The 69626-nt window shown below is 57.8% G+C and overlaps 3 protein-coding genes across 4 annotated transcripts in view; 1 reads left to right on the top strand and 2 right to left on the bottom strand.

Moving 5' to 3' along the window:
- Nucleotides 1-3962, top strand: part of ZSWIM2 (zinc finger SWIM-type containing 2) — a gene marked incomplete at both ends in the record, with an annotated part of 14226 nt that extends 10264 nt beyond the window's left edge. The window contains 4 exon segments of the mRNA XM_080670153.1: nt 1828-1981; nt 3165-3778; nt 3780-3913; nt 3916-3962. Coding sequence (XP_080526279.1) covers nt 1828-1981; nt 3165-3778; nt 3780-3913; nt 3916-3962 — 949 coding nt within the window.
- Nucleotides 3963-14488: 10526 nt separating this feature from the next.
- On the bottom strand, nt 14489-54324 carry FAM171B (family with sequence similarity 171 member B). Its single transcript, XM_080669348.1, has 8 exons — nt 54025-54324; nt 30043-30276; nt 29013-29105; nt 28705-28863; nt 27789-27959; nt 26126-26242; nt 18017-18140; nt 14489-17814 (listed from the first exon to the last, which is right to left on the bottom strand). The coding sequence occupies exons 1-8, from the start codon at nt 54212-54214 to the stop codon at nt 16470-16472; spliced, it is 2433 nt and encodes an 810-aa protein (XP_080525474.1). The 5' UTR covers nt 54215-54324; the 3' UTR covers nt 14489-16469.
- Nucleotides 54325-58545: 4221 nt separating this feature from the next.
- Nucleotides 58546-69626, bottom strand: part of ITGAV (integrin subunit alpha V) — a 62372-nt gene continuing 51291 nt past the window's right edge. For both annotated transcript variants that reach the window (XM_080668900.1, XM_080668899.1), the window contains exons 21-30: nt 68842-68934; nt 66947-67026; nt 66251-66331; nt 65630-65735; nt 64905-65063; nt 63180-63296; nt 61932-62045; nt 61726-61833; nt 61161-61283; nt 58546-60911 (exon numbers count right to left, since the gene is read on the bottom strand). In XM_080668900.1, the coding sequence (XP_080525026.1) occupies nt 60816-60911; nt 61161-61283; nt 61726-61833; nt 61932-62045; nt 63180-63296; nt 64905-65063; nt 65630-65735; nt 66251-66331; nt 66947-67026; nt 68842-68934 (1077 nt within the window). In that variant the 3' untranslated portion in view covers nt 58546-60815. The remainder of the gene's footprint in view (nt 60912-61160; nt 61284-61725; nt 61834-61931; nt 62046-63179; nt 63297-64904; nt 65064-65629; nt 65736-66250; nt 66332-66946; nt 67027-68841; nt 68935-69626) is intronic.

Below are 69626 nucleotides of genomic sequence, written 5' to 3'. Positions count from 1 at the left end.
ACCTAGTACAGAGATCGAAGTGGCTGTTTTTCATTAACCTACTAGCCACGTTGTAAAATATATACAAAAGATCGTTTTTGAAGGGTGGAATAAAATTGAAGACTTTTTTAGAAATAATTTCAGTGAATTAATCGAACAAAATGTATATATAAATACTAGAGGCCCGATGCACGAACTCTGTGCAAGAGCAGGCCTCCCTTCCCCCGGCTGCCGGCACCGGCTCCCCTCTGGCACCCAGGACCCGGGCTTCCCTCGCAGCCCCGGCTTCCTCTGGAAGGTCGTCCGGAAGGACGTCCGGAAGGACGTCCGGTCTAATGAGCATATTACGCTTTTATTATTATAGATATGCATACCCCAGGGGACATTCAGCCCCGGCCCTGTGGGCACTGTGGGGACCACCGCTCTTCATGCGTGGAGGTACAACATGAGCCACTACAGAGGGCCCCGGCGAGGTGTCACACTCCCCCGGAAGGGGGTGAGGGACTGTACGGCTAAGGGCCCGGGTCAGCGCGGTCCCCGCAGCGGCTGAGCGTCTGCAGAGGAGCCGGAGGCACGGCTGTTCCCTCAGAGACGGAGACGCTGGAAGTGCGTTCCCCGCGGGAGAGGAATCCGAGGGAGGCCTTCACCTCAGCTCTGCAGGCTGTGACTCTGGGTGCAAAATGGGGCGTGGTCCTTTCCGAGTCCCAGCCACGCGGGCTGGCAATAGCGACGAGGTCAGAGGTCAGCGTGCCCCCGGGAAGCGAGGGCCTCCCACTAGCTCACTGTGACCAGCGGGAACTTCTGAGCACCCTACTTTCCACCAGACAGAAGAGCCAGTGGCGCTGTATTTCTCTAACAAAACAAACAACACAAAAGCCTCCGTGTTGGCTCAGACTGAAATAATTTGTATGATTCTCACCAAAACTCTGCTCTGGTTTTCAGGCTAGTATTTTAAACTGAAATGACTAAATTCCATTCTTTTTTTAAAATATGTTTTTATTGATTTCTTTTAGAGAGAGAGAGAGGCAGGGGGAGGGAGGGAGAGAGAGAAGCATCAGTGACGAGAGAGAATCATGGATCGGCTGCCTCCCGCACGCCACCCACTGGGGATCCAGCCCGCAACCCGGGCCTGTGCCCTCACTGGGAATGGAACCTGACCTCCTGGTTCCTAGGTCGACGCCAAACCGGCTGGGCCTTAACTTTATTCTCGGTGAAGCTGATGTGAAAGTTGGCTCCTCCTTGCTAAGGATCAAGACGCTACCAGGGGTGGGCAAACTTTTTGACTCGAGGGCCACAATGGGTTCTTAAACTGGACCGGAGGGCCGGAACAAAAGCATGGATGGAGTGTTTGTGTGAACTAACATAAATTCAAAGTAAAGGAGCGGAGGGGAGAGCAAGAGAACCGGATAGAACAGCCGGATCCGGCCCGCGGGCCATAGTTTGCCCACGGCTGCCCTAACCACTTCTGCCTGCCAGCCTGATCACCCCCTCACCCAGGAGTGGGCAAACTTTTTGACTCGAGGGCCACCATGGGTTCTTAAACTGGACCGGAGGGCCGGAACAAAAGCATGGATGGAGTGTTTGTGTGAACTAGGAGCGGAGGGGAGAGCAAGAGAACCCTCTGCTCTTTCGGCTCCGCGGGCCAGATAGAACAGCCGAATGGGCCGGATCCGGCCCACGGGCCGTAGTTTGCCCACCCCTGCGGCTAGACTCTGTTGAACTGCCTACCGTCTGAGACCTACTCTCTTCCGTCCAAGAAAGCGGGGTGCTGGTGGGCATTCCTGCCGCGGGGGCCGCTCCCCGGCGGGCGTCACGGGCCAGCACTCAGCCCCCGCTGTCCTCCTGCAGCCCGGCACACACGCCGAAGCACGCGGTGCGGTCGCTGCCCCTGCTGGCGGTCACGAAGAACAGCAAGCTGCTGGCCCCCGGCTTCCAGTGCCGCCTCTGCCTGCAGGCCTTCTGCCCCGGCCAGCACGCCAGGCTGCTGCCCTGCGCCCACAAGGTGGGTCACCCCTGCCTCTCCCGCGCTCCCTGCGGGCCGGCTTTCCCAAAGGAAGGGACCCCCAAAGTCTCTCCTCTCCCCCCCGTCGTCGTACGGCGTGCAGATGTCCAAGCCGAACGGTGTCTGTGCAGGAGCAAAAGACGGTGGGAAAGGCCGCTCTGCCCCTACGAGCGGGTCCCTCTAGACTGGGGCTTGTTTCTGTGCAGACTGTCCAGGAAAGAGAGACTGGCCCTTTAAGTTAGATGCTCGTATCCACTGTAGCTATCTGTCAGAAGGAAAGGCTTACAGAATACTGAATTTTATGTGTATATTTTATTGATTTCAGAGAGGAAGGGAGAAGGAGACAGAAACATCAATGATGAGAGAAAATCATTGAACGGCTGCCTCCTGCATGCCCGCCAGTGTCTTGCGTCCATTGGTTATGCTTACATGCATGCATATAAGTCCTTTGATTGATCTCTTATCTCCCCCACCTCTCCCTAGCCTTGGTTATGACTTTTTTGTTATTTAATCATTTTCATTCATTAGAAAGAGTAAAATTAGCGGCTAGGATAAGTAGTCTTAAACAAAATTACAAAACTAATACCCAGAGTAGGCTTTCCATTTCAATATTGAAAGTGGACATAATAACATAGGTATATTATACTTTATGAAAATAAATATGCCTATAATAATACTATAAGCTGTGCCACATTTATCGTGGTTTTCCGTTTTGTTTTCAAGAAACGTATAACCCATAACCAATTACATTTTTAAGAGAACCTCTTCAACATATTTTCATAAAACTTGATAAGTTATAATTACCTTTCATTTTTGCTAGTTTTAGTAGTGACTCCATAATGAAACAGGAAAATTTGCATAGATAATCTATATGTATAAAAGCCTAAAATGCTAAGTGTCCAACCCAGAGGCCGATTGTCCACTCAGTCGCTATGACGCGCACTGACCACCAGGGAGCAGATGCTCTGACTGGTATGTTAGCTTGCTGCTGGGGTCCAGCCAATCAGGACTGGGCGAGACGGGCCGGACACGCCCTGGAGCCAACCTCCCGTGGTCCCTCCCCAGCCTCTAAATTATTTCCTCTAATTAATTTCAATGTGCACAAATTCGTGCACCGGGCCTCCAGTATACATTATAAGCAAGATCAGTATACCCCCCGTTAACTCATAACCTTTTTTTAAAGTTTCACAGGAAATGTATTGACAGCTGGTTATTCCACAAGTGCAACGCATGCCCCATTGATGGACAGGTCATATACAACCCTTTGCTCTGGAAAGACGCAGCCGTGAATGGACGCGGCCATCCCTCGGTTCCAAACACAGAGGTCGCCCATCCGTCGAAGCAGGAAGAACCAGGGCTCTTTATCCCTGGTACCGGGTTAGTGTTAAAACAAAACAGAGCTGGGATTTTGCCTAGCATCCACCAACGTAATTCTGAAAAGTCGAAGACGCCTCAGCGTCCCACAGACACCCACCAGGAAATGACATTAGGTGACCTGTACTCTCTCAACGTAGACGATGCAAATTCAAGAAAATTAACCTACGAGTATAAAATCAGGCAACATTTCCCCCGGTATTTTCATGATCTACCCACGGGATCCTTTGGGAAAATACCATCTCAAACATTTCTTCCTTCTATCACTCGCAAGAATAACGTATGTCCCCCTGGAACGAGAAGCCGCCAGGTCAATGACGCCGGTCAAAGCCAGAAGCTGACCAAAGGCTCTAAACGCATCAACCACAATCTGAAGAAGATTCTTGGCACCAATGTCAGAGAGGAAAACAGGAGACCAAATACCTCCAGAAGATTCAGATCTTGTGGACAGTTGGGATACAACCAAACTTAGTTTGTCTACAAGGTGTGCTAATTGTTTGGGGAAACTTAGAAAAAAATGCCATCATCGATCAAGAAGGCCTACGTCTCACCCTTTAAATAAAACAGTGCTGAGCTGTCGTTAACATTGGAAGGAGTTCCGTTATGAAAATACACTTTTGACTAACATCAGGATTTTCTAGTATTTGGATATTGAACATGAAATGTTTTCTTTGTAGAACGTAAAACAATACTATATAGCTTTGACAAATGGGTATAAAATTTTCTGTTGTCATTTTGCTCACTTGTCCGTGAAGAACTAACTACACATGAAGGAAATTAGTTCCTTCTTTAAAAGACTTAAAATGTTAGGTGTTTCAATGAGTATGTTCAGGATGTTATGAATTATGAACATTTTTTGAACTTTTATATCTGATTTTATGTTGATTAAAATAATTATTATTAAATGAAGGAAGGAGATTTTTCTTGTATTGAATCACTGTTTTCAAACATTCCACTCGATAGCATAGAACGGGATTCTCCCCACATCCGTGTGGGGTGCTGGTAGAGAAAAACAACAACGCTGCAAAATTTACTTTCCGTTAAAAGAAAGATATAATACAGACACTATTCCTATACTATACAGACACTATTCCCATACTATACAGACACTATTCCTATACTATACAGACACTATTCCTATACTATACAGACACTATTCCCATACTATACAGACACTATTCCTATACTATACAGACACTATTCCTATATTATACAGACACTATTCCTATACTATACAGACACTATTCCTATATTATACAGACACTATTCCTATACTATACAGACACTATTCCTATACTATACAGACACTATTCCTATACTATACAGACACTATTCCTATACTATACAGACACTATTCCCATACTATACAGACACTATTCCTATACTATACAGACACTATTCCTATATTATACAGACACTATTCCTATACTACACAGACACTATTCCTATACTATACAGACACTATTCCTATACTAGTGAAACTTATTAACGATAACTCCGCCATCACTGAGTTTTCTTATCACAGTAGTAAACCATACATGAAATATTCCACCCATGGCCTGCTCGGGGAGTAGTGAATCCGTGTAACTTTCTGTAGGATGTCCGAATGGTCCGAGAGCAGGAGAGTTAACAGAGCCCTACAGGAATCGTAAATGTGCGTGATTGTCTTCTCCACGCGAATGAGACTTTCTATGCTCTTTCCTCCCTGACGTAGAAAGGGTGCATGCGCCGTAGCAATGGCTTTACGTCAGGCGCCTGAGGTCACGTCGATCTCCTCTCGCAAGCACATCCCATCTGACACAGCCACTCGGCCGGAATTCCCGCTTCGTCGAGTTTGTGGTTGCAGCCGTCTGCTGCCGTCTGTCCGGGACCCTTCTGGGCATCACAGGGCCATCGCGGTGAGGTGCATGGAAAGGTGACAGGGACCCCTGGAGGCCTCCGGGCGGCACTGATTTCCACCACGCGCCCCTGGACGTAACTGCATTTCAGATTTATTTTTGGCCAAGTTTGGGGAACAATTCCAGAAGCTTCCATGTGGGTATGATGACCCTCACTAACCACAGGCCAGGAACTCGGTGTGGGGCTTGTCCTAATCCTGTAGGATCTTATTCTCAATTATGTTTCCAGGGACCGGGGAAATAATTGCTCGGTTGATCTGAAGAAATAATGGACCCATCACAAGCCAGAACTTTCTCAAGACTCTGTGTATCACCTGGCCCTCCCCGGCCCAGTTCCTAGAGGGACGATCACAGCACTTCAGCTTTCCGGACCTCACTGTCCGTTCGGACTGGGCCCCACTGTCCTTGAAATGCTTGCTTCATGCCCTTTCCCAGGACACAGTAGTGAGGTCCCCAACTCCTCCCAGTTTGCGCACAACGTTCCCAATTATTTACTTTTTTCATATCTTTCTATTGATGTCAGAGAGGAAGGGAGAGGGAGAGTGAGGTAGAAACATCAACGATGAGAGAGAACCATGGATTGGCTGCCTCCTGCACGCCCCCTACCGGGGATCGAGCCTGCAACCCGGGCCTGTGCCCTTGGCCGGAATCGAACCTGGGACCCTTCAGTCTGCAGGCCGACGCTCTATCCACTGAGCCACACCGACCAGGGCCCCAATTTAAAAGAAGAAGAAAAGCCCATTTTCCAAGAAGCCTCGTAGTCCTGGGAAAACTGGAATGTTGGCCCCTCTAAGAGTTACCCAAGTCAGTGAGTCTTGGGGGAGGGGGGACGTGACCGAGTATTCTAATACTTGCCGGGCCATTGCGACTTCCTTCCTGTTGGGCACGCGGCCTCCTCCTCGGTCAGTGAATCGTGGCTCGCAAAACGCCCTGGGTCCGGGGACACGGCGCGGGATGGGGACGTCCTTTTGATTAGGACCATTTCCCTGGGCCTGCTGGTCGCTTGCTCTTGATCCTCCTCAATAGCTGCGTGGAAGGCCCCTGTGGGGTTCCCATCTCCTCCGATGCCCCCGTGGTATTATCGGGTTAGCCATCTCCATCTCCTCGCCCAGGCCTCCCGGCGGCTGCTCGGACCCTGCACTCACCACTATCATTTCCGCCACCTGGAGCTGAGCAAGGGCTCCCACCTGCCCCTTCCCGGGTCCGACCACCCTCGCGGCTCTCACGGAGCCTGGTCCTGGCACCGTCTCCTACTGTCAGCCCGGGTTCTAGAAGGGCCACCGCGCACGGTCAGCGATTCTGGTGCCCACGGCGGAACCTGGGTACAGCTCTGCTAAGCGGTGCGTCTTACAGGCCTTCCCAGGGCATCACCGCCCGGGGCTCCGGGCCTCCCCAAGTAGAAACTGAAGGACAGTTTCTTAAAAGAATATTTTCTAGCCAAAACCGGTTTGGCTCAGTGGATAGAGCGTCGGCCTGCGGACTGAAGGTCCCGGGTTCGATTCCGGTCAAGGGCATGGACCTTGGTTGCGGGCACATCCCCAGTGGGGGGTGTGCAGGAGGCAGCTGATCGATGTTTCTCTCATTGATGTTTCTAACTCTCTATCCCTCTCCCTTCCTCTCTGTAAAAAATCAATAAAAATTTTAAAAAAAGAATATTTTCTGGAGCGTACAAAGGCAGATGTTGTCCTTACCGATGGTGCTGTGTGGGTACAGAACTTCTATTTCTAGAGCAAGGATTACGCTGAGCGAGTACCTGTATGCGAAGTGTCAGACTCGTTTCCACGTGGACGCCGTGTGTGACTTGTTGGGGGGGGGGGGTTCGATATCCTATTCGGAGGGGCTGTGTAATGAAATACTCGGAGGTGACTGGCAGGAACAGTTCCAGAAGCAACTAGAAGATTCAGAGCTGATGGGACTGCGTTTTCCTGAGTGAGGGCTGCTGTGAAGCCGGTTCCGCTCGGTGCGATGGGCCTGCGGGAAGGACAGCCGTTTTCCAAGTCAGTGTCCTCGTTACCGGGAAAGCGGCTGGCCTCTCGGGGTGAGCGTCTCTCGGGGTCAGCTGGACGAGGAGATCGATTCCACAGGCACGTTGGCGGATGGCAGGCCTGAAATCCCCGGACAGACCCATGCCTGCAGGTGGGTTTCCAGTTGTAAATAGACTGTGCAATACGAAAATAATTGTACATAATCGAAACCCATTTCCAAGATGTAAGCCTGTCCGAAAACTTGAAATCCCGGGAGTAAGTTCTGGAAGATGTGACGGTAAAGATCAACTTGCGCTTAGACGAGCCGTGGGCAAACTACGGCCCTCAGGCCGGATCCGGCCCGTTCGGCTGTTCTATCCGGCCTGCGGAGCCGAAAGAGTGGAGGGTTCTCTTGCTCTCCCCTCCGCTCCTTTACTTTGAATTTATATCAGTTCACACAAACACTCCATCCATGTTTTGTTCCGGCCCTCCGGTCCAGTTTAAGAACCCATGGTGGCCCTCGAGTCAGAAAGTTTGCCCACCCCTGGCTTAGACACAACTTTAGGGGAGTAGTGGTATGCTGGCAGACCAGCATCTTTCTAGTACGAAGGAGCAAGGCAGCGGAGGAAATTAAACGTCTTAAGTAGTTGCCTGTAGTTGGAAAATGTCAGTAACGGAATAGAGCTACGTTTCAGCGAAACTGCCATAGTATCTGAGCAAAATCGGGGTGCACCGACGACAATTCCTCTTTTCCAGAACACATCACCGGAGAAGGGGCCCCTTGAGGAGAAGCACGTGCACGCTGGCAATAACAAAGCGCGTTGTTTGTACCATGCATTGGCCCCCTGACACCCAACAGTTATTCTTCCCGTTTCCCACGCTAATGACCATTTAAAATAAAAATAACATTTTGCTTCTTACTAGTTTTGCTCATTCTTATGGATAATGATTTGAAAATGCTGAAATTCTAAATGTTTATTACAGAAGAAAAATAGAATAAGGTGGTTAGGGTCCTGGTTTTAATGCAAATTTTCATAAAATTAGTTATTCTGGAGAAAAATGGAAACTATTGAAGTACCTTGATCCTCATTATTTCGGAAAGTCGTGAAGAGCTGTTTAGTTACTTCAAAATGAAATGGCGAGGCACCGATGTTGACAGTGAAGTGGCGTGCTCGAACTGCTTTGCGTCCCTCTGTTTGTGGTTTCTGTCTTCTTAAAGTTCCGGAGGCCTGTCTTGGGTCCCGTCCCAGGTCTGCCTTTGAGAGCGTTTCCTCTGTCCATGAAACTTAAAGGAGACGCTGACGTCACTGTCTTTCCTTTTTCCAACTTAAATACGTGCGTGTGTCTATTTATTTATTTTTAATATATTTTATTGATATTTTACAGAGAGGAAGGGAGAGGGATAGAGAGCTAGAAACATCGATGAGAGAGAAACATCCATCAGCTCCCTCCTGCACACCTCCCACTGGGGATGTGCCCGCCACCAAGGTCCATGCCCTTGACCGGAATCGAACCCGGGACCCTTCAGTCCACAGGCCGACGCTCTATCCACTGAGCCAAACCGGTTTCGGCCGTGTGTTTATTTATAAAACTCAGTACTCACATGGATTAGATATTTTACTTCTATGAAGTCGTTATCACACAAATAATAATTTACTGGCATCGAGGAAAACCTCTCCCCACCCTAACACTCAGGCTGGGTCATCTCTCCCACCTGCAGCTAAAACCACCACCCGGGACTCCCCGAGTCTCCCCGCCTGCATCAGCCCTAACGCCTGATGTTACCCTAATCGCCGTCCCACGATAGAGCCCACGACCACGGGGACCTTCCAGAGGCCCTGCGACCCTAATCACTGGGAATATCCAGACGAAAACAACAAGTTCCTCAGCCTTCCCCGCGTCTCCCAGCGACCCCAAGGGTCAGGAACAACCACCACATGGAAAAAGTATGTGAATAAAGTATCTGTGAAGGTACATGTTCATAAACATCTACCAATGGAAACGAATATTTCTGAAGCTCAATTAGAAATCAAGGTTTCAAAATAGTATTACTACAGAATGCCGGATATTAGAGATACGTCTATTAAGCTGAACAAATTTAAAAGTACTTGGTTTAAAACAAATCTATGGGGATATATAAAACAGATAATTCTGAGACATCTACTCCACGATGATGCTTAATAGCTACCATTATGCTTCAGACGGAGTTTTAACTGAGCTGTTCCAGGGTCATCAGCCCGTGACTCCCGGGAGCGTGCTCACCCCCCGGGCCGTCTGGAGGCAGAGAGGCTGCAGGTAGCCGCGTGTTTCAATGAGGTCCGGGAAACCAGGAAATGCAAGGTTCAACCAGGAAAGGTTTTGTCAACAAAGGGGAGAAAAAAAAACATCTGCTTTTCAGCACATGAGCGTTCCCGGAGAGAGAGGAGGATGCTTGTCCACTAGAGCAGGCAGAGAACCGTGTTCCGGCGGCGGCTCAACCGCCAGCACAGGTGTGGCCTGAAGCTCGGCTGTTACCCATGAACTTGATGAAAAGGTTTTCTCACCGTTTGTAACTGAGTGTATTAACCTTTTGGGGATTTAAAGTTACAATTGTGATCGATTTCTAGGCGATTTTCCTCCAGCGGCGCTCTGAAAATGTTTTTGTAACGAAAAAAAGAACGCGTTGGACATTGAGTTAAAACCATACGTACGTCGATGCCTCTCGCATAGCGTACCATCAGGGACCCTCAAACTTTTTAAACGGGGGGCCAGTTCACTGTCCCTCAGACCGTGGGAGGGCCGGACTATAGTTTAAAAAAAAAAAAACTATGAACAAATTCCTATGCGCACTGCGGGCCCGGGACGCGTCGGCTGCTAAGCAGGACAGGCAGCGGCCCCCGGCGGGCCGGATCCATGTCCTCGGCGGGCCGCATGTGGCCCGCGGGCCGTCGTTTGAGGACGCCTGGGCCGCACCTAGTTCTGTTTAAAGCCCAGAGGTGGTTATTAGGCCCAGATAAAGCAGCACCTGGTTCAGTTTCACAGCGTCCCAGCACGGAGTTCGCAGGAAGGGGCCCTGTGGGCTGCCACGTGACCCAGTGCTGGTGGGTGAGTCACTTCCGGTAACTCATTAAAACACCCAGCTCCATCCCACTCCCTCCTGTGGCTCTTACCCGTCAGTCCTCTCTGTGCTGCTTCGGAGGCGAGGACGTGGGGAGGAGCAGATGGAGTCACCTGTCTGGCGGCGGAGTCTGTGATGAATGCCATGTCCTTGACCCCCGCCCGTGCCCTGTGGGTTGGGTCTGCAGGACTCGCCAGGGGCTGCGTCGTTCTGTTAAGACTCCAGACTCCACCCAGCCGGCCGGCGTGGCTCAGGGGTTGAGTGTTGACCTAGGAACCAGGAGATCCGGGTTCGATTCCCGGTCAGGGCACAGGCCCGGGTGCAGGCTCCATCCCCAGTGTGGGGCGTGCAGGAGGCAGCCGTCCATGCTTCTCTCTCATCATTGATGTTTCTCTCCCTCTCATTTCCTCTCTGAAATCAAGAAAATATATATATATTTTTAAAAAGACTCGATTCCCTTCCATGGAGGCCAGGCCCTGGACCAGGGCAGCCACACCCTGTACGCGGCAGGGATCCGGATGGAGTGCCCGGGCTGGGAGGTCGTAATGGCCGCTGTGTGGCTGAGTGGACTCAGAGCTCAATTCCCGTCTGATCTGACCAAGTAACATAGTATTTACTCCTAGGCCCACGTCCATTTCTGTCCCACAGTCTGTCCAAAGGCAGCAGCAGGGTAAGGGCCCCGGAGCATCGGAAGCCCCGTGCGAGGGCCTGACGTAAGGGCGTCCTTTGAAGCGAGCACAGGGCCCTCGGAGGGGAACCCGGCTCTAGGGCGCAGCCGTGGCTAAAACGCCGCCTTCGGCTGACAGTGCAGAGACCTCCCGAAAGGTGGGAAGGAGGTGGTGTACCCTCGTCTCACTTGAGTATTTTTGGAAATGCAATTTATTTCACGTTCTAGCCCTGCGGTCGGCAAACGCATTCGTCCACAGAGCCAAATACCAACAGGACAACGGTGGACATTTCTTTGGAGAGCCAATTTTTTTAAACTTAAACTTCTTCTAACGCCACTTCTTCAACATAGACGCGCCCAGGCCGTGGTATTTTGTGCAAGAGCCACCCTCCAGGGGCCAAAGAGCCGCGTGTGGCTCGCGAGCCGCAGTTTGCCGACCACGGTGCTAGCCCATTACCTTAAGAAGACTTCTCAGTGGAGGAAAACCAGTAGGTCTCTCTCCGGCTTTCGTAGTAAAGACTAGAGGCCTGGTGCACAAAATGTGTGCACGTGGGGGAGGGGGTCCCCTCAGCCCAGCCTGAACCCTTGGGGCATGTCCGGCTGCTGGTTTCCCGGGGATCGGGCCAAAACTGGCGGTTGGACATCCCTCTCACAATCCAGTACCACTGGCTCCTAACTGCTCACCTGCTTGATCACCCTAACTGCCCCCCTGCCAGCTTCTTCACCCTGAACTGTCCCCCCTCCCCGCCGGCCTGATCACCCTAACTGCCCCCCCGCCGCTGGCTTGGTTGTCCCCACTGCCCCCCCCCGCCCCCGCCAGCCTCTTCACCCTGAACTGTCCCCCCGCCCCGATGGCCTGATCGCCCTAACTTCCCCCCCCCGCCAGCCTCTTCACCCTGAACTGTCCCCCTGCCCCGCCAGCCTGATCGCCCGAACTGCCCCCCCCTGCCAGCCTGATCACCCCTAACTGCCCCCCGCCCCTGCCACTGGCTTGGTTGTCCCCACTGCCCCCCCCCCCCCGCCAGCCTCTTCACCCTGAACTGTCCCCCCGCCCCGCTGGCCTGATCACCCAAACTGCCCCCCCTGCCAGCCTGATCACCCTAACTGCCCCCCCGCCGCTGGCTTGGTTCTCCCCACTGCCCCCCCCCCCTGCCAGCCTCTTCACCCTGAACTGTCTACCCCCCCCCCCCGCTGGCCTGATCACCCTAACTGCCCCCCCTGCCAGCCTGGTCACCCCCAACTGCCTGCCCCCCTGCTGGCCTGGTCACCCCACGCAGCCTGCTGTTCGGTTGTTACTGTGAGGGTGTCCTGACCAATTTGCATATGACCCTTTCATTAGTATAGATGTGAACTTTGGAGAACGTGATGGGCAAAGAGAGATCCAGTTCATCCTGTAAACAAGGGTAATCAGATGTAGAATGCTTGTTCTCCTATAGGGAGTATATGAAATTAAAAATTAATATATGAAATTAAAAATGAATATATGAAATTAAAAATGAATATTTGAGTTCTTCCTAGATCAAATGAGAACTTAGAGAGGAATATTTTGTCATTTGCCCCAAATAAACAATGCATCGAGTACATTTTCAGATTTGTTTTATTATCTTTAATGAACTGTGTTTACCATTTTACAAACCTCCACCTTGTTCCAGTCTCCAGCAGTAAAGACAGTCGTCATGGCCATACATATACACTGGGGTGGGGCTTCCCCTGACGGAGGAATACAAAAGCTAAAAACATTTGGAATCAGAGGGACATTCACCCCGTCAGATTCTCCACAAAGACAGGAAGTACATGGGCGAGGGTGTGGCTCATCCCCTCTACACTCAGACCTGCCTCTGAGCGTCGCCCGCGGGGGGAGTTTTGAGGGGTACTGGTCGGCCCACTGGTCCCTAAAACAGGCGTGTTGATCCCAGAGGACTCAGACCCGGGGGGAAGCGATCTGCAAATGACTGCCGGAGCGAAGTGCTTCGATTCCTCAACACGTGTGTCCTGCGTGGTGGGCCGTGCGTTACAAAAGGGGGCGACACAGCCGCTTACACGCCGTAAAAATGGGCTTTATAAAGTCTCGGGGTCCTAATAGGCATCCAAAAATACGTGTCGCTGTGCTTCAGTACACGGACCCATCAGGGAATCCAGGGAGGCTTTGCTTTTCAGATAAAGGCAAAGTATGTACAAAGGATCCACAAACATGACCAATTTGGGACCAAAATTCTCTAGCTTTGCATTTGCAAAAACCTGGGCTGGTTTTCCATCCATCCAGGTACCCGTCGCAGGCTGTGTCACTTGGGTGGAGAGAAAGGGGGCGGCTTCGGCTTTGGGACAGGAACCGGGCGCACCGCTCGCCCAGGAGCAGGGGCGCATCGTTGACCTTCGTTGGAAAAGGTGAATGGCTGTGCTGCCCGCTGGGGGCCCAAGGTGCGGCCTCTACAGAAACAGGGTTTTCCTCCGAAACCAAAACAGTGCGTTTCGAGCAAAGCCCGTGGGGGCACCTCTTCTGGTTCCCTTTACACGCGAACGTCCCTTCAGCCGTGGGCAAACGATGGCCCGCGGGCCGGATCCGGCTGTTCTACCCGGTTCTCTTGCTCTCCCCTCCGCTCCTTTACTTTGAATTTATATTAGTTCACACCAACACTCCATCCATGCTTTTGTTCCGGCCCTCCGGTCCAGTTTAAGAACCCATGGTGGCTCTCGAGTCAGAAAGTTTGCCCACCCCTGGGTCTAGTTTCTCACAGCACCCCGACATAACCCACGATGGGAACTGGACTCCAACGAGAGACACAGGAAAGAAAGAGACGCCGCGGGCCAGCAGATGTCATCGCCCTCCAACGACCAGGTCCGTGTTTTAGGAAGAGCCACACGCCCGCGGGGCCGCCCAGGACGAGCGTGAACTTGGAGGGGGATGGGGTCCCGCCTGGCACAGCCCGTGGCCCCAGGCCCTCCTGCAGCCCGAGCCCTGGCCCCGCAGGCCCTCGGCGGCTCCCAGTGCGGCTCTGGGTGTGAGCCCAGTGAGAAGCCTCCTCTTCTTCCCCCCCCCGCAACTCAGGTGGGCCTGGGGATCCCCAGAACACGCCTCTCCTCCAGGGGCGGGAGGCACGGCACCTGTGCCCGGTCTGGGCGTTGCTGGTCAGTGCGGAACGCGGCGGCTGGCTGCCTCACCTGTGGGTGCCCCACCTGTGGGTGCCTCACCTGTGGGTGCCCCACCTGTGGGTGCCCCACCTGTGGGTGCCTGAGCCCTGGGTGCCTCATCTGTGGGTGCCTGAGCCCTGGGTGCTTCAGCCCCGGGTGCCCATCTTGGGAAGGCCATCTCTCCCAGGGGTGGGCAAACTTTTTGACTCCAGGGCCACCATGGGTTCTTAAACTGGACCGGAGGGCCGGAACTAAAGCATGGATGGAGTGTTTGTGTGAACTAATATAAATTCAAAGTAAAGGAGCGGAGGGGAGGGCAAGAGAACCGGATAGAACAGCCGGATCCGGCCCGCGGGCCGCAGTTTGCCCACGGCTGTCTCGGGCTCAGCCACGTCCCTCTGACTAACGCGAAGGCCCATCCTTCGGCGTCTTTCAACGGATGGGCCGTGCGTCTCCCTGTGGCTCTCCTGCTGGTCCGCAGGGACGAGAAATGAAGCCGTTTTGCCCCCAAGGAAGGAAAAGGGGGACCTGCTTCAGCATCGGCCTTCGGGGAAATGTTTAGGAAAACGGGATGAGTTGATTTTAATCAGAAGAGGTTTATTTAGGACCCGGGATCGGAGCTCAGGGCGGAAAACGTAAGTATGGACAGCTGCGCGTGCTCACAGGGAATTCTTTGCCGAGATGAAGTGAGATGGGACGGACAGCGACACATTTCTTCCAGAACTGGGGGCGGGGTGGGGGTGTCGCTAAGGCTACAAGCATTTTGAGAAAGAACTTCCTTTCCCCATGAAACTGAAGCTGTTTTTCTCAAACATCTCTTGTGAATAGTAACAGAAAAAAACCTAGACACACCTGATATCCCGAAGCGTTTCTGAGTCTCGGGGAAGTGGCGTTTCTTTTTTATTTAGCTCAACATTTTGGAAAAAAACCGCAGTGTTTATTTCCTTTAGCTCCACACACCCTGTTTGTTTTTTAATGTTCCTAAGAAACATCACTGATTTATTAACTTTTTTAATTCAAGTTTAATGGCCTTTTAGTGACAGAATTTTTGTCAATAAAAGGCGTGTCTCAGGATCGATTTTAGCTTCCGTGTGTCAGAGTTGAACTGAAGGTGAGCTCGGTGGGGTCTCTCTCTCTCCACATCGGTGTGACGTTTTCCTGGACAGCTGAGCTCATGCCACTTTTGAGGGAAGGAAAAGGAGATTTTAAAATAAAACTTCACTATCAGCCCTGGCCGGTGTGGCTCAGTGGATAGAGTGTCGGCCTGCGGACGGAAGGGGTTCGATTCCGGTCAAGGGCATGGACCTTGGTGGCGGGCACATCCCCAGTGGGAGGTGTGCAGGAGGCAGCTGATGGATGTTTCTCTCTCATCGATGTTTCTAACTCTCTATCCCTCTCCCTTCCTCTCTGTAAAAAATCAATAAAATATATTTAAAAAAAATTTAATACCAGAGCCTCCATTTCTCCGATTTCTAAATAACCAATCATCACCTTAGCGTCTGTTCCGGAGTTTTCCTCTCTAGCAACCAAGCCGCTTCCTGGCCATCTCAGGTGAGTGTGGGTTGCCTTGGGGCTGATGCGCTGTCCACGCTGTTTAGCTGTTTATGGCGACAACAAGGAAAGGCTGCTTGACCTCTGACCTCCAGAAAGACAGCCGTCGGAACACGGTCCCGTGGTGTCCGGGGCGGGCAGAGGGCACAGAACGGAGATTTCACGGTCGACGCCTGGGCACAGTTTCACTCCCGCTGCTGCCCGGGGCACCCTCGGAGCGGGGCCACCCTTCCCGGGGAAGCACCCTGGGGGTGCCCCTGTCACAACGTCCTTCGGAAGGGAGCTGGGTTGGGGGGCTGCCGGGCCACCGTGTCCAGACAACGAACTCCGTGCGGCTGGTTCACGTCGCGAACACGTGGGTGCTCAGGGTCAGGCGGGGAACGAGGGAGAAGCGGGGAACGAGGGAGAAGCGGGGCCACAGCATCCCCGGCACCCCCCCTCCCTCCCCACCGGGCCGTTTCCGGTTCATGTTCTCTCTGCTCAGGGCCTGCGGGGCCAGTGGGTCTCACCTCCTCAAGGTCACAGGGGACCAGCCGGCTGGCTCAGGGGTGAGCGCGACCCAGGAACCAGGAGGTCACGGTGGATCCCGGTGGGGGGCCCAGGCCCGGGTTGTGGCTCCAGCCCCAGCGGGGGGCATGGAGGAGGCGGCCCATCCGTGATTCTCTCTCATCATGGATGTTTCTCTCTCCCTCTCCCTTCCTCTCTGAAATCAATAAAAATATATTAAAAAAAAAAAAGAAGTTCCTACTGCAATTCCCTCCGGAAGCAAGAAGGAGCAGCCCCGAGCGGGGACCCCACCCCCCGGGCGCTAATTGATGGGGAGCAGGGGGCGTTCCTCCCGCTTCTTCCAGATGTTCGTTTTGCTGTCCCTCTTGGCGAGGGGGGCTCGGCCCCGCTTCCTCGTGGGGGAGGTGCTGCTGGCGTCCAGGTCCTCTGCGGCGGCCCTCCTCCCGGGGGCCTCGTGGGCGGCGGGGTGCTCGGGGACGGGCCCCCCGCCGTCCAGCACGTGCCTGAGCGCGGGGTCCTCGGGGGAGCAGACGGCCGTGCCGCTCTCGCTGCTGCTCAGGTCCAGGTCCTCCAGGTAGAGCACGCGGGGCGCCGCCGCGCCCTTGACGAAGGTCCTCTCCCGCTCCAGCCGGCGGCCGGCGTGCAGCTCGTTCATGTCCACGCCCGAGTCCAGGCTGGCGTCGTTGCTGCGGCCGCGCCGGCCCCGCTTCAGGTCGATGAAGGAGTGCCGCACCGGGGCCACCGGCTTGCCGTCCAGCGACACGAACCAGGCGCGGGGGTGCGGGCAGGGCTGCGCCTTGCTCAGCTCCAGCAGCGTCTGCTCCGAGATGCCCTGCAGCTCCGAGGAGAAGGGCGCCACCACCACGGCCTCGTTCAGCGTGCCGGGCACCGACACCGACTCCAGCAGGCTGCTGGGGTAGCGGCCCCACGCGGGGGCCGGGGGCGGCGGCAGGCTCGGCGGGCCCTCGCGCGGGGCGCCCTCCTCCCGGGCCGCGGGCGGGGCGTGCCCCCCGGGCATCTTGGGCAGCGTCTGGGCGAAGGCCTCCCCGCGGCCCGGCTCCAGCAGCGGCCCGTAGACCGGCGGCCCCTTCCTGGGCAGCGTGGCCGCCTTGGCCGCGCGGAGCTGCTCCGGGGAGAAGAGGTCGGCGCCCTGCAGGATGGCGAGGGGCTGGCCGTAGAGGTGCAGCAGTTGCTCGGGGAGCGGGGCGCGCCCGTAGCCCTCCTGGGGGCCCGCGAGGTGCCGCTCCTCCTCCTCCTCCTCCTCCTCCTGGGCGGCCCCCCGCGAGGCCAGGCTGCTGGGGGCGTGGGCCGGCTGCCGGGCCCCCCCGTGGGCCTCCGAGGCCGGCGTCGGGGTTCTGGAGTAGGAATTCGGATGGGCGGACAGGAAGGAGACGTCCTCCCCGTAGAGTCTAAAATGGTCCCGCGTCCTCACCACGGCCACGCGCTCCTCCGCCTCCGCCTGGGCCAGGCCGGGCCTCTGCGGGCTGCACGCGGGGCTCCTGGCGCCGCCCCTGTCCTCGGCTCTCAGGGCGGCCTTGACGGAGCCGATGTGGTGGATGTGCGTGGTGGACGTGGTCTGGTCCCTCCGGAGGGCCTCCAGCTTGGTGACGGTCCTGTCCCTCTTCTGGGGAGGCCCACACCTGTCCCTGGGGGGGGGGGAGACAGAGGGTCAGCAGCCAGCCCACCACACGGACATCCCACGGGCGATGCTGGTGGACGGGCTCCCTTCTAGTTCACTACCTTCTGTTTAATTGTACGGAGGAACCCTCCACGCCTAGACCACACTTGGTCACACACAGCACGCGTGCCGCTCCTGTGAGCGGGGGAGTGGGGTTCGCGCCCACGTACCTGCAGTAGCACAGCAGCACCGCGAAGAAACCCACGACGATGACGATCGTGCCCCCCAGGATGGCCGTCAGGAACACCGTGTGGTAAGCAGCCATGTCCCTGGGGTCTCCGCTGGCGCCCGCACCTGAGCGGTTCCGTGCAAACCAGCAAACAAAGGGAACGGAAATACACGCGTCATTATTATTATTTTGTCATCCTCCCCTGCGGCTGCGTTCTCACTGATTTCCTGAGAGAAGGCTCCGTAAGATCGATTATAAAAACAGGTTTCTAGATTGACCACGGGCCCCTCCGCAGCTCCAGCTCGGTCACCAGCCCGTCACAGGCGCCACCTCGGATTGGACAGGAACACCCACCTCCGGACAGGTGTTGGGAGAGAAGGGGTCACCATATCCAAGCCCCCCCGTTTAGAAACCAGGGAAACAGACTCAGAGGGGTCGGGGCCTATTTCAGACCCCCCCGCCCGGTCAGTGCCTGCAAAGGCAGCGACACGCAAGCTGCCCCCGTGTGCCTGGCAGGGCCCAGCGCTCCCGGCCGGATCCGCCCGCAGCAGGAGGAGGAGCAGGAGCAGCAGGAGCAGCAGCAGCAGCAGACAGGATGGAGGTCAGACTCAGTGGACCCTCCCTTCTCCTTCAGCACCTGATCCACAGTCTTTTCCACACAGAAGCGCAGACCAAGCGTCCGCCTATTTCAGAAAGCACCCAGCTCTTACAGCTCCTAAGGTCACCTGTAAGTTGGTTGTTTCTGGTGTCTGTTTAGGGGAGGGGACACTTCTCTCTAAGTCACAAAGCAAACTGATGAACGGAGCCGGTCCAGAGACATGGATGCACGGAACAGATGCGGGATCTCGGGAGGAAGGTGGGGAGGGTGGCGGGTGGGAGGTGATCAACCAAAGCCCTTGTATGCGTACATGCGTGGCCCATATAGAAAACAGACAATAGGGTGGTGAAGGCCTGGGGCAGGGGCGGGCTAGAAGGGGTCAATGGCAGAAAAAAAGAGGACATATGTAATACTTTTCACAATAAAGAATTATTTAAAATATAATTATTTAAAATATAATATTATTTAAAATATTATATTTAAAATATAATAAGTAGCCCTAGCCGGTGTGGCTCAGTGGATAGAGCGTCGGCCTGCGACGGAAGGGTCCTGGGTTTGATTTGGGTCAAGGGCACAGGCCCGGGTGGTGGACTCGATCCCCAGTGGGGGGCGTGCAGGAGGCAGCCGATCCATGATTCTCTCTCATCATGGATGTTTCTACCCCTCTCTCCTTCTCCCTTCCTCTCTGAAATCGATAAAAATTATATATATATATATTAAAAAATAATGAAATAAAATAAAATAAAAATACCAAAAAAAAGGTATACTTCTCTACAAAGCCCAAGTGCTCCGCAGGCTGTTTTTATTAGACCTGAAATGACGTGGCGTTCGTTGAGGTGAAGAGTTACATTAAATATTAGCTGTTCTTTCCCATCAATATTTCGTCGTCGTTGCGAATCGGGAGCGGGATGCGGCCGGACAGCTGGCAAGGTGGCGTGGCATTTTGCATCGTGAAGGACAAAAGCGGCCTCCCTCTGGTTTCTGAACAACCGTGGCGTCAGCACTGAGGTCGGAGCAGCACAGAGAGAACAGCCCTCTGGCCGACATGGTGAAGGGCTTACCGTTCTCCCTGCGAAGACCACACGTCAGCTTCACTTGAAAAGAAGTCTCGTACGGTTTTACTGACCAATGTCACCCCGGTAAGTTCAATTTAAAAACAGTCTTGTTACGTGCACAGTTTAAAACGCAAAGACTGTCAATAAAACAGTGAAAGTTAAAACCTCTTTCTTTAATTTCAGAAAAACTGAGTCTTCAAATGGACAGACAGCCGTGATGAGTGCGACGACAGGGTGCCACGGAGAAAGGTGTGAGCATCACCCACGTCCCGGTCAGCGTGTGCGTCCCCGTTGGCGTGTGCATCCTGGTGGGCGTGTGCATCCTGGTGGGCATGTGTGTCCCTGTTGGTGTGTGCGTCCTGGTGGGCGTGTGCGTCCCCATTGGCGTGTGCGTCCTGGTGGGCGTGTGCGTCCTGGTGGGCGTGTGCGTCCTGGTGGGCGTGTGCATCCTGGTGGGCGTGTGCGTCCCGGTGGGCGTGTGCGTCCCAGTTGGCATGTGCATCCCGGTGGGCGTGTGCATCCACGTTGGCATGTGCATCCCAGTGGGCGTGTGCATCCCAGTTGGCGAGTGCATCCTGGTGGGCGTGTGCATCCCCGTTGGCGTGTGCGTCCCGGTGGGCGTGTGCGTCCTGGTCAGCGTGTGCGTTCCGGTGGGCGTGTGCATCTTGGTCGGCATGTGCGCTGGGACGGTCCTGTCCAGCCTGGAACAGCCGCCGCCGCAGCCTCCCAGCCGGGAGCCAGGCCCTCGGCCAGGATTAACTCTCTGGCACACGATTAGACGGAGGGATGACCTATGCATCCAACTTTCATTCTCCCCTAAACATCGCGGAAGCGGCACTGAAGGTTTTGCTTTGCTTTGTCTTTGGAGATTGCAAACCCACAATTACAGGAGGAGGAGGAGGTGGGAGACAAGAGCAGATGCTGAAGGCCGGGAAGTTGCCTTGGCAACACTGGCTTCAGGGAAGCCCCACCCCGAGGGCCCAGGGGCAGCAGGCCTGGTGCAGCCAGTCCACCCTGCAGCAGGCTAGAAGGGTTTTCTTTATTCAAGAAGATTCAGCCCGGCCGGCTGGCTCAGGGGTTGAATGTCAGCCTATGAACCAGGAGGTCAGGGTTCGATTCCTGATCAGGGCACGTGCCCGGGGTTGTGAGCTCGACCTCCAGTATGGGGCGTACAGGAGGCAGCTGACCCACGATTCTCTCTTATCATTGATGTTCCTATCTCTCTCTCCCTCCCCCTTCCTCTCTGAAATCAAGAAAAATATTTTTAAAATAAATAAATAAAACGTTTTTTTTTAAAAAAGACGATTTAATGGCTAAAATATGCAGTGCTTGAGTCTTTTGAGAGTCTCACAACTCCAGGGGACCTGTCGGATTTCCTTAGGTACAAGAGATGTCACTGGATGCCATGTTCCATCTAGAAACATGAGATGCTCCTTCCTCCTGGAACCTGAATCGAGCACGCCTCGTGGGCCGTCCTTGGGTTCTGTCCACCTCTGCCCCCCCACACGCAGGCCCATCTTCACGGTTATCCTCTGCCTTACCTGGGGAGCAGTCCGGGGACACTATTACCCGCAGCCCTTCCTCCCCCAGGGCTGTGCTCAGGACCCCCGCCCAGGCCCCCCGAATTCTCCATCCCCGGGAGGCCAGGAACCGTGTGAGGACAGGACTGCGGAGGTGAGTCAGCCATCGCGAGGCAGAGCCAGTGACGGCGTCAGGGGGGCCTGAGCCGGGGCCGGGACTCCTGCCTCCTGGCACCGGCTTCCTCGGCCTCCCCAGCACCCGCGGACTCCCCGCGCCCTCACCTTGTCTTCATCACCCAGAGCCTGTGCCCCTCCGGGTAACCGGATGCTCTCTCTGAGTCTGGGTAGAACGTACTCCCAGAAAGCGAACTCAGAAAAGAGAGTCATCGCGGCCTTCAGAAGCCTGGGTGCGCGAGGGAACCAGCCGCGTAACGTGCGTCTAACCCTGTCAATGCCGGAGGAGGAGGAACGGGTGGTTCAGAAGTCCTGCCTGACACCATCCAGCCAGATGCCCTGACCCCACTTGTAGCCTCTGGCACCGTAACATTGTTCCTGGTTTATCAGCAGGGGGTTGGTTATCTGTCACCTGTTCTGGGACTGATGTTTACAGAGAGGAAGGGAGAGGGATAGAGTTAGAAACATCGATGAGAGAGAAACATCCATCAGCTGCCTCCTGCACACCTCCCACTGGGGATGTGCCCGCAACCAAGATCCATGCCCTAGACCGGAATCGAACCTGGGACCCTTCAGTCCGCAGGCCGACGCTCTATCCCAGCCGTGGGCAAACTACGGCCCACGGGCCGGATCCGGCCCGTTCGGCTGTTCTATCCGGCCCGCGGAGCCGAAAGAGCGGAGGGTTCTCTTGCTCTCCCCTCCTTTCCTTCACCAGCAGCAGTGTTAACATGGCAACGTCGGGAAACACGGCCGCAGCTCCTTCTTCTGAGTGGGCGGGTTTATATCCCCCCCATTCAGTAGAAGGAACAACCTCTCCATCTTCCAGAGGCTCCTTGGAATGCCCGCGGACGCGTCCCCCGACATCACCCTGGGAATGCGGAGACACGTTATCGTGGTGATGGAGGGAGACACGCCCCTGGAGAGCACAGGATCAGAGCATTAGCTAAAAAGGAGACCAACAACACTGTTCCCACTGAAGTGGATGTTTTAAAGACCAAAAACCTTTCAACCCAGTCTACATTGCCATCTACATCTACGTCCCGGGCATCATTTGGAAGTTGCACTAAAGAAAATGTTTAATTTACTGTTTACACATTTTGTTCTTTTCTATTTGTTTTAGTTTTAAATTATTTTATTATATTTAAGTTCAATTTGAAAGGCTTTTGTACCTTTCCTTTGTTAGGCAATTTTATTTTGCCCATCTTCAATATAAGGTATGTTATTGTGCTATGATTCCTCCATTTTTTGAAGTTTCAAATTATAATAATTAGTGTTTACATTCTTCTTGTTAATATGTTTGAAATGAATAAAACTACTGAAATAAAAAAAAAAAAGACCGTACCCTTTTATGTAATGATGTTTACTTTGAATTTATATTAGTTCACACAAACACTCCATCCATGCTTTTGTTCCGGCCCTCCGGTCCAGTTTAAGAACGCATTGTGGCCTTCGAGTCAAAAAGTTTGCCCACCCCTGCTCTATCCACTGAGCCACACCGGTGAGGGCTCTGCTGATTGTTTTTACCTGCTGATTGCTTTTATCTTGTCTTTACTACTCAACCAGCAGTCACAACCTTTCGGATCTCGGGGACCACCGGTTGGCGACCACTGTACTCGACGACAGGGAATGACTGTCTTTTTCTACCTCTGTTCAACTCCCCTGTCTGTAGCCACGGTTTTGAGCACATATATTCTTAGCAACTATTTAGCTGAGTTATCATATCAAGACGACAAGAACTCTGTTATTCGCCGAGATGTATGAGAGAAAGCTGTAATTGCGATGTTCATGTCTTATATGGAAACTAGAGGCCCCATGCACGGTGGGGTCCCTCGGCCTGGCCTGCGGGGATCGGGCCAAAACCGGCTCTCGGACATCCCCCGAGGGGTCCCGGATTGCGAGAGGGCGTTTCTCGGATGATGCACCCCGGAATTGAGCTCCCTCCTCTCTGGTTATGGGTGCGTCACCCAAGAACCGCAGCTGCCAAGCCACCACAGCTCGGCAGCTCCTACATTGAGCGTCTGCCCCCTGGTGGTCAGTGCATGTCATAGCTACCGGTGGGACCGTCTGCCCCCTGGTGGTCATTGTGCGTTATAGCTACTGGTCAGATGGTCAAACGTTCAGACGGTCACTTAGGCTTTTATACATATAGATGTTCTCTGATCTACTGATGGTGTTCCCTTAGAAAATTTAACTCCTGCCACATCCAATCTAATAAAAGAGTGATATGCAAATTAACCATCACTCAGCTATACCCACAAGCCATGCCCACCAGCCAATCAGGAGTGAGTATGCAAATTAACCCAACCAAGATGGTAGTTAATTTGCATATCCAGGAGTAGAGCGAAGACTGGAGACAGGGTAGAAGGAAGCCAAGCGTTGCAGAATGGAGTGAAGCTATGGAGAAGGGAGGGAAACAGGCGGGGCAGGGGAGAAGGGAGAGAAGTAGGGGGGGCAGGGGAGAAGGGAGGGAAGCAGGCGGGGTGGGGAGAAGGGAGGGAAGCAGGGGGGGCGGGGGAGAAGGGAGGGAAGCAGGCGGGGTGGGGGAGAAGGGAGGGAAGCAGGCGGGCGGGGGAGAAGGGAGGGAAGCAGGCGGGTGGGGGAAAAGGGAGGGAAGCAGGCGGGCGGGGGAGAAGGGAGGGAAGCAGGCGGGCGGGGGAGAAGGGAGGGAAGCAGGGGGGGCGGGGGAGAAGGGAGGGAAGCAGGGGGGGCGGGGGAGAAGGGAGGGAAGCAGGGGGGGCGGGGAAGAAGGGAGGGAAGCAGGCGGGCGGGGGAGAAGGGAGGGAAGCAGGCGGGCGGGGAAGAAGGGAGGGAAGCAGGGGGGGGCGGGGGAGAAGGGAGGGAAGCAGGTGGGGTGGGGGAGAAGGGAGGGAAGGAGGGGGTCGGGGAGAAGGGAGGGAAGCAGGGGGGGCGGGGGAGAAGGGAGGGAAGCAGGAGGGGTGGGGAGAAGGGAGGGAAGCAGGGGGGGCGGGGGAGAAGGGAGGGAAGCAGGCGGGGCGGGGAGAAGGGAGGGAAGCAGGCGGGCGGGGGAGAAGGGAGGGAAGCAGGGGGGCGGGGGAGAAGGGAGGGAAGCAGGAGGGGTGGGGAGAAGGGAGGGAAGCAGGCGGGCGGGGGAGAAGGGAGGGAAGCAGGAGGGGTGGGGAGAAGGGAGGGAAGCAGGCGGGTGGGGGAGAAGGGAGGGAAGCAGGGGGGCGGGGGAGAAGGGAGGGAAGCAGGCGGGGCGGGGGAGAAGGGAGGGAAGCAGGCGGACGGGGGAGAAGGGAGGGAAGCAGGGGGGGCGGGGGAGAAGGGAGGGAAGCAGGTGGGGTGGGGGAGAAGGGAGGGAAGGAGGGGGTCGGGGAGAAGGGAGGGAAGCAGGGGGGGCGGGGGAGAAGGGAGGGAAGCAGGAGGGGTGGGGAGAAGGGAGGGAAGCAGGCGGGCGGGGGAGAAGGGAGGGAAGCAGGCGGGGTGGGGGAGAAGGGAGGGAAGCAGGGGGGGCGGGGGAGAAGGGAGGGAAGCAGGGGGGGCGGGGGAGAAGGGAGGGAAGCAGGGGGGGCGGGGGAGAGGGAGGGAAGCAGGGGGGGCGGGGGAGAAGGGAGGGAAGCAGGGGGGGCGGGGGAGAAGGGAGGGAAGCAGGGGGGGTGGGGGAGAGGGAGGGAAGCAGGGGGGGTGGGGGAGAAGGGAGGGAAGAAGGCGGGCGGGGGAGAAGGGAGGGAAGCAGGGGGGGTGGGGAGAAGGGAGGGAAGCAGGGGGGGTGGGGGAGAAGGGAGGGAAGCAGGGGGGGTGGGGGAGAGGGAGGGAAGCAGGGGGGGTGGGGGAGAAGGGAGGGAAGCAGGGGGGGCGGGGGAGAAGGGAGGGAAGCAGGGGGGGTGGGGGAGAGGGAGGGAAGCAGGGGGGGTGGGGGAGAAGGGAGGGAAGAAGGCGGGCGGGGGAGAAGGGAGGGAAGCAGGGGGGGTGGGGAGAAGGGAGGGAAGCAGGGGGGGTGGGGGAGAAGGGAGGGAAGCAGGGGGGGTGGGGGAGAGGGAGGGAAGCAGGGGGGGTGGGGGAGAAGGGAGGGAAGCAGGGGGGGTGGGGGAGAAGGGAGGGAAGCAGGGGGGGTGGGGAGAAGGGAGGGAAGCAGGCGGGCGGGGGAGAAGGGAGGGAAGCAGGGGGGGCGGGGGAGAAGGGAGGGAAGCAGGGGGGGCGGGGGAGAAGGGAGGGAAGCAGGGGGGCGGGGGAGAAGGGAGGGAAGCAGGGGGGGCGGGGGAGAAGGGAGGGAAGCAGGCGGGGCGGGGGAGAAGGGAGGGAAGCAGGGGGGGCGGGGGAGAAGGGAGGGAAGCAGGGGGGGCGGGGGAGAAGGGAGGGAAGCAGGGGGGGCGGGGGAGAAGGGAGGGAAGCAGGGGGGGCGGGGGAGAAGGGAGGGAAGCAGGGGGGGTGGGGAGAAGGGAGGAAATCTTCCTACAATGGGCCCCTACTCTACTATAAAGACCTGGGTCGCTTAAAAAAAGAGAAAGGAACGACAGAGAGAGACAGAGAGAGAGAGAGAGAGAGAGAGAGAGAGAGAGAGAGAAAGACTTGACCCGAACAGACTTCCCGTTCACCAGCTATCGTAGCTCCGAGAGGCCTTCGAGTTCACGGAGCCCAACTTCTCTCATGAACGTGAAGCGCGCGAAGCGGAGACCCAGGCCCGGGAGCCATCGCGTGCTGCCCCGCGGGGAGCGCGATGCTCATGACGAGGTCGGGGGTGTCAGTGCCCGTGCGGCTGCCGGGTCGTGTGTTTAATCACGTTCTCTTCCATGTTTACAAACCTCTCGTTCCTGGAAGCGGAGCTGCTATCCAGTAGCCCAGGTGCGGCGCGTCGTATGTCCAAATTAAATGGTTGTGATGGTCCTTGACGGTGCCCCGGCCGTGGCTGATCCAAGTACCTGGAGGGAAAGGTGAGGAACACGCCACACGGTTAGCCTCTGTCGCTCTCGTCCCAGCTGACAGAGTGTGCTGATGGTCACGCACAGAGTCGCCGGCAGGGCTTCTTCAGAAATTACGAAAACCGTAGCGATATGTCACCAGGGGATAAGATACACGTCGTACGTTACACGGCACGGCAGTACCTATGATAATGAGACGTTCAACAAAGTAATGGGAATGATTTGTTACGGCTACACAAAATAAAATCATCGCAAATAAATACAGGATGTTTCAGGAAATCGTAACTCTCCAGATAGCGTTTAAATGGTGCCTATTGAGCCCAAACCGGTGTGGCTCAGTGGATAGAGCGTCGGCCTGCGGACTGAAGGGTCCCGGGTTCGATTCCGGTCAAGGGCATGGACCTTGGTTGCGGGCACATCCCCAGTGGGAGGTGTGCAGGAGACAGCTGATCGATGTTTCTCTCTCATCGATGTTTCTAACTCTCTATCCCTCCCCCTTCCTCTCTGTAAAAAATCAATAAAATATATTTAATAAATAAATAAGTAAATAAATAAATAAATTGTGCCTATTCAGCCCGGCCGGCATGGCTCAGGGGTTGAGTGTTGACCTATGAACCAGGAGGTCAGGGTTCAATTCCCGGTCAGGGCACAGGCCCGGGTTGTGGGCTCGATCCCCAGTGGGGGGCGTGCAGGAGGCAGCCGATCCATGATTCTCTCTCATCATTGACGTTTTACCTCTCTCTCCCTCTGCCTTCCTCTCTGACATCAATACACATAGATTTAAACGGTGCCTATTGAGATTATCTTAAGGATGTGAGTCGTGAAATCCAACCTTATCAGCAGGTGGTTGGTTATCTGTCGCCTGTTTGGGAATTCCCATTAAGCAGGGATAGTGTATGCAGTGTTTGCAAAGGTGATATAAATCAACCCAAAAATTCTTTCTGCTGGAAGGTGCAGCAGAGACAAAGGCCTTTGCCAGAAGGAGTCGCCTGAAGTCAGGACTCAAACAAGAAGATCTTCTTCTTCCAAGTGATTTCAAACCACCGCTCACTCAACGTGCGGGAAACTGAGGCCCGAGTAAGGGGTCTGCTCAGAAACCACGCCGGTGAGTGGGCTGTTTTCCATACGAGGAGGCCTTGTGAGTTACTTTATTCCACGTGGAGACAGAGAAACTTCACTTGTCAACGACACTTCAACGAAGCTGAAATGAAAGCGCAGCGAGATCTGCTCCTACGATCAAACATCCACAAGCAAAGCGTTCAGAACATCGCGCTCTCGTCCTGAACGGTGTGGCTCAGTGGATAGAGCGTCGGCCTGCGGACTGAAAGGTCCCGGGTTCGATTCCGGTCAAGGGCATGTACCTTGGTTGCGGGCACATCCCCAGTAGGAGGTGTGCAGGAGGCAGCTGATCGATGTTTCTCTCTCATCGATGTTTCTAGCTCTCTCTCCCTCTCCCTTCCTCTCTGTAAAAAATCAATAAAATGTATTTAAAAAAAATAAAAATAAAAAAAAATAAAAAAAAGAACGTCGCGCTCTCGTCACACACCTGTGTCCATGTCGAACGTCCAGGCAGGGACGTGGTCCCCCGCCCTCACGTCCTGGGTGCGGAGAAGCGGGAGAGAAAGCTGAACGGAGCCGGCCACCTGGAGTTCCCTGCCCCCCGAATAGATCTTCACACACACCGCGGCGAGGGGCGTCAGCTCGATGCTTTCAAACCCTGAAAAGAGAGGCCATGTATTAAAATCTTCCATAAAACACGGGTTGTAGGTACATATCAGCAACATTCATGTGGGCCCAAATACCTAGTTCCTCTCGTTCAGCCAGAGCTGTCCATCCCTGACACGTCTCATCCATTGGATGAGGATGAACAGAAGGTCAGGTTATAAAAAGACGAGTGCAGCCGAAACCAGTGTGGCTCAGTGGATAGAGCGTCGGCCTGCGGACTGAGGGGTCCCGGGTTCAATTCCGGTCAAGGGCACGTACCTTGGTTGCGGGCACATCCCCAGTGGGAGGTGTGCAGGAGGCAGCTGATCGATGTCTCTCTCTCATCGATGTTTCTAGCTCTCTCTCCCTCTCCCTTCCTCTCTGTAACATATCAATAAAATATATTTAAAAAAAAAAAAAAAAGACGAGTGCAAATTTCTCTAAATCGCATTTCCATTTTTAAACGTCTTTTTTAATTTACAAGGTCACAATAATCATTACTACTTTCGACACCTGTCTTGACCTCTTCTAGGTAAAATTTGGAACAGGGCGTGCAGAAGGCATTGTTTAACCTTTCTCCCCCTGCACACGGGGGATCGAGTGCTGGTAGCATCTTAACCACGGGGCTGTGTTTCAGAGGTGCCAGGCGCACCCCGGAGCGGCAGCGAGCGTCCACCCTACGTCGCTGTGACAGCTCTGATGAGAGGCTGGGGTACGTTCTTCTACAGGTGACCGTCCTGTGTACAAGGAGACAGCACCTGACTTATCCAGAGTGATCCCGGACGTGTACACAAAACCGTCCGTCTTCAAGAACTGCTGCAGGACGGTCAGGTAGCCGGTCAGGTTGCTGAAGTGGTGGCTGTCCGGGAGGGTGATGAAGGCTTTTGAAAACTGAACACTTGGCTGAGATTTGGCCTCTGGAAGAAGAAAAAAAAACAAAACACAACCTGATCCATTTAGGTTTCCCGCCTTAGGGTCCACGTGACTCGTCACTGGACACGTGCAGTGCTCATAATAACCGCTTCGACCGGGTACTTGTCAGCCGCGGAAAAAGCGTTATACTTACCCGCTAGTTTTCCAGTAATTAAAACGGTGTCTTCAAATAGCCATATATTGGCTTGGCTTTGCGGGAACAGCGAAAGTGTCACTGATGAATAGACTGCGAAACATAGCACAATCGAAAGACGTTATTGAGCCTGGGGGGGGGGGGGAGGGAGGGGGAGGCAGACATGCATGGGTCTGCTCCAGCAAGGCCCTAAAAAGGGGTAAAAAAGCAAACTGTGAGCCAGGCCGGTGGGGCTGTGCGTCTACCTATGAGCCAGGAGGTCAGGGTTTGGTTCCCGGTCAGGGCACATGCGTGGGTGGCGGGCTCAATCCCCACTGTGGGGTGTGCAGGAGGCAGCCGGTCCATGATTCTCTCTCATCATGGATGTTTCCATCTCTCTCTCCCTCTCCCTTCCTCTCAGAAATCAATCCTATCTAATAAAAGAGTAATATGCAAATTGACCATCACTCCAACACACAAGATGGCTGCCCCCATGTGGTCAAAGATCCTGCCCCCATGTGGACACAAGATGGCCACCACAAGATGGCCAGCAGGGGAGGGCAGTTGTGGGTGATCAGGCCAGCAGGGGAGGGCAGTTGTGGGTGATCAGGCCTGCAGGGGAGGGCAGTTGGGGGGGACCAGGCCTGCAGGGGAGGGCAGTTAGGGGCAAACAGGCTGGCAGGGGAGCAGTTAGGCATCCATCAGGCTGGCAGGGGAGTGGTTAGGGGGTGATCAGGCTGGCAGGCAGAAGTGGTTAGGGGCAATCAGGAAGGCAGGCAGGCGAGCAATTGGGAGCCAGCAGTCCTGGATTGTGAGAGGGATGTCCCAGATTGGAGAGGGTGCAGGCTGGGCTGAGGGACACCCACCCCCCGCCCCGTGCATGAATTCCGTGCACCGGGCCTCTAGTACAAATGTATCTGGAAGGAAAAGAAAAGGGCACTCCTTTCTAACCCACGTTACACTGGCCACGCAGACATTCCTGCGCGGTAACCAGAACCCCAGGCCCCGCAGAGAGGGCGCGGCTGGGATGGGGACCCCGCCCCGCGCTTACTTGGCATCCGGCCGGGCCTCCAGGCCAGCGGGGCCAGCACGTAGCCGACCTTGTGCGCCAGGATGCTGAGGCCCAGGCCCGGCGCGTAGGGCACGCGGATCAGCGCGGCGCCGTGGCTCCCGGTCACGGTGGAATTCGTCTTCGTGTGGTTGACAAACACCTCGACCGCCGCCCGGCTCAGGGGCTGGCGGCTGATGATGTCATTCACCTGGACCTTCAGCGTGAACACAGACCCTGGGGGGAAGCGGCGGAGAGCGGCCTCAGACCCTGGAGCGCGTGTCCCCGGCGTCGACACGCCTCCAGGCCCGCGGGCGGCCGGGCAAGCGGCTGGGAAACGCGGGGGGCAGGGATGTGTGAGTGGATCCACGGGAGGCGGCGGGAAACCTCCCGGCAGATTCAATGCTTCCTAAAACTCCACGCATGCGAGGGGCTCCGAAGCCCTCTCTATGCGGGTTACAGGGAGTCTGGGGGTCACACCACTGTCTCCTCAAGGAATGTGTGCCTGTGACCGTCGTGGTGAGCCTAAACCAGGGGTGGGCAAACTTTCTGACTCGAGGGCCACCATGGGTTCTTAACCTGGACCGGAGGGCCGGAACAAAAGCATGGATGGAGTGTTTGTGTGAACGAATATAAATTCAAAGTAAAGGAGCGGAGGGGAGAGCAAGAGAACGGATAGAACAGCCGGATCCGGCCCGCGGGCCGTCATTTGCCCAAGGCTGGCCAAACCCTCAGACAGGAACAGCGGCGTCAGGAGGGCGGGGAGGGTTCCCTTTCTCCCGATGCTCAGCCATGGCTCCCGCCCCAATGGGAGGTGTGACGCTCGGGAAACTGAAAGGCCGGAGTGTCTGTGACAAGGTGGGCTCTAACCCAAAGGTACCCGCGCGGCCCGCTTGGTGCAGAAAACGGTTACGTGTGGGGGACAAGTAGCGGCTGCTCGAGTCCAAACGGGTCCCCGGCCGCCTGCCCCCACCCCCCAGACACGGGCCTGGGCCACCAGCATGTAGCATCTCGTGACGGGGCCGGAGAGACTTTGCCAGGACTTCGAAACGGGAGTAAAGACACACAGAGGCTAAGAGACAATGGAAAAAATCAAACACGACCAAAAACAAAACAAACTAACAAAAAAACGGCCGGCGTGGATCCATGGCTGAGCATCGACCTAGAAACCAGGAGGTCAGGGTTCAATTCCTGGCCAGGGCACAGGCCCGGGTTGTGGGCTCGATCCCCAGTGTGGGGCGTGCAGGGGGCAGGTGACCCATGATTCTCTCTCATCACTGATGTTTCTATCGCTCTCTCCCTCTCCCTTCCTCTCTAAAATCAATGAAAATATATTTAATTTAAAAAAAGATACACTCAGAGGCTCAGGCTGCTGGAGCTGAACCAGCCGTGGGCAAACGACGGCCCGCGGGCCGGATCTGGCTGTTCTATCCGGTTCTCTTGCTCTTCCCTCCGCTCCTTTACTTTGAATTTATATTCGTTCACACAAACACTCCATCCATGCTTTGGTTCCGGCCCTCCGGTCCAGTTTAAGAACCCATGGTGGCCCTCGAGTCCAAAAGTTTGCCCACCCCTGACTGAACCCTCTGAGACTCTGTGAGCCCCTACCCACGGGGTTCCCACATTCCTGGTCCCCCTCCTTCCACAAGCTGGAGGTGCAGCTGCTGAGCTGCGAGCCTGATCATCCCTCCCAAATCCCTCTGTTCCTTGTCCTCCGAGTCAGAGGCGGCTGCCGGCTTCCAAAGCAAGAACCTGAACGACGTCGGGAAGAACCTACACACGGGATGTTCGCTGGGCCGCTCCGACCCGAGGGCAAAGGCAGGGAGGACAGTGTTCCCCACCAAGGCTATGGCGCCCAGGAGACGGAGAGGGCACGCAGCGAAGGGTGAGGGGACCAGGGCTCGTCCCGATGGCAACCCGATCTCCCACCATGGCCCTCCTCAGCTTTTACCCCAGGATAAGGAACGCGCTTGTCAACACAGAGACTCGTGTATGAACGTGGACAGCAGCTTCGTCTTTGATAGCAGGAACTTAGACCCCCAAAACGTCCATCCACCGATGAGCAGGTAAACCTTGGTGGGACCACACAAGGTCCTGGGTTCGGCAACGAAACGGAACCTTCTACCAACACACAACGGCAAGGAGGACGCTCACAATAACCACGCTTAGTGAAAGAATACCAACTACAGAGAGCACGTATTGTATGGGTCCATGTACAAAATTCTAGAAAATTCCACCTGTTTTATAGTGACAATAATTGCCGAAACCGGTGTGGCTCAGTGGATAGAGCGTCGGCCTGCGGACTGAAGGGTCCCGGGTTCGGTTCCGGTCAAGGGCATGTACCTTGGCTGCGGGCATGTCCCCAGTGGGGGGTGTGCAGGAGGCAGCTGATCGATGTTTCTAACTCTCTATCCCTCTCCCTTCCTTTCTGTAAAAAATCAATAAAATACATTAAAAAAAATAATAATTGGGTCAGTGGTTGGTTCAGGAAGGATGGAGAGATGGGGGCGGGGGGTGGTGACCAGGAAACTTTGGGGGTGATGAGTGTATTCACCACCTTGGTGGTGGTGATACTTTGAAGAACGTTTATATGTCAAAACGTGTCCAATTATATCGCAATAAAGCTGCCCTTTATTTATTTTTTTAAAATATATTTTATTGATTTTTTACAGAGAGGAAGGGAGAGGGATAGAGTTAGAAACATCGACGAGAGAGAAACATCGATCAGCCGCCTCCTGCACACCTCCCACTGGGGATGTGCCCGCAACCAAGGTCCATGCCCTTGACCGGAATCGAACCCGGGACCCTTCAGTCCGCAGGCCGACGCTCTATCCACTGAGCCACACTTCGGAGCCTCTGGGTTTGTGGGCACACCCCATGTGCTGTAGAAGGTCAGCTCACCCCGGGTCTTAAAAACCCCGCCGGTGCCAGCTGCTCCGTCCTGGTGAAGCGCGGCTGCCGAAATCAGACGCTAGGGCTGGCGCGGAGGCTGGGACTGGTTTGTGGGCTGCTTTCTAAAACCTCCCCTGCAGGATGGAGGTTTCCTATTTCACACGCGGTCATAATAATATTCACGTCATACAGGTGCTGAGAAAGCGAAAACCGAAGTCAGAACAGGTGACCTGTGAAGGTCACACCTCGGCGACCCACTCGTCTTCCCTCTGGGGACCCCACGCCTGGGCCTCAGGTCACCTTACAGACCCAGGACACTCGCCGGCCTGAGAGGAGCTCAGAGTGGAGAAAACGACTGATATGTGTGTGATACACACGCGTGCACGCAGACACACACACACACACACACACACACACGCACGCACAGCCCAGGTCCAGAGCTAGAAACTTCAGACAACAATTCAGCAGTGAAACTGTCCAGGTTCATCTGACACACTCCCGCCAGGCGTCTCCCGCCCCGTCTCCCACCCCATCTCCCGCCGGCCCCGCAGCTCAACTGCCCAGAGAAGAAGGAAGACCCGCAGATGAACAGCCGGATCCCTGACTCCAGTCCCAGCCACACGTCCCTCCCAGCCCCGCGTCCCTCCCAGCCCACGTCCCTCCCAGCCCACGTCCCTCCCAGCCACACGTCCCTGCACTCCAGTCCCAGCGTCCCAGCCACACGTCCCTCCCAGCCACACGTCCCTCCACTCCAGTCCCAGCCCACGTCCCTCCCAGCCCACGTCCCTCCACTCCAGTCCCAGCCCACGTCCCTCCCAGCCCACGTCCCTCCACTCCAGTCCCAGCCCACGTCCCTCCCAGCCCACGTCCCTCCACTCCAGTCCCAGCCCACGTCCCTCCCAGCCCACGTCCCTCCACTCCAGTCCCAGCCCACGTCCCTCCAAGCCCACGTCCCTCCCAGCCCACGTCCCTCCCAGCCCACGTCCCTCCCAGCCCACGTCCCTCCCAGCCCACGTCCCTCCAAGCCCACGTCCCTCCCAGCCCACGTCCCTCCCAGCCCACGTCCCTCCCAGCCCACCTCCCTCCCAGCCCACGTCCCTCCCAGCCCACGTCCCCCCAGCCCACGTCCCTCCCAGCCCACGTCCCCCCCAGCCCACGTCCCCCCCAGCCCACGTCCCTCCCAGCCCACGTCCCTCCCAGCCCACGTCCCTCCGGGAGAAGCCTCCGGGGTCCGGTTTCATCACTGTTTACCAGCTCACCGCCTCCTCCTGCGCAGGCGGCCCCAGAGCTGAGGGGGGTGCCCATTCGCTGGCCCCCCCGTCCCTCACCCCCCCCGTCCCTCACCTCCTGCCTCCGCACCCTCCCGCCTCCGCCTGGGCGGTGCAGCCTCACACAAGCAGCAGCAAAAGCGGCATTAAAATCAAAACAAAGCCGAACCCTCGGCGGAAAGCCTGGTCCAAACAATTCCAGGGGCGCAAACAGCTCGTCTCCCCCTTAAAGGGAAACACGACAAAGGATGACCTGCCGTGGCTTAGAAGAGGACGCTCCGGAGACTGTGCTCGCGTGGGACCAGGGCACAGCCTCCGGCCGCCAGGAGCACCCACACCCACACCCCCATCCCCGCCAGGTCTCCCTCAGAGCCCCTCCCCCGCCAGGTCTCCCTCCCTCAGAGCCCCTCCCCCTCCAGGTCTCCCTCCCTCAGAGCCCCTCCCCCTCCAGGCCTCCCTCCCTCAGAGCCCCTCCCCCTCTAGGCCTCCCTCCCTCAGAGCCCCTCCCCCTCCAGGTCTCCCCACCTCAGAGTCCCTCCCCCCAGGTCTCCCCCCCTCAGAGCCCCTCCCCCTCCAGGCCTCCCTCCCCCTCCAGGTCTCCCCCCCTCAGAGCCCCTCCCCCTCAGAGCCCCTCCCCCTCCAGGTCTCCCTCAGAGCCCCTCCCCCTCCAGGTCTCCCTCCCCTTCCAGGTCTCCCTCCCTCAGGGTCCCTCCCCCTCCAGGTCTCCCTCCCTCAGAGCCCCTCCCCCTCCAGGTCTCCCTCCCCCTCCAGGTCTCCCTCCCTCAGAGCCCCTCCCCCTCCAGGTCTCCCTCCCTCAGGGCCCCTCCCCCTCCAGGTCTCCCTCCCTCAGGGTCCCTCCCCCTCCAGGTCTCCCTCCCTCAGAGCCCCTCCCCCTCCAGGTCTCCCTCCCTCAGAGCCCCTCCCCCTCCGGGTCTCCCTCCCTCAGAGCCCCTCCCCCTCCGGGTCTCCCTCCCCCTCCAGGTCTCCCTCCCTCAGAGCCCCTCCCCCTCCAGGTCTCCCTCCCTCAGAGCCCCTCCCCCTCCAGGTCTCCCTCCCTCAGGGTCCCTCCCCCTCCAGGTCTCCCTCCCTCAGAGCCCCTCCCCCTCCAGGTCTCCCTCCCTCAGAGCCCCTCCCCCTCCGGGTCTCCCTCCCTCAGAGCCCCTCCCCCCCCAGGTCTCCCTCCCTCAGAGCCCCTCCCCCCCCAGGTCTCCCTCCCTCAGAGCCCCTGGGGCATCTGGACAGGCAGAGTCTGTGGTTACAGACGTGATTTTCCACCCCAGGGGCACCTGTACCCTGACGACACGCCCCTCCCCACTGCATGTCCAGCTTCCCAGGCACACAGCACGCTCCCTGTCACTTGATCACAACCATCACGGCGTGCCCGCCTGACCTTCTTCTCCGTGTGTCACCCTGGTTTAAAAAGGGCCGACAGCCAATGGCGTCACCAGCACCCTCAGGAACAGACCATCTAACGTGGAGAGAAGAGAAACTAAGACCCACACCCACGAGCAAGGCCTGAAGCTGCTGGAGAGCCGCGCGCTCAGCACAGGACGGACGCGCGGACCGAGCGAGGTGGCGAGACTCCCAGACCCGCACGGTCACAGGGAGGGGGTGCCGAGGGGGCCTGAGAAAGCCATCAGCGGGCACCGCGTCCCGGTGGGGCCACACGAGCCAGGCCGGCGGCCCGCGTGCGGCGAGGGCTGAGAACGCGGCCAGACCCCGAGCCGGCCGTGCTGGGCTCACGCGGGACAACCCCATGCCCGTCAGGAGCACGGGACCCCTCTCCTCTGCAGCCACACTGTGGGTGTCGGCCAGCCCGCGGGGAACCGCTTCTTCCCGGTTTCTCTGCGGAACGAGCCTCTTCTCCGCGGCGTCCAGGCACCTTCACAGCCTCGTGTTCCCACAACACGTTCCTCCCTGGACACAGGATGCCTGTGTGTCCCGGTGAAGGCCTGGGGGGGGGGGGGGCGGGGGGGGGCGCCCTGGGGAGAGAGGGGCGTCTGTAACTCGTCCCACAACAAAGACACGTTGCCAAACCTGCCCCAGCGCTAACCAACGAAGGAAGACACCGTGGACTCCTGTTTCCCCCATAAACACACGGAGCTTGACCCGCAGGGACACCAAACGTGGACATCAGCCACGTCCACACCACATTCAAGGGCCGCACCGAGGTCACCCGTTCTGATGAGAAGCGACGGACAAGCGGAGGAAACGTCCCTGCTGAGTGACAGCTGTTTGCTGGGCCACCTGGCCGGGGGGGGGGGGGGGGGGGGCGCCACGGAGGACTTGGAGCAAATGGCCCTGCTGCCCCGTCACACGGCCCCCATCACACCGCCCCCTGTCGCACCACCCTCCCCCGTCACACCACCCTCCCCCGTCACACCGCCCTCCCCCGTCACACCGCCCCCCTGTCATACACACCCCCATCACACTGCCCCCCCGTCACACTGCCCCCCCGTCACACTGCCCCACCCCCCGTCATACACACCCCCGTCACACCGCCCCACACCCCCATCACACTGCCCCCCCCGCCACACTGCCCCACCCCCCCGTCATACACACCCCCGTCACACCGCCCTCCCCCGTCACACCGCCCCCGTCATACACACCCCCATCACACTGCCCCCCCCGTCACACTGCCCCCCCGTCACACTGCCCCACCCCCCCGTCATACACACCCCCGTCACACCGCCCCACACCCCCATCACACTGCCCCCCCCGCCACACTGCCCCACCCCCCCGTCATACACACCCCCGTCACACCGCCCCCCGTCACACCGCCCCCCCCTCACACCGCGCCCCCCCCCCCCCGCCCGTCACACCAGCCCCGTGAAACCACTGTTGTCCCTGAATAGACAGCACCTTCCGTAGCAGGGCCTCTAACCACCGTCTTTTACGCCGCTAGGGGAAGGTCAAAGGTTGCTCCTGAGCCTCCGTTTCTCAGAGTGCCCGCCTTAAAATAACCAACACCCCAAAAGGCATGCTTTGGGGGGCACGCTCGGCTCCCCCTGGGCACTTACCTACAACCAGGAACCTGCACACTGTGCACCCACTTTGACAGCGACGTGTCGTCCAGGACACACGGAAAATGCAGACGCCATTCGGAGCCCAGCGACCCGTTTCTCTGCTGCACCCGTTCTCCCCCGCCGACCCCTTCTGTCCACCCCCCCCCAGGCCTTGCCCACCCAGCCATCCGTGCCCCTGGGTTCCGCACAGATGCTAACCCAGCCGTGGGCAAACCACGGCCCGCGGGCCGGATCCGGCCCGTTCGGCTGTTCTATCCGGTTCTCTTGCTCTCCCCTCCGCTCCTTTACTTTGAATTTATATTAGTTCACACAAACACTCCATCCATGCTTTTGCTCCAGCCCTCCGGTCCAGTTTAAGAACCCATGGTGGCCCTCGAGTCAAAAAGTTTGCCCACCCCTGTACCTCTTCCCCCCGCTCGCCCCCAACCCTCCCTCTGAGGTTCGTGAGAACTGCCAACAGCGTGGACAGACACAGGCTTTGAGGGGTTCAACAGGCGTCGAAGGAGAGCCCTTGGGGGGGGCGGTCACTGCGAAACAGCAAACCGTGGAGACGCCCGCTGCCCCCCCCCCCCCGGCTGGCTGTGCAGCGAACAGGATGCAGCAGGGAAATCGGATTAACCAGATGTGACCGTCCCCAAACATGAGGCCGAGTGAGGAAAACAAGACAAGACCCCGAAAAGCCACGTGAGACGTGGGCGCACGTCCGTCACGGTTTTCCAGCGGAAAGGCTGACCCATCTCCGACGCCCTCCCGTCCTGCGTGCACCCCGCCGCCCTCCAGGCCTTCGGGGCCGCGTCGCCCTCAGCGGCCGCCTCCAAAGCGCTCGGCCCTGCTCCTCCTCCTCCACTGCGAAGCCTGCAGTCACGGGCTCGTGACAGAGGTCAGAGGTCAGAGCTCACATTCCCGCGGCCACCCACGTGGACCCAGCTGCCGTATTCGCCTTGGCCACCCATGCCAATCAGTGCCACCCAGGCCGATCCAGAGGCGAAGCCCCACCGGGGGGCCCACCCACTCAGGAGCTGCCCCCGTGGTCCCCGCCCGAGCCCAGGTCAGCTCCTCCCTGCCCCGCCCGCCCCCACCACAAACGGACGCCCCCCGAAGCCAAGCCCTTCGCTCGGGGTCAGTGCGAGGCCCGAGATCATCCCAAACCGCGTGCTGTGTTTCCGCCCAACCACCCTCCCGGCCAGCCGTGGGCAAACTACGGCCCGCGGGCCGGATCCGGCTGTTCTATCCGGTTCTCTTGCTCTCCCCTCCGCTCCTTTCCTTTGAATTTATATCAGTTCACACAAACACTCCATCCATGCTTTTGTTCCGGCCCTCCGGTCCAGTTTAAGAACCCCTGGTGGCCCTCGAGTCAAAAAGTTTGCCCACGGCTGCTCCAGGCCTTGCTGTTCGTCTGCATTTTACTTTCATTTGGACGGAAAAGGCAGCAGGAGGAACTGGCCGTCGGCTCCTGATGGCTCCGTGGGGCTCCCGATGGGCTCCGTGGGGCTCCCGATGGGCTCCGTGGGGCCACAGTCCCCGGCGCCCCTGCCGCCGCCTTCGAGAAAGGACAGCGCCACCCCTTCCCCAGACGGACGGACGGACGTGGGGCGCCCCGTTCCCTCCTTCACCCCCTTTCCATCAGAACCCCGCCCCGTGTGATCTCAGCTGTCAGCGCCGTCCCCATCGGAAAACCTTCGCGGGGTTGGAGGCCGGGGGCCAGACCAACTGGAAAATTCCAAGGCCCGGACTTCCACGGGACCCCATTCCCCAGGCCTGACCCATACGCTCCTCCATCCGTTCACCCATCAGCCGTCCCATGAGGGCCGGAGTGACCGCAACACGAGAGAGAGGCCGTTCACTCCTCCCCGGATGTCGGTTCCGAAGAACCAACAGGACTTCGTCGGCTCTGCGGCAGGATCGAGTCCAAGAAGAGTGTGTGCGGGAGACTCACCATTTTAACAGGCAAACCAGCCGCGTCAGCAGGGCGCCGGGCCGGCAGGGAGGGGAGCCGCCAGCAGCTTGTCCTTTCCAGAGAAGGAACCCTGTCCCTCCCCTCCGACACAAGGTCCTCGGGGCCCGCCAGCCTCCGCGGGCTGTTTCTAGGCTGAGAATATTCTAGTCGGCGTTCAGGTTTTCTGGACGCAAAAAGAGAACTAGAAAGGCTGTTGCCATTCAGTCTCTCTTAAGGGCCCATCTGTCTTCTCAGCAGCACAAAAGGGACGATGTGATGAGAGACGCTGTCCCCCCCCCCCTCTCCCCCGCCCCCCGGCTGCTGGCTGTCCACCATGCTGCTCGTGTGTGTAGATAATGTTCCAAAGACAATGTTGACTCCACGTTGTTTTAAAAGAAAAACAGTTAAGCCCTGGCCGGTGTGGCTCAGTGGATAGAGCGTCGGCCTGCGGACTGAAGGGTCCCGGGTTCGATTCCGGTCAAGGGCATGTACCTTGGTTGCGGGCACATCCCCAGTAGGGAGTGTGCAGGAGGCAGCTGATCGATGTTTCTCTCTCATCGATGTTTCTAACTCTCTATCCCTCTCCCTTCCTCTCTGTAAAAAATCAATAAAATATATTTAAAAAAATAAATAAATAAAGAAGAGACAGGGCATTGGACCCAATGCCCGAACCCCAAGCCCGTGCTCTCGCCACCAAACCACACAGCCTAGCGCCCTCCCTGGTGAACCCACAGAACAGACAGAAACCAGGGCTCCGCCCGGAGGACCACAGCTGAGCCCCACGCCCCCCCGCACCCACCGGCCCCCCACCCCAAGGCCTCTCGTCCCCAAGGCCTTCCTTCTCCAGCCTCCCCCAGGAGTGGCCCAGCTTTTTTTTTTCTTTTTTTTAATATATTTTATTGATTGTTTACAGAGAGGAAGGGAAAGGGATAGAGAGCTAGAAACATCGATCAGCTGCCTCCTGCACACCTCCCACTGGGGATGTGCCCGCAACCAAGGTACATGCCCTTGACCGGGATCGAACCCGGGACCCTTCAGTCCGCAGGCCGACGCTCTAGCCACCGAGCCACACCGGTTTCGGCAGAGTCACCCAGCTTTTAAAGCGCCTCATAAGGTGTCTGACTGCCCCCCTTTATTATGGCAAAGAGAACTGTTACTTGGCAATTACGGAGGACGGAGGAGGAGGAGGACGGTTAGTCCAATGCCCTTGTTTGCCATGTCGATTTAAAACTTGTTTTTAAAGTCAGAGGCCCTGGGGCAGAGTCTGGAGGAGGAAAAAGGTTCCCGGTTGGGGTAAGGACGTCTCTGTGCTCTGTGAAGTGGCAGGAAGGGCGGTGAGAAGAGGGGAGGGCGAGAGGCAGCAGACCGTCCCGGCCCAGGAGGTGACAGAGCCGAGTGCGAACGGGAGACAAAAATAAAGGCGGCAGAAGGCAGGAGAGGGAAGAACTCGGCGCTCACAGTGCCCAGGGTGAGACCTGCGCATGGGCATGGCCACACCATGACTTCTTCCACCGCCGTGTTCGCACGGCCCCCCGCACGCCCCCCCCAGTACACACTGCGACCCCCTGCGGTCTCCTTGCCTTGCCCACACGGGTGCTCTCTGCCATCGGTGATCGAGTTTTGTTTAAAAAAATAAATAAATGGCCCGGCCGGTGTGGCTCAGTGGTTGAGCGTCCACCTAGGAACCAGGAGGTCACGGTTGGATTCCCGGTCGGGGCACAGGCCCGGGTTGCGGGCTCCATCCCCAGCGTGGGGCGTGCAGGAGGCAGCCGATCCGTGATTCTCTCTCATCACTCATGTTTCTCTCCCCCTCCCTCTCCCTTCCTCTCTGAAATCAATAAAATACGTTTTTTAGCCGAAACCGGTTTTGCTCAGTGGATAGAGCGTCGGCCTGCGGACTGAAAGGTCCCGGGTTCGATTCCGGTCAAGGGCATGTACCTTGGTTGCGGGCACGTCCCCAGTGGGAGGTGTGCAGGAGGCAGCTGATCGATGTTTCTCTCTCATCGATGTTTCTAACTCTCTATCCCTCTCCCTTCCTCTCTGTAAAAAATCAATAAAATATATTTTTAAAAAAATACGTTTTTTAAAAGGCGGGGAAATAGGGGTTTCAGGGAGTGGAGAGGTGACACCATTGATCCCGAAAGCCTGGAGCAGCCCTGGTGAAGACAGTACCAATGACAAGCAGATTTCAGCTGCCGTCTGTCGTCTGAAAGTTCTCTTCTGACCCCAGAACTGTTTAGGGACCCAAGGTTCCGATGTATTTCAGCAGGTGTGTGTGTGGGGGGGGGGGGGGCGCAGTGTTCACACCCGCCTCCTTGGAAATTAGTAACCGCCGGGGGGGCCCGCATCTGCTGAGGGTGCCTGCGGTTTGCAATCAGACCCGGGGTCCCGGTGCCTCCGAGTCATGAGCCCTTCTGACAGTGACCAGCTTCATCCAGCAGCCCGTCCTTCACGGACCGGCGAGCCAGGGGCTGGGTTCCCAGGTCGGCCGCCACGTGTCTGAGCAAAGGGCTATTCAGGTGTCAGGCACCCCTCCAGGTCATGACAGGATGAAAGCGGAACATGACAGCCGGCACAGGCCTGGGGTTCGTTAAAGACAGCGGTGGTGCATCGCTGGCCGCTCGGCAGACGCCGTGAAAAAGCCAGAGGCCGGGGGACCGACCCAGCGCCCAGTCCTGTCGGGGGCTGCCCTGGCAGGAGAGGTCGTGTGAATGCCACGCTTGCTGGTTTCACATCACACGTGCACAGGAACACTTCACACGTTAAGAGAACACAAAAACAGCCCTGGCCGGTGTGGCTCGGTGGATAGAGCGCCGGCCTGCAGACTGAAGGGTCCCGGGTTCGATTCCGGTCAAGGGCACATGCAGGGGTTGTGGGCTCAATGCCCAGTGCGGGACGTGCAGGAGGCAGCCGATCCATGATTCTCTCTCATCATTAATGTTTCTCTCTCTCTCTCCCTCTCCCTTCTTCTCTGAGATCAATAAAAATATTTTTTTAATATTTTATTGATATTTTACAGAGAGGAAGGGAGAGGGATAGAGAGCTAGAAACATCGATGAGAGAGCAACATCGATCAGCTGCCTCCTGCACACTCCCCACTGGGATGTGCCCGCAACCAAGGTCCATGCCCTTGACCGGAATCGAACCTGGGACCCCAGAGTCCGCAGGCCGACGCTCTATCCACTGAGCCAAACCGGTTAGGGCAAAATATATATATATATATTTTAAAGAAGATATGTCAACACAAAGATCTGTAAAGAATGTAGCAGCTGCATGTACAATACCTAAAACTGGAAGCAACCCGCATACCCATCCCCAGAAGCAGCGGTCCTTCCTGTCGTGAAACACGATCCAGCAGGAAAAGAAATAAACTACGGAACAGGCAACCACGGGCTCCCCCGTGGAAAGGGGACTGAGCAGAAGCAGCTGACACAGAGTCTGTGCCACGTGAGTCCACGGGAGGGAGCGGGAAATGCATCGCTAACCTATGAGGAAGGCCCTCGGGCGGGGTGGCCTCTGGCTCAGAGGAGGCACTGCCTGGGGGGGCCACGCGGGGGCAGCGAGGTGATGTGCAAGCTCCGCGTCTGGACCGGTGCCGGGCACAGGTGGACACCCATCTGTCAGACAGAACGTCAAGGGGTGCGCACGTCAGCGTATTTGACCTCAGAGGGAAAAAAGCACCCGCGTGGTGGGAGTGGGTGGAGGTGTGGGTACAGATCTCCCAGCTGAGGGTGACCGCTGTCAAAGCTGTGACGCGTGTGGGTTTTTATTTATTTATCTTCATTGCTGAGAGATGTTCCCTTTATCCGCCCCCCTTTGCCCCACTATCGGCTGTGTCCATGGGTTATGCATACGTGCACACAGGTGCTTTGGTTAATCTCCTTTTAAATACTACTTTATTGGCTTCCTACAGTTTTCACATTTTCCAAAATAAAAAAGTTTAAAAACACGTATCGGTAAGGTGTACAATCAAAACATGTTTATACCATAAAAACACGCTTATCCCTGCGCAGAGGCATTCATTAGCCCCGGGAGACCCCTGGGTGCCCCTCACTGGGAGGATCTGGGACAGCGCTCCCCCCCAACCCACCTACCGGGCCGTCGGAGTGAATCTGGCGCTGGCCTCAGCCACCACCAGCTCCCGGGTCCATTCCTCCCGGCCCTCACATGCGTGTTATAACGATCCCGGTGCACCCGGAGGCCCCGGAGCGGCTGCACCCTCGGGAGAAAACCACTGCCCAACGGGTCTCAGCCTCGTCCTTCCTCACGCTCTCCAAGGGGGGCACTGTGTAAGGCAGCGAGGACAGGTTCCCTTACGGCTCTTAAACCCGACTTCTCTGAATCCCACATTCCACGGTCACCTTTTACTTTCCTGTTTTATTTATTTTTTTTAAATATATCTTTTATTGATTTTTTACAGAGAGGAAGGGAGAGGGATAGAGAGTTAGAAACATCGATGAGAGAGAAACATCGATCAGCCGCCTCCTGCACACCTCCCACTGGGGATGTGCCCGCAACCAAGGTACATGCCCTGGACCGGAATTGAACCCGGGACCCTTCAGTCCGCAGGCCGACGCTCTATCCACTGAGCCACACCGGTCAGGGCTTTTCTGTGTTATTTTAATCCTCACCCCAGTGCACGGATTTGAGAGAGAGAGAGGCAGAGAGTGGGAGGGAGGGAAGGAGAGAGAAACATCCCTTCGCCGCCTCCCGCACACCCCAACGGGGAACCGAACCAGCGACCGCTCGGCGCACAGGACACGGCCAAACGAGGGGCCACACCGGCCAGGGCACCCTCAACCCCTTCCAACCCCCGTTCCTCCATCTCGCGTGCAGAGACGGACGTCGCCAGCGAGCACTAACCGAGGCCCGGGGCTCGTTTCTCCGCTGTCTGCGGGGCACACGCCGCCCACCACGGCTGTGCCATCGATGTCTAGATTCTGCCGAGAAAAGCCCTCTCCGTCTTCACCCGCCGCGTCCGAAGGATCCGCACCCCACACAGAGGCAAGGAGGAGCAGCGGCTCAGCCACAGCTATTTCAAGGCCCGCTAATGCCTCCAGGGCTGTAAGAGGATTGCCGGTGCACCCGGGGACAGAATTTTCTGGACAGAACCCAGTAATTGGACTCTGGTGAAGGTACCCATCAGTCGGCTCTGGTCAGCATAAGACAAACACCGAGATCAGCTAATATGAAAAATCCAAAGTGTATGCATGTATTGATAACCTCTGCTTACAAATGCCTCTGCCTGACGTTTCCTTATTTTGCATCTATCCCCTGCTCAATTCCAAGAAGAATGTCACAAGTGGTTACATCAGTGAAAAGGATCCTGATGCCAGCATGTTTTAAAAATATATTTTTACTGATTTCAGAGAGGAAGGGACAGGGAGAGGGAGAAACATGAATGAGGAGAGAGAATCATGGATCGGCTGCCTCCTGCACGCCCCACGCTGGCGGATCAAGCCCGCCACTTGGACCTGTGCCCTGACCAGGAATCGAACTGTGACCAACTGGTGCATAAGTCGAAGCTCAACTACTGAGCCACGCTGGTTGGGCCTGATGCCAGCATTTTTGTTCATCCATCCAGTCATTCATTCATCCATCCATCCATCCATCCATCCATTCATCCATCCATCCATTCATCCATCCATCCATCCATCCATCCATTCATCTATCCATCCATTCATTCATCCATCCATCCATCCATCCATCCATCCATCCATTCATCTATCCATCCATCCATCCATCCATCCATCCATCCATCCATTCATCCATCCATCCATCCATCCATTCATCCATCCATCCATTCATTCATCCATTCATCCATCCATCCATCCATCCATCCATCCATCCATCCATTCACCCATCCATTCATTCAACAAACCCATGCTTGCCTAGGCATACCAGGTGCTCTTTTAGGTATGAGAGACATGCAGAACAACCTATATATATATAAAAGGCTAATATGCAAAGTGTCCCTTTGGGAGTTCGACCGGGAGACCGGGAGTTTGATCGCTCGCTATGACGTGCGCTGACCACCAGGGGGCTGTGCGGAACGAAGGAAGGGAGGCCCCGTTCGGCCCTGATCGCCGGCCAGGCCTAGGGACCCTACCTGTGCACGAATGGTGTGCACCGGGCCTGCAGTTTAGTATCACGGCGAACAGAACAAAGTTGATGCCGACACAGAGCTTACAATCCAGTAAGGGGGCCGGCTTCTAGGAGCCGAGGACCCTGCGTGCCGTGGGAGAATCGTTAGGGACGGCACACGGAGGATGGGTTCGCACCCAGGCACCCAGCCAGGATGGAGACACATCGGGGTGCTTTCCCTGTCGGGGTGCCCTGGTCAGGAGAGCTCCCCTGCCCTGGCGAGGGGCTCGGTGGCTGAGAGTCCTCCAAGCACAGAGAGGCTGCTGGGTCAACCTGGTCAGGGCACAGGCTCAGCTGCAGGCTTGACCCAGTGGGAGACACACAGGAGGGAGCCCATGGGTGTTTCTCTCTCTCTCTCTCCCCCCAAAAAACTAATAAAAAATCCTATCTAATAAAAGAGTAATATGCAGATGGACCATCACTCCAACACACAAGATGGCTGCCCCCATGTGGTCAAAGATCCTGCCCCCATGTGGACACAAGATGGCCACCACAAGATGGCCAGCAGGGGAGGGCAATTGGGAGGGGCCAGGCCTGCAAGGGAGGGCAGTTGTGGGCAATCAGGCCTGCAGGGAAGGGCAGTTAGGGATGACCAGGCCTTCAGGGGAAGGCAGTTAGGGGTGACCAGGCCTTCAGGGGAGGGCAGTTGGGGGTGATCAAGCCTGCAAGGGAGGGCAGTTGGGGGGGACCAGGCCTGCAGGAGAGGGCAGTTAGGGGTGACCAGGCCTGCAGGGGAGGGCAGTTAGGGACAAACAGGCTGTCAGGGGAGCAGTTAGGCATCAACCAGGCTGGCAGGGGCTGGTTAGGGGGTGATCAGGCTGGCAGGCAGAAGCGGTTAGGGGCAATCAGGAAGGCAGGTGAGCAGTTGGGAGCCAGCAGTCCTGGATTGTGAGAGGGATGTCTGACTGCCCGTTTAGGCCCGAGGTGTCCCAGATTGGAGAGGGTGCAGGCTGGGCTGAGGGACACACCCCCCCATGCACGAATTTCGTGCACCGGGCCTCTAGTAAAATAAATAAAAAGGGCTTTTCTGTTATAGCGACACCTGAGCAAACCCGAAGGATTGGAAGCACCAGGATTCCAGGCAGAAAAGGCAAGTGCGGGGCCCCGGCCCACATTCAAACGGAGGCAAAGGGGCAGGGTGGCTGCCGCGAGGGAGCGAGGGTTGGGGTGAGGGTCGGGGCTGTGGGGGGGGCGGGGGGGGAGGCTCGGGGCGGGGGGGGAGGCCTCTGCAGGCCATTTCCAGGGTCCGGTGTCCAGTCTGAGGGCGGAGGGCAGGAAGGGTCCCACAGAATGTTTTAAAAGGCGTCCGGGGCGTGAGGGTGAGGCGAGGAAAGCAGGCCAGAGCAGGCCGCCCGGTCTCCCGGAGGCCTCGGGCGGGGACCCTGTCACTTCGCCGTGTGGAGCCCTGCCTCCCGCACGCTGACATCCCAACACGCTGACATCCCAACACGCTGACATCCCAACATGCTGACATCCCAACAGGCTGACATCCCAACACGCTGACATCCCAACAGGCTGACGTCCCAACACGCTGACGTCCCAACACGCTGACGTCCCAACACGCTGACGTCCCATCATGCTGACGTCCCAACACGCTGACGTCCCAACACGCTGACGTCCCAACACGCTGACGTCCCAACACGCTGACATCCCAACGGGCGGACATCCCAACGGGCTGACATCCCAACACGCTGACATCCCAACACGCTGACGTCCCAACACGCTGACATCCCAACGGGCGGACATCCCAACGGGCTGACATCCCAACACGCTGACGTCCCAACACGCTGACGTCCCAACAGGCTGACGTCCCAACACGCTGACGTCCCAACACGCTGACATCCCAACAGGCTGACATCCCAACACGCTGACATCCCAACACGCGGACATCCCAACGGGCTGACATCCCAACACGCTGACATCCCAACACGCTGACGTCCCAACACGCTGACGTCCCAACACGCTGACGTCCCATCACGCTGACGTCCCAACACGCTGACGTCCCAACACGCTGACGTCCCAACACGCTGACGTCCCATCATGCTGACGTCCCAACACGCTGACGTCCCAACACGCTGACGTCCCAACACGCTGACGTCCCATCACGCGGACGTCCCAACACGCCGACGTCCCAACACGCCGACGTCCCAACACGCCGACGTCCCAACACGCCGACGTCCCAACACGCTGACGTCCCATCATGCTGACGTCCCAACACGCTGACGTCCCAACACGCTGACGTCCCAACACGCTGACGTCCCAACGGGCGGACGTCCCAACGGGCTGACATCCCAACACGCTGACATCCCAACACGCTGACATCCCAACACGCTGACGTCCCAACAGGCTGACGTCCCAACACGCTGACGTCCCAACAGGCTGACGTCCCAACACGCTGACGTCCCAACACGCGGACATCCCAACGGGCTGACATCCCAACACGCTGACGTCCCAACACGCTGACGTCCCATCACGCTGACGTCCCAACACGCTGACGTCCCAACACGCTGACGTCCCAACACGCTGACGTCCCAACACGCTGACGTCCCATCACGCGGACGTCCCAACACGCCGACGTCCCAACACGCCGACGTCCCAACACGCCGACGTCCCAACACGCTGACGTCCCAACACGCTGACGTCCCAACGGGCGGACGTCCCAACACGCCGACGTCCCAACACGCTGACGTCCCAACGGGCGGACGTCCCAACACGCGGACATCCCAACACGCGGACATCCCAACGGGCTGACATCCCAACACGCTGACATCCGATCACGCTGACATCCGATCACGCTGACATCCCATCACGCGGACATCCCATCACGCGGACATCCCATCACGCTGACATCCCATCACGCGGACATCCCATCACGCGGACATCCCAACGGGCGGACATCCCAACGGGCGGACATCCCATCACGCTGACATCCCATCACGCGGACATCCCATCACGCGGACATCCCATCACGCTGACATCCCATCACGCGGACATCCCATCACGCGGACATCCCAACGGGCGGACATCCCAACGGGCGGACATCCCAACGGGCGGACATCCCATCACGCTGACATCCCATCACGCTGACATCCCATCACGCGGACATCCCATCACGCGGACATCCCAACGGGCGGACATCCCAACACGCGGACATCCCATCACGCGGACATCCCAACGGGCGGACATCCCAACACGCGGACATCCCAACGGGCTGACATCCCAACGGGCTGACATCCCATCACGCGGACATCCCAACACGCTGACATCCCAACACGCGGACATCCCAACACGCGGACATCCCATCACGCTGACATCCCATCACGCGGACATCCCAACACGCGGACATCCCAACGGGCGGACATCCCAACGGGCGGACATCCCATCACGCGGACATCCCAACACGCTGACATCCCAACACGCTGACATCCCAACGGGCGGACATCCCATCACGCGGACATCCCAACGGGCGGACATCCCAACACGCGGACATCCCAACACGCTGACATCCCAACACGCGGACATCCCAACACGCTGACATCCCAACACGCGGACATCCCAACACGCGGACATCCCATCACGCTGACATCCCATCACGCGGACATCCCAACACGCGGACATCCCAACGGGCGGACATCCCATCACGCGGACATCCCATCACGCGGACATCCCAACGGGCGGACATCCCAACGGGCGGACATCCCAACACGCGGACATCCCAACACGCTGACATCCCAACACGCGGACATCCCAACACGCGGACATCCCATCACGCTGACATCCCATCACGCGGACATCCCAACACGCGGACATCCCAACGGGCGGACATCCCAACGGGCGGACATCCCAACACGCTGACATCCCAACACGCTGACATCCCATCACGCGGACATCCCAACACGCTGACATCCCAACACGCTGACATCCCAACGGGCGGACATCCCATCACGCGGACATCCCAACGGGCGGACATCCCAACACGCGGACATCCCAACACGCTGACATCCCAACACGCTGACATCCCAACACGCTGACATCCCAACACGCGGACATCCCAACACGCGGACATCCCATCACGCTGACATCCCATCACGCGGACATCCCAACACGCGGACATCCCAACGGGCGGACATCCCATCGGGCGGACATCCCATCACGCGGACATCCCAACGGGCGGACATCCCAACGGGCGGACATCCCAACACGCGGACATCCCAACACGCGGACATCCCATCGGGCGGACATCCCATCACGCGGACATCCCAACGGGCGGACATCCCAACACGCTGACATCCCAACACGCGGACATCCCAACACGCGGACATCCCATCACGCTGACATCCCATCACGCGGACATCCCAACACGCGGACATCCCAACGGGCGGACATCCCATCGGGCGGACATCCCATCACGCGGACATCCCAACGGGCGGACATCCCAACGGGCGGACATCCCAACACGCTGACATCCCAACACGCTGACATCCCAACAGGCGGACATCCCATCGGGGAAAGCGCCTTCAGCTGCTGCTCTGCTCGGCCAGGCCAGGGAGCCGCGTTTCCGAGCGAAGCAAATGCCCAGGTGGGACCTGTCGGCTCGGGTGACCCACGGCCCGGCCCGTGGCTCCTTCATCTCCCTCATTGGCGGGCAGAGCCTGCAAGCCCCACCCCGCCCTCCTCAAAAACACGCCTCCGAGAGGGATTCAGGAGGCAGCCGTGCAGACGTCCCGTCACGAGATAGGAGATGTCCAGGGCTGCTCCTCACGCACCCTCCTCACGCACCTACACGCACCCTCCTCACGCACCCTCCTCACGCACCTACACGCACCCTCCTCACGCATCTACATGCACAGTCACAACCACTCCCTATTCCCCAAAGATAAACCGAATGAAAACACACTGCAACCACACCCCGGCCACAGCCCTGCCTTCTCCCTCGGAACTGAGGGGGTCCCACGTGATGAACTCGCCTCCGTCACTCCTGCCCCCACTCCTGCCCTCCGTCACTCCTGCCCCCACTCCTGCCCCCCGTCACTCCTGCCCCCACTCCTGCCCCCCGCCACGCCTGCCCCCACTCCTGCCCCCACTAATGCCCCCCGCCACTCCTGCCCCCCGTCACTCCTGCCCCTCACTCCTGCCCCTCACTCCTGCCCGCCACTTCCTTAAGTGAGCGACAGCTCAGGCAGCCGGGCGACCAGGCCTCAGCCCTCCGTCACAGAACCCGTGGGAAAGCCCGTCCAGGGTGCCGTCAGCTCGGACCACGTGGGAGCGCCAGGCACTGCTGAGAGGGGTCAGACCCTCCTTGCTCAGCACCCCGACAGGTGGAAGCACCCCAATGTGTCTCCATCCCGGCTGGGTGCCTGGGATGGCTCTCGGACACTCAGCACCCCGACAGGTGGAAGCACCCCGATGTGTCTCCATCCCGGCTGGGTGCCTGGGATGGCTCTCGGACGCTCAGAGCACCCCGACAGGTGGAAGCACCCCGATGTGTCTCCATCCCGGCTGGGTGCCTGGGATGGCTCTCGGACACTCAGGGCACCCCGACAGGTGGAAGCACCCCAATGTGTCTCCATCCCGGCTGGGCGCCTGGGATCGCTCTCAGACGCTCAGAGCACCCCGACAGGTGGAAGCACCCCAATGTGTCTCCATCCCGGCTGGGTGCCTGGGATCGCTCTCGGACGCTCAGAGCACCCCGACAGGTGGAAGCACCCCAATGTGTCTCCATCCCGGCTGGGTGCCTGGGATCGCTCTCGGACGCTCAGAGCACCCCGACAGGTGGAAGCACCCCGCTGTGTCTCCATCCCGGCTGGGCGCCTGGGGTGGCTCTCGGAGGCTCAGAGCACCCCGACAGGTGGAAGCACCCCAATGGATGTGTCTCCATCCCGGCTGGGTGCCTGGGATGGCTCTCGGACACTCAGGGCACCCCGACAGGTGGAAGCACCCCGCTGTGTCTCCATCCTGGCTGGGTGCCTGGGATCGCTCTCGGACACTCAGAGCACCCCGACAGGTGGAAGCACCCCGCTGTGTCTCCATCCCGGCTGGGTGCCTGGGATGGCTCTCGGAGGCTCAGAGCACCCGACAGGTGGAAGCACCCCGCTGTGTCTCCATCCCGGCTGGGTGCCTGGGATGGCTCTCGGAGGCTCAGAGCACCCTGACAGGTGGAAGCACCCCGCTGTGTCTCCATCCCGGCTGGGCGCCTGGGGATGGCTCTCGGAGGCTCAGAGCACCCCGACAGGTGGAAGCACCCCGTTGTGTCTCCATCCCGGCTGGGTGCCTGGGATGGCTCTCGGACACTCAGAGCACCCCGACAGGTGGAAGCACCCCGATGTGTCTCCATCCCGGCTGGGTGCCTGGGATCGCTCTCGGAGGCTCAGAGCACCCCGACAGGTGGAAGCACCCCGCTGTGTCTCCATCCCGGCTGGGTGCCTGGGATGGCTCTCGGACGGACGCTCAGAGCACCCCGACAGGTGGAAGCACCCCGATGTGTCTCCATCCCGGCTGGGCGCCTGGGATGGCTCTCGGACGCTCAGAGCACCCCGACAGGTGGAAGCACCCCAATGTGTCTCCATCCCGGCTGGGTGCCTGGGATCGCTCTCGGACGCTCAGATCACCCCGACAGGTGGAAGCACCCCAATGTGTCTGCATCCCGGCTGGGTGCCTGGGATCGCTCTCGGACGCTCAGAGCACCCCGACAGGTGGAAGCACCCCAATGGATGTGTCTCCATCCCGGCTGGGTGCCTGGGATGGCTCTCGGAGGCTCAGAGCACCCCTACAGGTGGAAGCACCCCAATGGATGTGTCTCCATCCCGGCTGGGTGCCTGGGATGGCTCTCGGACGAGGCTCAGCAGCACACACTGGGATGCTGGCTCCACTCTTTAAAGATCTCCTTCCCAGCGTCTGGGGGAACGTCACTGGGCGGGACTTAAAAACACAAACAAATGCTTAATTCGCTCTGGTTGTGCAGAAACCGCAGCCCATTCGCCAACAAATCGATGGCTTTTTTTTTCTTTCCAAAGAGCAGCAGGGATGGCATATGGGGTGGGGGTGGGGAGAGGCTAGTAACATGGAGAGTCCAGCTCCTGCGGAGCGGGTTAATGGGGAGGACGGAGGAGAACTGAGGGCGACAGTCACCCTGGCTGGAGGGCGCTGGGACCCTGCCTCCTAAGTTCCACTAACAGGTCAGGAGGGTCCCCTGGGGGAGGGTGGGGCCTGGCTGTGCCAGCATCCCCAGGGCTTCATCCCCTCTGCCCCTCCCCCTCCCCCTCCCCCTCCCCCATCACCAGCTCGCTCCTGGTGCTGTTACATTGCATCCTGGAGGGATTCTTGCAAACTGCCTTACACCCTTCCCGGAATAAGAAGAAATAAAGGAAAACCAAGACTTTTTCTCCCGTGTCTACATTTAAACACAGCAGGCGGGCGGGGAGGTGGGGACCAGGGTGTGAGGTGTCTCCTGCAAGATTATTCGTCTGTGGGACAAAAACGGATTCAGAACAGGATGCTGAAGGAATGTGAAAGCCATGTGTGAGTGTGTGTGTGTGAGTGTGAGAGAGTGTGTGTGTGTGTGTGTGCATGAGTGTGTGTGTGAGAGTGTGAGTGTGTGAGAATGTGTGTACGTGAGTGTGTCTGTGTGTGAATGTGAGTGTGTGAGTGTGAGAGCCACGTGTGTGTGTGTGAGAGTGTGTGTGTGTGTGCGTGCATGAGTGTGTGAGAGTGTGAGTGTGTGTGAGCTTGTCTGAGTGTGTCTGTGTGGCTGTGTGTGTGTGAGTCTCTGTGAGTGTGTGTCTCTGTGTGAGTGTGTGTTTCAGTGTGTCTGTGTGTGTATCTTTGAGTGTGTGTGTGTGTGTCTGTGTATGAGTGCATGTGTGAGTGTGTGTGTCTGTGTGTATCTTTGTGAGTGTGTGTGTCTGTGTGTATGAGTGTGTGTGAGTATCTGTGTGTGTGTGTATCTGTGTGTGTGTCTGTGTGTACGAGTGTGTGTGAGTGTGTATCTGTGTGTGTGAGTGTGTGTGTGTATCTGTGTGTGTGTGTGTATCTGTGTGTGTGTCTGTGTGTACGAGTGTGTGTGAGTGTGTGTCTGTGTGTGTGTATCTGTGTGTGTGTGTATCTGTGTGTGAGTGTGTGTGTCTCTGTGTGTGAGTGTGTGTGTGTGCACAGCCCCGCAGGGGAATCATTCAGGAAGAGGGAGGGAGGAAAAGATCAATCGAGGCAGCACTGGCTCCCCCTCCCGCCCCCTCCGCACCCACTGCAGTGCCTGCTGCTTCCCAGAAAGCTCCTCACCCCCAGGCAGACTCCCCACCAAAGCAGCGCCCAGTCCTGGTGGGCAGGGGGGTCCAGGGTGGGCAGGGAGGCCGGCTGGGCAGGCGGTCTGGGCTGGGCAGGGAGGCCGGGTGGGCAGGGGGTCGGGGTGGGCAGGGGGCTCCGCGCTGGGCAGGGGGTCGGGACTGGGCAGGGAGGCCGGGTGGGCAGGGGGTCGGGACTGGGCAGGGGGTCGGGACTGGGCAGGGAGGCCGGGTGGGCAGGGGGTCGGGCTGGGCAGGGGGTCGGGCTGGGCAGGGGGGTCGGGCTGGGCAGGGGGCTCCGGGCTGGGCAGGGGGTTGGGGTGGGCAGGGGGCTCCGGGCTGGGCAGGGAGGGAGAGGCAGGGAGAGGCCGCGGGGCGCTGCCTGGCGGGGGAAGGGGCGAGGAGGCCGGGGATGGCCGGCGGGTCAGGCGCCGGGGACCTACCTGGCGCCGGGGAGGCGGAGGCCCCAGGCCCCTCGGGCGGGTCCTGCGCGGCCCGGTCCCGCGGCCGCTGGCGCTGCTGGATGAGGCTGAGGTCCGAGCGGCCGGGCTGGGCGGCGGGGAGCGGGCGCGCCCGCAGCAGCAGCGCCAGGCCCAGGAGCAGCGCGCAGGGCACGCGCCGGAGCCTCGCCATGGCCGGGAGCCCGGGCCGCGGCGCACATCGCGGGCTGCGGGCGGGCGGGCGCCCTGGGCTGCGGTTCGCCGCGCCCGCTCCGCTCCTGCGCCCCGCGCTTCTGCGCGCTCCCGGCCGGCGGGGGAGGGAAGGAGGGAGGGGCGGGAGGAGAGAGGGGAGGGGGATGCGGGGGAGGGAGGGGCGGGGAGGGCGAGAAGGGAGGGGCGGGGAGGGGGAGGAGGGAGGGGCGGGGAGGGGGAGGAGGGAGAAGGGAAGAGGCGGGGAGGGGGAGGAGGGAGGGGCAGAGGAGGGAGGGGCGGGGAGGGGGAGGAGGGAGGCGCCGGAGGAGGGACCCGCATCCTCGCGCAAGTGCTCGCGGGGCGGGGCGGGGCGGGGCGGGTCACCTGCGGCCCCGCGGCACCCGGTCACCTGCGCGGATGCCCAGGCCTGTGCGAACCCCCAAAGCGCCGGAACCCATGAACAGATTCGGTGAAATGACCGGTAGGAGCGCACCCACAGTGGCCGAGGGGAGAGAGCAGGGAGGGAAGGACCCGGTCCAAGGCCCGGGGAGAGGAGCCGGTGAACCTCCGCGGAGCGGGGCGGGGCAGAGCCTGTGGAGCGGGGACAGCGGAAGGGGCGCAGGTCCGGGACAGCACCCGGCACCCCTGCTCTCGGCTGCAGGGAGGGACGTTGCTGACGAGTCCGCACCCCCTAAGGCGTCTGTAGGGTCACTCAGTCCCTTTCAACATGTCAGGGGCATTTTCCACAGAAATGCTTTTTTTAGCCCTAAGATTCATAGGAAACCACAAGACCATGAGCAGCCAAAGCAACCCTGAGCAAAAAAACCACAAAACTGGAGACCATACCCTGCCCCCAGGCGTGGCCCAGTGGTTGACCCTTGACCCATGAACCAGGAGGTCACGGTTGGGTTCCCGGTCAGGGGCACAGGCCCGGGTTGCGGGCTCCATCCCCAGTGGGGGGCGTGCAGGAGGCAGCCGGTCCGTGGTTGATGTTTGATTCTCTCTCTCCCTCTCCCTTCCTCTCTGAAATTAAATAAAATATAAATAAATAAATAATAAATAAATAAAAACAAAGCAGTGCCAACAGCATGGACATGACGTGGAATCAGACCCATCAACTAACGGAGCAGATAGGGAGCCCACACACACTGCCCACGGATGGCGAGTGGAATGGCGAGTGTGCTCCAGCGCCCGCCGGGGACCCCCCTCCCCCGCTCCCCTGAGCTTTGCATCCGCAGGAGGAGCACCGCCAGCTGGTCCACAGGACAGCAAAGCAGAGGGCACCCCTGTGGGCACAGCTGCCCTTCATAGGGGAGGGGGGCTCCGTGTGGACCCTTCATGGGGGAGGGGGGCTCCGTGTGGACCCTTCATGGGGGAGGGGGGCTCCGTGTGGACCCTTCATGGGGGAGGGGGCTCCGTGTGGACCCTTCATGGGGGGAGGGGGACTCCGTGCGCACCCTTCATGGGGGAGGGGGACCCCGTGTGGACACTTTCATGGGGGGAGGGGGACCCCGTGTGGACACTTTCATGGGGGGAGGGGGACCCCGTGTGGACACTTTCATGGGGGAGGGGGACCCCGTGTGGACACTTTCATGGGGGAGGGGGACCCCGTGTGGACACTTTCATGGGGGGAGGGGGGCTCCGTGTGGACCCTTCATGGGGGAGGGGGACTCAGTGTGGACCCTTCATGGGGGAGGGGGGGCTCCGTGTGGACCCTTCATGGGGGAGGGGGACTCCGTGTGGACCCTTCATGGGGGAGGGGGACTCCGTGTGGACCCTTCATGGGGGAGGGGGACTCCGTGTGGACCCTTCATGGGGGAGGGGGGCTCCGTGTGGACCCTTCATGGGGGGAGGGGGACTCCCTGTGGGCCCACAAGCTAGAGAATTCCTCACAGAACCATGTCACACTAACTGGAGGCTGTCCCCGCCCCTGCCCCCTCCCCCCCCCCCCCCCCCTTCTCAGACTGCTTGGGATCAGGGACTTTTTCCTTCTTTAAACCCGAACGTCTGTCATTGTTGTCAGACGCCTGTCCCACCACGTGGTGTTGGGAGCAGAGAACTGGTTTCTTTCGTTCCCCCGCTCCGCGCAGACACCTGCACCCGAGGGAGATCAGGACCCAAGCCTCACCCCCCCATCCAAGCTGGACAGGAGCCAGGACAGTCCTGCCGATAGGTGCCCCCCGAGCGAGCGGGACAGGAGCCGGGACAGTCCTGCCGATAGGTGCCCCCCGAGCGAGCGGGACAGGAGCCGGGACAGTCCTGCCGATAGGTGCCCCCCGAGCGAGCGGGACAGGAGCCGGGACAGTCCTGCCGATAGGTGCCCCCCGAGCGAGCGGGACAGGAGCCGGGACAGTCCTGCCGATAGGTGCCCCCCGAGCGGGACGGGAGCCGGGACAGTCCTGCCGATAGGTGCCCCCTCTCACCTGTCTCAGCAGCTGGGCCAGGACGTGTCCGGCTCTCTGTGAGTTCCCGTCTGGGGTCCACTGAGCTTCCAACACTGTAGGTTCTACTTTTGATCCAATTCAGAAGCTTTTTGGCTTCCGATATATATTTTTTAAAGGTAAGAGTTCCTTCTCTTTTTTTTTTTAATATACTTTTAAAATGTTTTTACTGATTTTTAGAGAGAGGAAGAGGGATGGAGTGATAAAAACATCAGTCCCAACCATCAATGATGAGAATCGTGGATCGGCTGCCTCCTGCACACCCCACACCGGGGATGGAGCCCGCAACCCGGGCCTGTGCCCTGCCCGGGATGGAACCCTGACCTCCTGGTTCCCAGGTCGACGCTCCATCCCTGAGCCACGCCGGCCGGGCCGGCATCCAGTGTGCTGTCTGCCCGTCCTCCCCCCAGACTCCTCGGTACCTGGTTAGACGCCGCCCTGGCCCACGGGGGCTGCTCATTTCCAGCCCTCCTGCCCTGGCTCCAGGCGGGTGCGTCCATCGGTCTGTCTACACCCGCTCTGCTGCCCCCCGTCCTGGCCAGCACCTTCAGAATTCAGGCAGGAGGGGAGCACGTCACGCAGGCGGCCTTTCCGCGGTCACTCCTGCTCGCCCGTGAGTGAGAAAGCCAAGCGTCACCGAAGGAAGTCTGTCCACAGACATGGCACCTGCGGCCCATTTATTGGGGGTTGGTCACTTGTTACACACGGGCACCCGAACACCGGGCCGGCCCAGCTCGGAGCAAGCGAGCCCCGCCGGGTTAGAGCACGCGCTGGCCTCGCCCGGTGCACGGAGCGACCACAGGGACCGGCTCCCCGGCTTCCCCATCACGTCAGGAGATGGCAGAGTTTCAGACCCCAGGGGGGTCGTGTCCAGCCGCAGGAACACGCGGGAGGGACCGGCCCCAGGGACTTCCCTGCATGGCCCGCAGCCTCGCCTTCCCGCTAAGCAAGCGCTGACCCATCTCCATTCAGTTTGGGGTCACTGAGCCCCTGCTGCCGGGAGACCCTCTGGGCCTGGTTACGCTGTGACATGGCACCCGAGGACAGCGACAGGGACTCCCCCCGGGAAAGCCCGTCCGTACCAGGAGTCACGGTGAGCCGCCAGCATGGCCCACCCTCACGGCCGCCAGTCGAAGGGGTGACGCGCCAGCACGCTGAGGGGTGAGTCATGTCATTCACCATGTTGGACCCTATATTCCATCTTCCAATTTTACATATTTTTTATTTATCAAACTACCACCTACAAGCCCTAACCGGTGTGGCTCAGTGGATAGAGCGTCGGCCTGCGGACTGAAGGGTCCCGGGTTCGATTCCGGTCAAGGGCATGGACCTTGGTTGCGGGCACATCCCCAGTAGTGGGTGTGCAGGAGGCAGCTGATCAATGTTTCTCTCTCATCAATGTTTCTAACTCTCTATCCCTCTCCCTTCCTCTCTGTAAAAATTCAATAAAATATAAAAAAACAAACAAACAAACAAAAACTACCACCTACAAGCAGGTGGCACCGGGCCAGGCCCAGGGACCCGAGAGGCTTGGTCCTCACCGTGCCGGGCGCTGCCCCTGCCCCAGGAGCGCCTGCCGCCTCCCGAACCGTGTGCCTCATGACCCGCTGAGCTCGCCACACTGCTCACCCACAGAAGGGCCCCCTCAGGGTCAGGGTTCGCTGGAAAAACCGCCCACAGCCTCTTAGGAAGCAGCAGCCTCTCTTCTTACGTGTGCTCTTTCTAGAAAAGTATGAATGAGAACGAACCACGAATAACGGTTTCATAACGCAGGTGTAATTGTGGCACAAGTGTTTTGATTGTTGTACACGTCAGAATTAAGAACTCAATCAGAATTATTATCACCATCGCAAGAGAAAGGTAAAGGAAAGGAAAGAATGTCTCTCATACAGACGTTTTTCAAAATATTAATTCTCAAATGAAAGCCGACATAAGAAGTCAACGATAATATCGGTGTTTCTTACCAATAACAAATGCTTTACATGTTATGGACCTCCCTCACGTGCTTTTAAACCGAATCAGATCACAAGAACTGTATGCTCCAACTGGGTTTTCCTTCTCAATAAATAACACAATAGCAATGAAAATAGTTGAAAATGAAAATCGTTTTCATAGGTTTTTTTTTTTTTTTTAACATTTTAACCAAATATATTGACCTGCTACTTTCAGGTAAGAAGAATCCACACGTTTCCCTCCCCAACGAGGCTCTCCAATGAGACTTCCACCGTATTTTTTAGAGCTATAAATTCTCATTTTTAGAGGAAAATGCTACTGCCCGAGACCACAGCTCACCAAGGCGATCTGAAACATCACGTTCCGTTCCAGCGAGGCAGCCTTCGACCTCGGGACAGGGGCCCCACGGGGAACGGCTGCGCCAAAGGAAAGGCAGACCTTGCCGGACAGAGGGGATCTCCACCTAGCCGGTCGTTTCGGGGGGAATGACCATGGGCGCGGGGGTGGGGGGAACGGGGAAAGTCATTACAGAGCGACCTGGCGGCTGCCTCGTGGCAGGCCCTCGGAGAAACGTGTGTTTTTTTTTTTTTTTTTTCTTTAAAAACAGGAAATCTGTTGGTAATAAAAGTACTAACTGCAGGTGACGAAGCTCTCCTGAGCTACTCATGAAACCCATCCTACCAAAGCTATTCGCTTTGAAATGCACTGAAGCGAACTGCGGGGCCCTGCGCCTCCGATCCTGTGTAACTCACCCCCATGCGCCTCTCATGTATGGCTGCGTGGGGCCTGATCTGTACACAGGTCACGGCGGGGTACATCCCCACTGTCTTTAAAAACAGAAAAATAGTCAGTTCTTTCAGGGAAATGCTTATCATCGCCTAACGAAGACAGCCGTTCAAGAGGCACTGACCCCTCCATTTCCAATGCACCCCACGATGCGACTGCACAGAAATAGCTGTGACCGTCACGGCGGCCAGGCTCCGAGGAGCTGGGAGTGGGTCCCACGTGCCTCCAGAATGCCTCGCCCTGCAGGCAGAAAACACCCTGTGCAGCTTTGATAAAAAACTCCTAGAAAAGTAATTTACGGTAATAAACCCAAGGAAGCTTTAAAAATCTTCCCAGGAACCTGAACTGCTTATAAAAGTACCTTTTTTAAAAATGACTCTGAGAGCTGAGGCTGGTTTCACACGTCACACCTCGCTCCGAAGGCGGGGACGGCGAGGCGGGTGCAGGGTCCTGTGGGCGTGAAGGCTCCTCGCTGACCTGGACCTTCCTCAGGAACAGCCGGGGACGTGTAAGGTCACGCACAGCAGGAAAATAAATTAATCCCGGCTACACACTCGCTCCAATCTAAGAACATACTATGGATAAGCAACTCTATCGGAGAACTACCAACGTGGCTTTTAAATTAAAACGCTTTTTTTTTTTTTTTTTTGTATTGTAAATGGCCAGGGTAATACAATGGAATAAATGATTTCCAACTCCACGTGGATTTAAGACCGCGATGCTCCGCTGAAACCAAGCTGCTCCACGAGAGGTGTTTCTGATTTAAGAACGAATTTCCAGCACAGGTTGACTGAAAGGATGGGAAATACAGCGTACACTTAAATAATGACAGTGTAACACAATGGACTGGGGAGCAAATATAAATAAAAATTTAACAACACGTACCCGAATTTCGTAGTAAGTCAAAACACTATCCCTATCTGCTATTCCAGGAAAGGATTCTGATGTAGGTAATAAACGTAGGTAAGGTTAAAACCCAAGTTCACGGAGTTACGAAGTCTTTAGTAGCTCAAAACTCGCCTGTAGTGTGATGTGTGTTAACATTGAGTCCCTGTGCAAACGATGTGGATGCTCGGGTCCAGACAGGAATTGCTTCAGAGCAACTACAGCAACAGACAACGAAACCCAACACACCATCCAGAGACAGTCGCTGCAGGAGGAGGTACCATGTTACAGAAAGCGTGAGCCGCCGACGGCCAGTCTCACGGACACGGACGAACTATCACGTGACATTGCACTATTCAGACACCTAGACGCACACGTCAACTTATTGATGGCGAGCAGCCTGACAGTCATCGCTCTCCTCCAGCGGCGGACGCCCCGGGCGGCAGCGGTGACCCGGTCCTCGCGAAGGGAACCGGGGCCTGTGATGACCCCGGCCATCCTCCTGGGGCAGGGGCTGCGTGGCCCGAACCGCCCCCGTTAGGTTTCCGAGTTCCCTTCGCCATTTTCGTGCGGCTGGAGCTGTTCCCTCTCCGGCTCCTCTTGAGGCGGCCGCACGCGCTTGAAAAAGCCCATCTGCCGGTTGACGAAAAAAGACCGTTACCGCCGTGGGGGGCGGACATCCAAGTATCCAAGGGCCTGTAGCATCCCCAAGGAACCGCTTCCTTCGCATCATCTGCGGTGCTCACGGCGCATCGTCATCATCCAAGACCCCGTCCTCCTCCCCTTCCTTCTTCCCTCCTCCTCCTCCTCCTCCTCCTTCCCTTCCCTCCTGCCCCGTTCTTCCTGCCCCCCGCCCCCCCTTTCCCTACGTCCATTCCTTACCCGGTGCATCACAAACACCAGGACCGCCAGCAGCAGCAGCCCCGCCAGAACCGCCAAGATGATCACCCACACCGGGACAGGCATGGGCGCCGGCTGGATGCCCCAGGTGACGTCCGTGGTGACCTGTCGGGGAAAGAAGGCTTGGGGTCTTAAGAACAGCTCACCGGCTGAGTCAGCAACTACCCGAATGCCTGCTCTGTTTTAATGGCGTTTACAGTCTTTCCTTTTATTGTGTATGAGAAGTTACGATTAAACATCTGGTTATCGACAGCAGACACACACACACACACACACACACACACACACACACACACACAAACTCCCAGCTTCGGTCACCTCTCAAACGGTTTTCAGACAATCCGATCCAGTTGGTGACGTGCTGGTCCCATTTTCAATCCTCCAATTAAAGATCTTTAAAATGCCCTCACTTCTCGGAATTTCCAACTTCCTGGCTTACTAATTAATAATCCGATCGAGCGACTCTTAGTCACTTTAACGTAAACGGAACACGTCTACGGCGCGAAGCCGAGCGCATCCGCCCCGCTCGCCCACGCCCGCGACCTACGAGGGTGGAGTTGGAGATGTCGTCGATGGGAAGATTCTTGTAGGGAAACTCAATGACGCTGAAGGAAGCGGACGACTTCAGGGAGTAGGAGCGGTTCTGGTTCTCCTTCTGCGGAAGGGACAGGCGTGTCGGGCGTTTTTTTTTTTTTTTTATTTCTTGGGAAAACGAGAGGGAAGTTTGCTCGGGCCGCGCCCCGGGGAACTCACGTTCATGAAGGTCTGGGTCCACAGCAGCGACCGCACGTACAGGATGGCGCTCTTCCCGCGGTCCAGACGCCCCACCTGGCAGACGATCTTCAAGCACTCCGCCACCCCGCAGCCCTGCCAACGAGACGTCACGGTGTCGCACGACAAGGTCACCGCCCCCTCTGCAGCCTTTTTAGGGTATATCTTTACTAGTAGCCCTGCGCACGAATCCGTGTGCCCGTAGCTCTCTGCAGGGCCTGGCCACTCTATGCCCGCTGCCCAGGGGCTCTCCGCGGCCCAGAGGCCCATCCGCGTTCCACCAGGCCGCTCACGCTGCCCGCTCTCAGCGGCCACCCCCCCGCCCCCGCCCTGCCCCGGGACTGGGGGACTCTGGTGGGGCTGAGAGGACTGGGTGCCACCGTTGTGATGGAGTGACGGTTAATTTGCATATTACCCTTTCATTAGATATGCTTGATTTCAGAGGAAGAGAGAGAGAGAGAGAGAAACATCAATGACGAGAGAGAATCCTTGATCGGCTGCTTCCTGCACGCCCCCCCACTTGGGGATCGAGCCGGCAACCTGAGCATGTGCCCTTGACTTCCTGGTTCAGAGGTTGGCGCTCCACCACGGAGCCATGCCGGCCAGGCATGCTGAACTGTTAAAATTTCAAATATTGTTCCATATGTTTTTGCTGAGGTCTCTGGGATTTTCCTGCTGTTTTTGCACTAAAGCCTCCAAGATTAGGGTGAGACCAAGAAAGGGGTGAGTTAACAGAGAACAGACCAGCATGGTGGAGCAGCGACTCTCTCATGAGCGAGCTGCAGCGACGGGCCCCGTGAAGAACAGCGGCCGTCCGGGGACGCGGGTGAGGAGGGAGGACAGCGGGGCATGCAGACAGCGGCCGCTGTGGCCGTCCGGGGACGCGGGTGAGGAGGGAGGACTGCGGGGCATGGAGACAGCGGCCGTCCGGGGACACGGGTGAGGAGGGAGGACTGCGGGGCATGGAGACAGTGGCCGCTGCGGCCGTCCGGGGACACGGGTGAGAAGGGAGGACTGCGGGGCATGCAGACAGTGGCCGCTGCGGCCGTCCGGGGACGCGGGTGAGGAGGGAGGACTGCGGGGCATGCAGACAGTGGCCGCTGCGGCCGTCCGGGGACGCGGGTGAGGAGGGAGGACTGCGGGGCATGCAGACAGCGGCCGCTGCTTCCGAGACGCTCCTCGGCGTCCGTTCCAGCGTCGCGCCCGCCCTGTCCGCTCCGCGGCACTCACCAGCGTGTGGACGCCCCCTTCGCTCTGGGCGAGGTCCCGCCTGGTGACGAGGTGGCTGCGCTCGCCCTGCCCGGCGACACTGTCGTTCTTCTCCGCCGCCGGCTGCGAACCTGAGACCTGGGGTCACATGGTAAACGGTGACACGTCGTCACGGAAAGCAGCTCCCGGCCCCCCTGTCGCACCAACGGTCGGGGGTCATTAACACGGGACGGAACACGGCGTGACGGGCAGTCCGCGACCTCATACACGTGCGGGAAGCACAGGAAGTGAGGACGCGTCCTGAATGGGTCAGAGAAGGCCGCCTGGGCCTGGCCTTGACCTCTGCCCCTGGCGCAGCCTGGAGGGGACCCTGACGACCCCCCCTCTCTGCCGGAGGAGCCTGCATGTTCACAGGGCGCCGCGTGTGTGCTGGGCGGGAGAGGGCTGTCCCCCAAAGTCTACAGAACCCCACAAAACGCCACGTTTCTAGGGCCCTAACCCAGAGAACCAGCCGTGAAACGTGGTATCTTCTCCCCAAAGACAAAATGGCAACAACAGAGCACCCTGACACTGTATCGTATGGGGACAAACCACAGTGCGATGGACCAAAGTCAGATCGGTCACTTCGGACCTCCTGACCCCGGCCAGCCTGGCTCAGGGTGGGGCACCGACCCCCGAACCAGGAGGTCATGGTTCGATTCCCGGTCAGGGCACAGGCCTGGGCTGTGGGCTCCACCCCCAGTGTGGGGCGTGCAGGAGGCAGCCAATCCGTGATGTTTCTCTCTCTCTATCCCTCTCACTTCCTCTCTCCCCACAGTTCACATTTAAAAAGAATATCTTCAGCCCTGGCCGGTGTGGCTCAGTGGATAGAGCGTCGGCCTGCGGACTGAAGGGTCCCAGGTTCGATTCCGGTCAAGGGCATGTACCTTGGTTGCGGGCACATCCCCAGTCAGGGGTGTGCAGGAGGCAGCTAATCGATGTTTCTCTCTCATTGATGTTTCTAACTCTCTCCCTCTCCTTTCCTCTCTGTAAAAAAATCAATAAAATAAATTAAAAAAATATATATCTTCAGCCCTGGCTGGTTTGGCTCAGTGGATAGAGCGTCGGCCTGCGGACTGAAGGGTCCCAGGTTCGATTCCGGTCAAGGGCACATGCCCGGGTTGCAGGCTCGATCCCTAGGTAGGGGATGTGCAGGAGGCAGCTAATCAGTGGTTCTCTCTTATCAATGATGTTTCTATCGCTCTCTCCCTCTTCCTCTCCCTTCTCTAAAATCAATAACAACAACATTAAAAAAAAAAAAAAAGAATACCTCCAGAGGTCACTGAACACCCCACAGAGACATGGCGCCCCAGGGCTCCAGAGAATTAGCCCTCACGCATTATGCAAACAAGCCATTTCACCCTCAGTGCCCTGGTGATAAACTATAACCGGTCTGCAGAACAGGCTGTGGATGAAAAGAGTTGCTTCATTTCATGCATTTCTTGGGTCGGTTTAGGGCCGTGGTCGGCAAACTGGGGCTCTTTGGCCCCTTGAGTGTGGCTCTTGCACAAAATACCACGGCCTGGGCGAGTCTATGTTGAAGAAGTGGCGTTAGGAGAAGTTTACGTTTAAAAAACGTGGCTCTCCAAAGAAATGTCAGTCGTCGTGCTGTTGGTATTTGGCTCTGTGGACGAAGGAGTTTGCCGACCACTGGTTTAGGGGAAAAGCGATGGAACCCGCCGGGCGATGAGCCGCCACGGGCCCTACCTTGATCCTCAGGGGGTTGATCTCCGTGTCGGCCGTGCAGTTCATGGGCCCGTCCACGTCGTACTGGAGGATGTAGAGCAGCGTGCTGTTGTGGTACTTGTGGGGCCACTGCAGGGTCAGCATGGCCTTGCTGAAGGAGCTGGGGCCGTTGTTCCTCAGCTACGGGGGCAGGAAGACGGAAACCTCGGTCCGGCCACGCTCCATCCCACAGCGCCCCTCCCCTCCCGCCTGCAGCGGCCCTAGCAACAAGAGCGGAAGCAGAGCGTCTCCACGGTGACGCTCGGGTCACCACACGCCTGTTGCTATGCCACAGGGACCAAACGCGGCATCTGCTCGGGGGGCGGCCAGGATGAAGATATAAACCCAGAGGAAGGTGCGGGCACGCTGCTGATGAAAGACGGCATGGAAAACGCCCGTCCGGCAGACACCAGGTCGGGTCTGCAGTGTCCCCATGAGAATGCTCGGGACCTGCGGCCCCATTCCAGCAGCACGAACGGGTTTTAGACAAGCACGGGCGCTGACGGCGCTCTGCAGCCACGTGAAGCGACGTGGCTAATGACGATGACGCAGGAACCATTCACAGCACCCCCACCCCCCGCCCCGGTGCAGAGTCACACCAGCTCAGTTTCCCTAAAACGCAGACAGACGCGTCTTTCCAGAGTCGCCGGTCCCCTCTGTGCGCCCCCGAGGGACCCGCGGAAGGCCCCCCCCCAGCCCCCGCGCACCTCGTAGATGTGCTGGATCACCGGCCCCACGTCCTCCTCGGTCTCGGGGTTCTCCTTGTGCTCCCAGTTGGGGATCGGGAGGAAGACGTGGTCAGGACTCGAGACCCTAAATGACCAAGGAAACCCACCGCGAATATCAAAGGGACAGTCGGTTCGTCTCCCAGAGCGCCCTGCACCCAAAGGAGAAAAGCAGACCTCACTTCATTCTTTTTTTTTGCTCCCACCCCCCTTTCCCCCAGACCTAACTTTCAAAAAGCGCTGCGCCTGCAACCCGAAGCAGCGAGGGGCCGAGGCTTTACTTTCCAAAGGTAACCTGGCTGGTGTGGGTAAGTGGTTAGCGCGCCGGCCCTGCGCCCTGGAGGTCACGGGTTGGATCCCAGTCAAGGGCATGCACCCGGCTTGCAGGTTGGATCCCTGGACCCGGCGGAGGTGCGTGCGGGAGGCAACCATCCCGGTGTCTCCGTCACATCGATGCTTTCTCTCTCCGTCTCTCCCCGCTCCCCTCCCTTCCACGCTCTCGAAAACTCGGGGGGAAGATGTCCCCAGGTGAAGGCTAACCAACCACTTCTGAAGTGGCTTAAGCCGTGAGAAGGCGCGACGCTCCTCGGTGACCACACTGACCCTCGGATCTCCACCGCCGCCAGCACAGCCAGGTCAACTCTGTACGACACCACGGGGCTGACTTTATCGAAGAGATTGGAGCTGGAAGAGAAAAACACCCTCAGCACCGAACTGACACCATCCCCACCCACCAAGATCGCGGGAGGCCAGGGCAGGGACACCCAAAACGAGCAAAGGAAAAGCAACGAAGAAATGAAAAACATCTAAATCCATCATTTTCATGAGCACTTAATTCCAAGTTTTACTTAACTCTACGTTTTGTTTCATAAACTCAAACTGACAAAGTCATTCTTATGATATAAACAATGATTTTAAAGGGGCATAATCAGGTAAGGAAGTGTTAGTCTATTCCCGTGGTCGGCACACTGCGGCTCGCGAGCCACAGGCGGCTCTTTGGCCCCTGGAGTGTGGCTCTTCCACAAAATACCACGGCCTGGGCGAGTCTATGTTGAAGAAGTGGCGTTAGAAGAAGTTTACGTTTAAAAAATGTGGCTCTCCAAAGAAATTTCAATCGTTGTCGTGTTGGTATTTGGCTCTGTGGACTCATGAGTTTGCCGACCACCGGTCTATTCTATCGCATATTAAATTACATTACATACCCTTTTTAACAAATATTTCCCCCACCGTTATACACTGAAAAGGTGGTTTCAGTCCCCCAACGAACTCAACAGAAAAAGCGGAGAGGCCGTGTCATACCTTCGGATCTGTAGGTCGAACTTCACCGACGTGTCCATCTCTGACTGCTGGTGCACACTGAACCGGAGGCCGGCGAGGAGCTGACGGGGCAGGGGAGGGGGTGATGTCAGTAAAATCAGGTCCCATTCGTGACAGTCCAACGTCCAATACAAAAGAAAGTCCTAATCGCGTTCTTCTGCGCTTGCAAGGACCCGGAAGGGCCTTAACAAGGGTCATTACGTCGGATCTTCCACGCAAACCTCTTTTAGGACGGCCTGGGCCGGCCCATATGGGGCCTGAGGAACAACGGTTCTGAATGGTAATTCCACCTCCTCGTAACACCCCCCGCCTCCCCCCAGAACGAAAAAGTCAACGTCCGTTCATTCAGTGGGAGGAAGTAACGAGGCACAGTGATCTGCCTGCAGGAAGCGAGCCCTGCACGTGTGTGACGGGGCAGGAAGGAGTGGACGGTTCATGAGCGCAGGAGTGGACTCAGGAGGCCCGGGCGGGGCCAGCCCCGACTCCCCGCAGCTCGCCGCGCTCCACACCAAGCGCCCGACTCCTGCGGGCGGGAACGTGAGGGGAGGCGAGGAAGCCGGCTTCGGGTTCGTGTCAACGACACCTAAAAAGGCCTTTCGGCCAAAACCGGTGTGGCTCGGTGGATAGAGCGTCGGCCTGCGGACTGGGGGGTCCCGGGTTCGATTCCGGTCAAGGGCATGTGCCTTGGTTGCGGGCACATCCCCAGTGGGAGGTGTGCAGGAGGCAGCTGATCGATGTTTCTCTCTCATCGATGTTTCTGACTCTCTATCCCTCTCCCTTCCTCTCTGTAAAAAATCAATAAAATATATTAAAAAAAAAAAAATAAGCCTTTCGTCCAACTGCCTCCCGCGTTCCACAGCCGGAGCGGAAGAAGGGAAACCACCTGGGGTGGTCGGGACTGGAGGAGCTGCGAGTGGGGAAGCTAGAGACCGAGAAACAGGAAGGCGACAGAAGCACGCGCCACCTGTCCACGGGACGTTGTGTTCAACACGCGTGAGCCCTGGCCGATGGCTCCGTGGTTCGAGCATCTGCCGATCACGGCCCTCGAAATCAAAACCCACGGAAAGGCACCATTTTGAAGTGTTTATTTAAAGAATTTATAGTAGCCAAAACCCGTTTGGCTCAGTGGATAGAGCGTCAGCCTGTGGACTGAAAGGTCCCGGGTTCGATTCCGGTCAAGGGCATGTAACTTGGTTGCGGGCACATCCCCGGTAGGAGGTGTGCAGGAGGCAGCTGATTGATGTTTCTCTCTCATCGATGTTTCTAACTCTCTATCCCTCTCCCTTCCTCTCTGTAAAAAATCAATAAAATATATTTTTTAAAAAAGAATTTATCGCCGAAACCGGTTTGGCTCAGTGGTAGAGCGTCGGCCTGCGGACTGAAAGGTCCCAGGTTCGATTCCGGTCAAGGGCATGTAACTTGGTTGCGGGCATGTCCCCAGTAGGGGGTGTGCAGGAGGCAGCTGATCGATGTTTCTCTCTCATCGATGTTTCTAACTCTCTATCCCTCTCCCTTCCTCTCTGTAAAAAATCAATAAAATATATTTAAAAAAAAAAAAAAAAGAATTTATCGTAGACAAACCCCCAGGGGGAGGGAAAAAAAAAGTACTACTTCCACAGGGGTCCTCAGACTTTTTAAACAGGGGCCAGTTCACTGTCCCTCAGACCGTGGGAGGGCCGGACTATAGTTTAAAAAAAAACTATGAACAAATTCCTATGCGCACTGCGGGCCGGGACGCGTCGGCTGCTGAGCAGGACAGGCAGCGGCCCCCGGAGGGCCGGATCCATGTCCTCGGCGGCCGCCTGTGGCCCGCGGGCCGTCGTGTGAGGACGCCTGCTTTAGAAGATAAACACTCGCATGTAATTAAAACGTCTCACCTGGGTCCCGGCCTTCATGGGGTTCCCCAGGTCACACACCACCTGCCGGCTCTGGTTTTCTGTCTTAAAGGCACAGGAAAGTCGCGCCAGGGCCTGGGACAGACAGACAAGGAGAAAGGGTTACGAGGAAAGTAAGTTAATGACAAAAAAAGAAAAAGGGAGAAAGCAGAAACCATGAGACTAAGAGTCCCCAGACCAGGGGTCCTCACACTTTTTACACAGGGGGCCAGTTCCCTGTCCCTCAGACCGTGGGAGGGCCGGACTATAGTTTAAAAAAAAAAAACGATGAACAAATTCCTATGCGCACTGCGGGCCCGGGACGCGTCGGCTGCTAAGCAGGACAGGCAGCGGCCCCCGGCGGGCCGGATCCATGTCCTCGGCGGGCCGCATGTGGCCCGCGGGCCGTAGTTTGAGGACGCCTGCCCTAGACAGTGTCACGCAGTCAGACATTCCAGTCCCTGCTGGACAGGCAAGTGCACGCATCTGAGCACACGGGCGAGTCAGGCAGAGGCCAGGTGTGCGCAGGGCCACACGCACAAGCGGAAGCCCTTGTGGCAGGTCCTGGACGCAGACACGCGACCCCAGCCTCTGAAGGCCCGAGTCCGAAGGCCAGGCCAGGGCACCCTCTGCCCGACTGGCTCCGGGCCCTCGGCTGGCCATGCCCACCATGCCCTGCCAGAGCCTGACGCAGGGCAGGAGCTGGCCAGGGGGCGGGGGACAGGCACGCTGGCCGGCCGTGCAGCCTCGGGGGGCGGGCTGGGCAGGCACGCACCGCTCGGGGAGCC

This window comes from Plecotus auritus, assembly GCF_963455305.1.
Source record: "Plecotus auritus genome assembly, chromosome: 5".
NCBI classification, from domain to species: domain Eukaryota; kingdom Metazoa; phylum Chordata; class Mammalia; order Chiroptera; family Vespertilionidae; genus Plecotus; species Plecotus auritus.
Note: the sequence above shows the minus strand (reverse complement) of the source record. Positions and strands in the feature narration are given on the sequence as shown.

What these genes read in the sequence shown, in the direction of transcription:
- FAM171B (XM_080669348.1), bottom strand. Translation starts at nt 54,214, where the DNA reads ATGGCGAGGCTCCGGCGCGTGCCCTGCGCGCTGCTCCTGGGCCTGGCG. An exon ending in GAGGCCCGGCCGGATGCCAA is followed by an intron (nt 29,106 to 30,042) that starts GTAAGCGCGGGG and finishes TATGTTTCGCAG; the next exon opens with TCTATTCATCAGTGACACTT. An exon ending in GTGCTGCTGTGCTACTGCAG is followed by an intron (nt 17,815 to 18,016) that starts GTACGTGGGCGC and finishes CCCCCCCCCCAG; the next exon opens with GGACAGGTGTGGGCCTCCCC.